Source organism: Eretmochelys imbricata, chromosome 8 (genome assembly GCF_965152235.1).
Source record: "Eretmochelys imbricata isolate rEreImb1 chromosome 8, rEreImb1.hap1, whole genome shotgun sequence".
NCBI classification, from domain to species: domain Eukaryota; kingdom Metazoa; phylum Chordata; order Testudines; family Cheloniidae; genus Eretmochelys; species Eretmochelys imbricata.
Window position 1 is genome coordinate 5,112,745 of NC_135579.1, and position 70,699 is coordinate 5,183,443.

Below are 70,699 nucleotides of genomic sequence, written 5' to 3' on the forward strand. Positions count from 1 at the left end.
TGACTATGGATCTATACATTTCCAATTGCATTCCAGTGGAGGGGAAGGGTGGTTTTATGACTACAGAACTGGACTGGTATGATCTGGATTCAATTCCCAGCTGTGGTGTGGACTCGTGTGTGGCCTGGAGGAAATCTCTTGATCTCCCTGGGTGTCACTTTCCCACCGGGCTAACAGGGATAATAGAAAGCATATTTTCTCCCACCCTCTGTCTGTCGTGTCTCTTTAAACTGCCGACTTTGGAGCAGGTTATGAAACGCCGCCTGCAAGGTTCGTTTCACAACAGGGGCGGGCCTGAGCCGGTCGCCAATGGGCAGGCGCCGGAGCCGCATCACATGGGGGCTGCTCTAGATTTTACGTAATGTAGTTTTGTGCAAGCAACAAAAGCGTTTGCAAGCCGCAAGGGGGGCGGCAACACCCCCTTCCCCCCCGACAAATCGCTCCTCGGGGATGGAGCCGGGCTGCTCCAGCCCCGGGGAAGTGGCTGCACCCACCTGGCCCCCCTCTGCCTTCCTGCCGGGGAAGAGGAGGGTGGGAGGAGCAGCCTCCTCCCCCAGGCAGGGCAGCACAAGGGATGCGAAAGGGGAGATCCGGGGAAACCTGCTGCTTGGTCAGAGCGGGTCGGAGACGGGGACCCCGGCACGCAGGAAGGGGGAAGGAAAAGCGCGGAGGGGGTGTCACCCGCGGGGAGCCCGAGCGAGCCCCGCTGCCCCCAGGGGGTGCACGCCAGCCAGGCGCGGCGGGCGGGGATGGGGTAAGGGGCGTGGGAGGGTCCTTGGGTGCATCCGGATGGGTCCCGCAGCAGCAGCCCCCCCGGCGCGGCGCTGAGCCTGGGCAGGGGCTGGGCGGCCGGCGAGCCCGAGAAGGAGGCAGGCGTCGGAGGAAAGCGCTGGGGGCAGGAGACAGGGGCCACCCCGAGCAACCTGCGCGGGTCCCGGGCAGGCAGGGGAAGGAGAAGCCAGGACAGAGCTGCGCCCCTCGCCTTGTTTAGGGGCGCAGCCCCGCTCCCCGTCTCCCCTGCTTGCCGGGGCGCAGTGTCCCCCGCTCCAGGGGCGCATCCCCCGGCGCCCGCCCATGCGGCGCGCCGCTGCCCCGGGAAGGTCGCGGTAGCTCCCCGCGATGGAAGTTTTCCTCTGCCCCGCTTGTCGGTTTGTCCTGTGGGACCCGGTGACCGTCTCCTGCGGCCACTCTTTCTGCAAGCGGTGCCTGGGCGACGCGCTGCCCTCCCGCTGCCTTCTGTGCCGGGGGAGGTTGAAACTCCTGGGCTTGAGGGCTGTTCAGGGCAACGTCCTGCTGGGCAGCCTGCTGGAGAAGTGCCTGGACCGGGACACCAAGCTGGCCCGGCTGCAAAGCCACCTGCAAGATCTGCTCAGGAGCCGCGACTACAGGGCCGCCCTGCGGGCAACCCAGAAGGGGCTCGAACTGGGTAAGCGTGGCGGGGGGTCAAGGGTCTGGGGGTGGTGGGGAGGGAGGCTGGTCAACGTCTGGATCCAGGCACCCAAACAAAGCGAACCCCCACCCGTTCCTGGTTATGTAACTTCTCGCCAGGCGCGCCTGCTTCTGAGGCGGCACCGTCTCTCTGGTTATCAGTTTCCTGTCAATAAAGAGCCGCTTTATTAGCTGAGATGGGAACCCCACCATCAGAGCTCCGCGCACGAAGCTGTGACTTCGCCCGGTGTCACCAACGGATGCAGCTGAAGCCAACCTCATTTTCACCAGGCTTGCGCAGATGAAGGGCTTAATTCCTCCCAACCCCACCCCGCAGGACTTTCAAAAGGGCACTTTTATTATCATCTGTACCAAAGCTCCAAAGTTCAGATAGCGACAGCCCTCTGCTTGTCATGCAGTTGCCGATATTTTCTTTTGCAAGCCCTGCGCCCTGTTTACGTTATTCACCTGCACGTATGTAGCTTCCCTCCAGGCGTGTGAGCAGTCATTGCTCTTCCTTCAGGGGCAACTTCTTCAGCAGGGCGAGGGGTACAGTTGCTGGGGCAAATCCTGCTGTCAGCCACTAGTCCAAAGGGTTTCATGTGTGTAATTGGCAGCGGAATCGGAGCCATTATTTACAGGGGGGGCTGTGAGTTTATGAGAGGATGGGAGGGGAACAGCTGGTTTAGAAGTTGGAAGACCAGTAGCTGCAGAGTGCTCACATCCAGCGGTGTGTCAGTCCCAGAGGAAGTTCTTTGCCCAACTTTGCTGGTCACAGGGGCTGGAGCCATTTGGAAAAAGGCTATGAAGATGGAAAATCATCAGCAGGGTTGTGAGACCATCACCCTGTATCCACCCACAGTTACACCTGTCTGAGTCACCGCTGCCTCTTGGGAGAGTACAGCCATGGCAAAGACTCTTAGCCAAGGTTTGACTAATTCTCTACTCTCCCAGGTCTCCAAGGGCCAGGGCTGGATCCTGCAGTCTTCTTTTAGGATTGACCTCTAGGGGAAATTTGCGGGCAGGATCAGGCCCTGTATTTTCTGAACATAGGAGGGAATGTGGATTGCTCCTAGGACAGGAACAATACTGAGTACCACTTAGCATTTAGCTAGAGTTTTGCATTTCCAGTGCATGGCACAAACATTGATTCATTAATCACCATAGTACCAGCACCTGGGAATGCAGTGTTTCTATGTAACTAATTTGCTGATGGCTAATAAATCCTCACTGTGTCCTGAGCAGATCCTTTCATCCAACATATTAACAAAAGGCATGCATCACTTTTCAGCATCACCATTGCTTGATCAACAGTCTTGAAGCAAATGCGTGCCTGTGTGTTAATTAACATTTTCATTACTGTTTTATTTTACATCATGGGATTCCTGCAAAAGAAATGTAAGCAAAATGTTCAAAGTTCCAAATCCTTGTTACACTATATGTGTGCTCCAAAGGTTCTTGGTTCTATGCTTACCATCTCCCCAACTTGTCTTTATTCTTATCATTTGAATTGCTGTTGCACCAGTCTCCTGGTGCTCGGTGTTGTACAAACATAGAGAAAATATTCAATCCCTGCCCAGAAGAACTTCCCATCTTGGTCATGGATACTGCCTGTCTATAAACAACATTTTAAAAAATTGTATTATTTTCAAGGGAAATGAAAAAGCACTTTGCAGTTAACTAAAGGCAGTGCTTTGTTAATCCATCAGTTGCCTTATGTCACTTTTGCCAATGAGCTAGTGTATCAGTGGGAATCGTGGACCTCTCCTTAACTTATAGTGGCAATCAAGATTATGAAATACCATTAGGCAACAGCCACAGACGTAAAACAGAACATTCACAAAAAGAACATCTAGCCAGATCTTGAACTTTCCCCCGCAAGCTCAAGTTCACATGTGTCTCGGTGCGCGTGGCAAATAAACACGATCTGTAGGCATCATTAAACCTGTGAATACTAATGGCCATGGCATTCTGTCTTTACACACACATGAAGGGGACAGGTGAAGTAGTGCAAAATAGTTACACCCTAGCTCTTCCCCTCTGGATTCTGAGCTCCGCTCAGGCCCCAAATGAAAAATGAGTTGTGATTTCACCGTGGTTTCCATTTCTCCTCTTAACAAAACACACTGCACAGCTCAGTTTGGTTGGCAGTCCTGGCTCAAAGACTAGCATTGGGAGGAGGGGCTGCATCTCCTTCTATTATATATATATAGTACTATCACCCGGGAGAGGAGACCCAGTCAGAGATCATAGCCCTGTTGTGCTAGGCACTGAGCAGATAAGTAAGGAAAGGCAACTGCTACTCCAGAGAGCTCATTCTCCAGGATTATGACAAGACACAACAGGTGCATCCGATGAAGTGAGCTGTAGCTCACGAAAGCTTATGCTCAAATAAATTGGTTAGTCTCTAAGGTGCCACAAGTCCTCCTTTTCTTTTTGCGAATACAGACTAACACGGCTGTTACTCTGAAACAGGTGGATAAAGAGACACATGGGGATGTGGGCAAGGTTACAGTAAAGACAGGTATGTTTGCATGAATAAATAGTCTCATTGGCCATCACAGTCACAGCTGTCTGCCCGCCAGGACTGCGGCTCATTGGCAGAACTGTATCAGAGCCTAGGCCTGGAACGGCAGAGGATTCAGGTACACTGGCAGTGTTGTGTGCTTGGGAAACGTACCTAGCAAACCAAGCCCAAATCCGCTGCACACCCCAAACACCCTCAGGCTTCTACAGAGCAATCCACCAGAGCATATGTTCAGAGCGCTTACGATTGTTTTATTATGGAGAAGAGAGCGCTGCTAACATTTCAGCAGCGTGTCTTCTTCAGAGCGGTTTTGCTAGAATCTCTTATCTGTAGTTAAATTACTATAACTGCTTGGAAAGCGTTTCCAGTTTGTTGCTCAATTTTAGCCCAAGGCCCTTTTCCTCTTTGGCTACAGAGCAGTCCTTGGCTGAGTTTTCTTAGAGCTTAGAGTGGGAGTTTAACACTCACATCAAGCAGCAGATTTTTGCCCCCCTTAGTCATAAAATCATAGAATCACCAAAATGTAGGACTGGAAGGGACCTCAAGAAGTCGTCAAGTCCAGCTTCCTGTACTAAGGCAGGGCCAAATAAACCCAGGCCGTCCCTCTCTAACCTATTCTTAAAAGCTTGCCATGATGGGGATTTTACAACCTCTCGTGGATGCCTATTCCAGAACTTAACTACCTTTATAGTTAGAGAGTTTTCCTAATACCTAACCTGAAGCTGCAGATTAACATCACTTCTTATCCTGCCTTCAGTGGACATGGAGAACATTTGATCACCATCCTCCTTAGAACAGCCCTTCACACATATGAAGACTGTCATCAGTTCCCTCCTCTGTCTTCTTTTCTCAAGACTATTCTTTGTCCACAAATGAATTTCCAGAGGTGGATGCCTGGCCACTGCGTTTCTGTTCACTCAGAAGGATGCGTCTGCCCTTGTTATAGCTTGGTTCTGGGTCGCTGTTGTCAAGCTCTCACTTTAACGCACCAGGGCAGCCCAAACGAAACCCACCTGAGTAAACCCCCTGCAGGGTGACGGCTTCCCCAGCACAAACACGGAGGCGATGTTATCGAGCTGGCCTTTCCTCACATTCCGAAGTTAGCATCTGGAGTGCTCGGGGAGATGAGCCTTCCTGGGAGTGCTGGAGAGCCAGCAGTATAATTAGTGCAGGGGTATTTTCTCTCTCTAATCTGCTGTGCATCGCCAGCTGTGGATTACAGAGACGGGCAGGGGGTTCACAGCCAGGCTTTCTCATTGATTAAGCTTGTACCCATCAGCAGTCATGTAACATTCTCACGAGGAGTGACTGAAAGAGAGAAAAAGAAAAGGAGGACTTGTGGCACCCTAGAGACTAACCAATTTATTTGAGCATAAGCTTTCGTGAGCTACAGCCCACTTCATCGGATGCATTCAGCTGTAGCTCACGAAAGCTTATGCTCAAATAAATTGGTTAGTCTCTAAGGTGCCACAAGTCCTCCTTTTCTTTTTGCAAATACAGACTAACACGGCTGCTACTCCGAAACCTGAAAGAGAGAAAATATTCATAGACAGACTGGTTGGCCAGGAAAATTACCAGCACACTGGGGGATAGGTGGCCCCCTCTGCAAATTAATATATGGTATGACCAGTTGACCCAGGGAGCCTTTTAGCTACAAGTCATCGGCTGAAATCCAGCCTAGGTCAGTAGGGTCTGAAAGTAATATCATCTTATGCTTATCCGGTAACCTCTATGAAATTAGAATTGGGGGTGTTAGTGAACAAGTGGCCATGTGACATCAGCAGTCCCCCTGGAATCCACAGTGGAAGTGCTGGAAGAAAGGCAAACCTTAGAGGTGATCCCACCAGGTCAGTGGATGAGGCCCAGTGTAAGCGTCTGTCCAGGAGCTAGCAGAGGTCTGTAGAATGGGCACTATGGCACCTTTCGTTGGTGCTAAAGCGGGGAACTTCGAAGGTGCCCAACTGCTATTAATCTGTCATTGAGAACTGAATTCCTCGCTCCCGTAGGCTGCTTTGGGGAATCTCAGTCTAAATTTATACTTGAAAACATAGAGCCAGAACCTCAGCAGGTGTAAATTGGTGTAGATGCATTGAATTTATGCTGATTTACACCAGCTGGGAATCTGGCCAATAAGGGATACAGATTCCCTCTCTTTGTTCCATATTCCTCCTCCATCCATCTTCCTTGACATGGAAATCGCAAACACTTGGTCAGACGGACCTAGTGGCTGTCTAGTGTCCCTGCAGCCTATGGGTCCTCAGCCAAAATGTTGTTTTGGAATGTCTCACAGCAGCATCACTCAGTGACTCACAGCAGACGCCCCTGGGCCTTCTATGGCAACAGCCCACCACAGGGACTATTTATATTCTTTCTCCAGCCACAGAAGCACAGCTGTGTCCCAAAAGACTGCTCCTGGATGTGTGGAGAACAGCCCCTTTCCCCACCTCACCCCCCCAACCTTGAACCAATAGGTCCTGTTCTTGAAAGGCAGCTCTAATATGCATGGTCAGATTCCACTCAGTTGAGGTCTTGCTAAGAGATTGGGTACATCAGGATAAATTGGAATGAAGGGAAATTGAAGGCTGGATATTTGGGGTGGGAAAGGGGAATCCCTAGGTTTCGTAGATTGTTGAATAGTCTCTGAAGGGATGCTGGCTGTGATTCAGCCTTATTACACCAAGCACCTGAGATTAAAAACCAGGGAGCAGTTCAGCATTAGCAAGGAAAGGGACTAGATGAAATGGAAGCTCTGATTTCCTGTCTCTAAGCAGTCTGATTTGTAACTGATTGCTCTGCTTGTTATTCTGTCCTTTTCCCATAGCCTGTGTCTGGCTCATCTATTCGGGAGAGAGATTGTCTCTTACTCTGTGTTTTTACAGCACCAAGCACAGTGGGGCCCCAATCTTTGCTGGTCCTTAGGCATTACGATAATATACATGATTCATTATTCTAAGGGTGGGTAGTTTACTTGGGATACCCTAAGTAAGTAGAACTGGTCAAAACCTTTCAGTTGAAAAACAGTTTTCTTCATGTTTTATGTATCATTTTCATTTTTTACTGATCAGTTTTCAGTTTGTTTTCTTTTGTTTTTGACGCTTGTACCACTCTGGATCGGACCAATTCACCACGCGCCAGGCTTCTGCAAAAAATCAGAAGTACACCCTAAATGAAAAGTGTCTATTTCAAAATTGAAAAAAAAAATCATTTTTGAGAAATTTCCAAACCATGGGAATATAGTAATGCAGATAAAAGAAATCCTTGTAAATATTTGTGGATCAAAAATGAAAAACTGGGCCCATTTTGAAACCCAGCAGAATTAAAACAGCTTTGAAAATTTCAGAGTTTTCATGAATTAAGGTCTGGAATTATAGAGTCTTTAGCTTTGTTGACCAACTCTAGTTTAATCGTAGCCTGCTTTTGCATTACCAGTTCCTGTTATAAAATATTGACATCTGTGACTCACGTCAGACTGGATCATCTAGTTAGCTGGATAAGATCTCTTAGTCATGTGTCTGATGTGAATATTCTACTCTGAGAGTGCTAACCTGCATATTCATTGCCTTATGGACTCTTCTGCATCCTGGCCTGAAATTAAGTCATTAACAAAAAATAATTAGGGCCAACAGTGTGAATTTAGTGGTGACAGAATCATGGCGTAAGTTGATCAGAATGCAAATGCACGTGTATGTGATAACATAGCGCAAGTCTCACCGATTTGGCATACAATGAGTGTGCAAAACAGTTGTCACAACTGTTTTATCCTGTTGGCTGGCTTTCCTTCTACACCCTCTCCTCCGCGCTCCGATGTGCAAGCTGTGCTTATTTTGCCTTGTTCATCCAATGCCAAGTCAGTGCAAGTTACACTACTTACCCCTGACACCTGTTTTCTGATGTTGTACACCCCCCTTCCTCCCAGCTGCATTTGTCCAGGAGATTTCCGTAGGACTTGCACCTGTTTGCACTAGGTCAGAATGTGGCTTGCCGTGTGTAGGAGATCCTGAGTGCAGACCTTGTATTAACGGCACCGAGGGCTTCTGCCTGCAGCTCCTGATGATGTTTCGCTGAGGCTGTGCCGGTCGGAGGTGTATGTGGCCCTGCAGCAGTATTCAGAGGCGCTGGAGGATTTGGAGGTGGTGTGCCGGAGTGAGCCAGAAGAGTTTGAGGTGCGTCAGTGCATGGCTAGTGGGTTTGTTCTGCTACAAGAAGGTGGATGGGGCACTTGCTGTGGGCTACAACGGCTCCTTGAAACAAAATGTGGTGCAAAATGTTGAGCTTGAGCTTGGGGCTGTAGCCATCTGCTCACAGGGACAGGGGGATTTCATTCCTGGGACGGTTAGAACTCTAAATAGGGGGTTAAAAATGCTGGCGAGCTCTCCCTCCCCGCTTCTCCAGAGGGCTTCATTTGGCCCCACGCATCTCCCTGATCTTGTTTTGCCACACTTCTATGAACCCCTGCCCTGCCCCGGAGAGAGTTAGAGCTGTCCAAAGGAGATGGGGAGGGGGTCCTACAAATATTTAAGAGCAAAATTTGAATCTGTTATCAAACAGGATGCACCTAGCAACTTATCTGCTGGTGCATGAGGATTCAGCACTGGGACTCAGAACTCACAGAATATCAGGGTTGGAATGGACCTCAAGAGGTCTTCTAGTCCAACCGCTGCTCAAAGCGGGACCAATCCCCAATTTTTGCCCCAAATCGCCCCCTCAAGGATTGAACTCACAGCCCTGGGTTTAGCAGGCCAATGCTCAAACCACTGAGCGATCCCTCCCCTTCTCCAGCTGTTGCAGTTTTAGAGGGTCTTCTCCATTAAGCCTCTTCTCCCCTCCAGCTCCAGGGTGCTTTGCCTTTTGGCCGCTCTTTCTGAAATTCATGGGCAGATCAGCATCCCATGAGTCTTAGGGCCTGATCCCATGCCTGTTATAAAAATTGAGACTCTTTCCATTGACTCTAATGGGCATTGGATCAAGCATTAACTTGCTAGACTATAAAGCGCACACCATTTGTTTTGTGCATTGCAATGCTCCACCACGATGCGACACCTGTGTGTTGTCATGTGATGCTGTAAACTATCGAGCCTTTGAGGACAGACGCTCACAGGTGGGAACACTTCCCTCATCCCTTCTCTTGGGAAATCAGATGGCGTTTTCCAAGGTGCTTTTGGCAGGAAGTTCATCCCTTATATAGTTAGTGTTGCAAAGGCATAAGGGGACCAGGCCATTTTTTGTTACCGCTGGCACAGCTGTTGTTCCCTTGTATGTTGCCAGGCAAAATAGAGTTGTTTTCTCTATGGTGAGATCTCCTGTGGCTCACTAAATGCTGGAAGTAGGTGCTTTCTTCTTGGCTTTCCCCCCACAGGCCAGGTACAACAGGACATTTGCTAGACAAGCCCAGTATAAAAGGAGTTATATGCATGGCTCCCTCCCACCTCCAGCGCCCTGCTAGAGATTTCAGGCCAGACCTTGAAGGGGAAAGGCAGCTCGGTCTCCAGCCTGCCTGCTTAAACTGAGCTGGCTGATTATGCCAGACTATGGGCCCATGGTTTCTTTATGACACAGGCTCTTGTTCACCACGGGTGGAGCTGACCTCTTTTTCTTTGGCCCTCGTTCAGCGTCTGTGAGCAAGGGAGTAGCGTGGCCTTTTGCATAATATGACAGTGACAAATGTTCATGCCGTTTGATTTTTCTGAGCTCACTTGCCCAGGTTTTGGAGAGATCTGGTTTCTCTGTGTGTGTTTGCTCAGTGTGGGCTGGATTCTCTGTGGCGTTGTGGCCCCTTTATACTTCTCCAGCTACACAAGGGCAGCCAGATCTCCCCATGAGGGAGTACTCTCAGCATAAGTGGGTCCCCATGGGAAGAGCGGGCATGGCTGGCTCTGTGCTGTCTTCCCTTGCAGCCCACTGTGTACCAGGGGTACATCAAGGAAAAGAGAGAGCATGGCTGGAGTGAACTGGAGGTTTGGGGGCTGTGGGCAATCGGATGTAAATTAGAGCAGCCTTGAGGTTGCTCTAATTTACACTGGGGACTGAGCACAAAGGTGTCTTTGTCCCCTCATTTTCTGCACTGAGCATTGCTTGGCTGGAGTGCACCATGTGGTGCTATGTCTTTAATGGCTGTACTAATACAAATTATACAGAAAGATGAGAGGATTTTTCTTTTCAGTGTCACAAATTTTCTTTGGACTCCAAAACTGCCAAATTTCCACCCAGATGCAAATATCTTACCCTCAGCTCAGCTTAATTTGGAGCCAGGTCCCGGCAGTGCAGGGGAAATGCAATAGCCACTAAGGGGTTTCTTCTAGCCTCCCTTGGCCTATAGTTTGGAAAACTTTCATGGTGGCCCTTCCCTGTGTCCCTGGGGGATGTCTGGGAAAGGGACAGCTTGCAGAGAGCAGCAACAGAGATCTAGAGAGTGGATGGGAAAATGTGCTCATTGTGCAGAGGATCCAACCTTTGAATGCCACCACCTTCCAGCAGCCCTGGTGCAGCTGGTTACCAAGCCGAGCTCATGGTCCATTGCTAATGCTGAACTCACGCGTTTGCTCTCTACACAGTCATCGGGTGTGTCTTGCTTGGAAGCACATTAACCAAATTAAGTGACAAGTTGCAAATATTGAATGTTGAACCCCGCTGCCAGTCTGGGGCTCCGTCGGGGGCCCCTGTAAATGTAAGATTTACTCCTGGCATGTGAAACCTTAACTTAATGAAGACTTGGCCCGCCACTTCTCAAAGGTTGCTGACCCCTGTTTTAGCACCACAGAACAAACACTCGTGTGTGAGCTTAAAGAGTAAAGTTATGAGCCAGCAGCAGTAGTAGGTCGCTATCCTATAGAAAACCAGCCATATCATGCAGTACCCATGTTGGCAGTGTGTTAAAAACACAGCCTCCAAAACATTCCGTACTGCTCAGCGGGACTAGCTGCCTTCTTGTCTCTTCCATCTGTAATTTCTGTGATTCTTGGAGACAGCAGCAGTACGGAGTTCACATTTCACCACACACGGCTTTTTATGACATTCATGGGATTCATAGCTCAGTTCATGGGGCTTCTCAGAGGGAAGCCGAAGTGGCCATTTGGGGTTTCTTTTAGGGGGTTCCGCAAGGTCTGCGTTGGTAGGCAAACTTATATTAATGCTGCCTGTTGAGCTGATATAATGAGGACTTGGGTTCCTAGGGCTGCCAAGCTCGCGCCTCTCAGAGGAATGAGGTTCCCTTTAAAAGAAAACAACCAGCTGGTGACTAATCCGGACGGGGAATCTGTATGGCTCGGTCCTATTTGCTTTGCTCCTCTGCAGGGCTATTTCAGGAAAGGAAAGGTGCTGCTGGAGATGGGGCAGAAGTCCGACGCCTTGCTGCAGTTCCACCATTGCCTTGCACTGAATCCCAGCTTCCCTGCCGCTCAGCGCGAGATGGAAAAGGTGAGCGTGCCCCGGGGCCTTTCAGCCAAGAGCCAGGCCCCACTTTAAACCTGTCGACTTCCCCAGGAGGTAGAAATCTGGGCATGGATTTCAGTGCCCTTGAATAGAGCGATGAGGTGTTCCTTCCCTCCCGGAGACTGGGCATCCTGCTCCACCGAGTCGCTAACCCTGCCAGCGTGGGAGTGAGGAATAGTCTCTTCCTGAGGGCAACTATGAATAGGCTTCCTTCCCCTCACCCCCCACCTTCCCCAGGCAAAAGCCTTGCAGTTTTCCTGTCCAGAAAATTGCCTCTCGAGCCGCAGCTCCAAGTCTCTGGCCTTGGCAATGCTTAGTGGAGGCACTGCACCCAGGCTGGTTGAAAAAGAGCAGTCAAGCCAGCCCGGAGTGCGGGGATCTCAGTGCAGATCCTGTTTGGCCGGTGTCCCTCCCCTTACAGAAATCACCATGACCTTTGGCACCGCTTGCTACCCCTGGCATGCTTCCATGGGCACAGAGACGTTTCCTCCACCCGAGTCCAGGGCGAGGAACACGGTTGTGGGTGGAGCGGTTTGCACTGCACCTGCCCGTGTTGTACCAGTTTTGTTGGCAAAGTCCCCACGGCTGTTAATCATCACCGTCGTATTCGCTCTCTTCTACCGCCCTTTCTTCCCGGCTCACTGCGCTGCCCAGGCATTAGTGTGGCAATGGGTAGAACTGGTGTGTCACTGCACCAGGAAACCAGGATTCTGTCCAGAGGCTTTGAAGATAAGAAATTGGGCTTGGATCTTCATCTCTACCCTGTCCTATAGCCATCAGGCATGGCTGGAGTTTGGTCCTGCCTAGCTTCTAGAATATAGAGGGTTGTGTGGGGAGGAGGGACGACAGAGGGCGTTGAGGGCTTAGACTTTTCCACCCCAATCTAGAATCCACATTCCACCTTATGGTGTGCTTTCCCTGCACCAAACGTGTGACATGACTCCTCTGCCTGCAGCTCCTCACGCAGGATGACTCCCCGCTGCCCGGCACTGTTGTGGAACTACTGAGTGCTGCCAGCCTGGACTTTAAAAGCTCCAGCTCAGGGAAGGAAGGAGCAGGCCCTCTGCTAAGGCCCTCTGCGGCAGGAGAGTATGGGCAGGTGAGGAGGCCTGTTGGGCCCGCTATGGTTATGCATGCAGGTGCAAAGATCAGGTGAAGATAGTCACTCAGAGGGATGGGTGTGTGTAACCAAGAGCGCTGTCGTGTCTTTCTCTGGGATTGGGAAGGGGGTGAAGGAAAGACGGAGGGAGTTGCAGCTAGCAGAGATTCAGCACCGCAAAGGGGTGAACAGAGCGGGTTGAACACCGGGAAAGCGATACCCCCGCATCTAGTGAAGGGATTGGGCAGGTATGAGAACGCGCCCATTTTCCAGATATTTCCCCCCTGCCGTGTTTTTGGTAAGCAAAATATTTCCAAACTGATCTCAGGCAACAAAAGATGTGACAGCAAATTCCCCCCCCGTGTTTCGTTTTTCGAGGAAAAAAAGGGGGGGGGATTTTTTGATGAAAAGCTTTACGTGAGGAAAAATTCAGGCCAGCTCTCTTAATGAAAGCTCCTCTCCTATTGTTACTTTACCCTCTCTGGGAGACCCCGCCAGGTGAGGAGGGACGTGGAGACGGGGGAGTGTGGGTTCAGCCATACCCAGGGAGTGGGCGGAGCTTGGAGAGAGTTGGCCCATGTTTTAAGCACAACACTGGCCATCCTCTGCATGCATGATAGATGCCCCGGTTGGATAACGAGGGGACAGCATCTTTGTTCTCCTCTGTAATGTGTGTGTGTTTCTCCTCTGTAGTGTGGGTGTAAAATCCTTCCCTGGGAGCTCCCATGCCCAGCATGAGTGGAAAATCCTTCCCCCTTGTGACTCAGTAGTGCAGACGTGTCTATGGGGAACGCAGGAGAGGCAGGGGTATCAGGCTTGACTTTTTATTTTTTGTGATCCAGGATCCAGAGAGAGAGACGGAGGATGGGAAGGGGGAAGCTTTGTCTGAACTTAGCCAGTTGGAGCCTCGAATTCCCCAGCAGCCTGCCTGGTGGCTGAGGAGAAGGAAAGACTCAGGGACTTCGACAGAGAAGCAAGAGGGGAGATCATTAGGTAGGAGGCCTTGCAGACACCTGGAAGCCCATCGAAATGCCGCAAGTGCGTGTGTCACCCTGTCTTCCATTGCAGGGGAAGTTTGCAGCCTCTCTCTTGGCATTGGGACCTACGGTGGATAGGGCTTAATATTCATGGAGAGTAGAAGAGTCTCAGTGGTTGTGGAAACCCAACATTTCTTAATGAGGCTTTGTCAGTCTCCTCTAGAGTGTGTCCCCTCACCAAGCCGGGTAGAGGAGTCTACTCCAGAGACTTCTGACTGTATGTGGTCAAACTCCACCCTAGAGTCACACCTTCTCAGACTCCTCATCATAGGAAGTACAGAGCAGAAGGCCATGATCTGAACTGGACAGTGTCTATCCCCCTCACCTGGTCTCGTAGGCTGGGGGGACTGGCTTGGGGTATTTGGATTCAGGTTGGAGTTGTATTTGGAAGTACAGCATCATGTGGTTGTGAATTCCATCCCATCCCATTTGTACTGTGAATTCCCTTCTTCCAGCAGATGTGCTTCCAGCATATTTAGCAGGGTGATTTCCCCATGCATACTCTCACTTAGAAAGGCAGCTGTTAATGCCTGCTCCAGTTACAGTGTGTCCTCCACATAGACAGGCTTAAAAGACAAGTGCAGTTACTTTGCTCTCAAACCAGAAGCCTACAGAAGTCTGTGGAAATATTCCCAATGTCTTCCAGGGGCTTTGGATCAGGTCCTCCATTCCGGAGTGAGAAACACTTCCTGTCCTGTACACACGGGGGGAAAATGTTTTTCCAAAGTATGAACTTGGCCTTAGCTTTGGGCATGATGACTGCCGCGACACACACACGCAATTAGATAACACTACCTAGCACTTTGGCTTTTCCTCTTCAAAGCATTGTCTGGGTAATAACGACTTACACCTCACACCACCCGTGGGAGGCAGAGAATTAGTTTCATTCTCCAAATGGGCAAACAGACCTAGAGGGATGAAATGACTCACTCAGGCCATGCAGAATGACTCACTCAGCGGCAGGGCAGAAATGATTGCTCCTGGTCTTACGCTTGCTTCACTAGACTTGAGATCCAGGCCACACTGCCTGCTAAAATGTTACATTTGAAATCCACCCGGCTGAAACCCTGTGGCTGATGCTGCAGGAGGGCAGATGAGGTGATCACAGAGGTTCCTTCTGTCCTTAAATCTATGAAAACCCCCAAGCGTTTCTCAGAGGGCATCACTCATTCCTCTGCTTCTAGGTATCGGGGAGGAAACAGCAGGAGCAAAATCTAGCCATCGCCACGAGCCAGAGCTAAGGGACCTACTGAGCGTGTCTGACCTGGAGTGCTCCCTCTGCATACGGTGAGTCACCAAACGGCTTTTGCCGAGCTGGGGGCACAGTTTGCTGGCCCAGATCTTTTGCTCACATCTTGCTGCTAAATTTTTCATGCCCAAGCGCAGGCAAAGCTAAACGAGGGACGCACGATAAAGCACGCAGGACACGGATAACAATGTGTGGTCGGTCCCTTTGATGTCGATAACAGAGTCCGTTACCACCAGCTCGTAAGTCAGCATTCCTAGTGCACTCTGTGTGATTCACTGTAATGAAAACACTAGGCACCCGTAGGCTGAGGCTCTGAAGTGAGGGGTGCCTTCTTTAACTGGGGACCATTGGGCCTCTCTGTTGGAGAGAAACTCCAGGACGGGAATAGCAGAGGGCAATGGCAGAGCTGAGTGTGCAGAGGGGAGGAAACTGGTGCAGAATACAGCACGCAGCCAGACTGGCTTGTTGGATAATATAGAGCAGGGAACGGGCTGGGGCCATGTGATTGAGTGAGTTGATAGCGAAACCAAGTGAAACTTGCCAAAGGGTGTGTTAAAATTAACTTCATTATCCACTTAACTCTTTGAGTACCTGAAACCGTTACACAGCTGTCCTCCTCCCCGCTCCTGAAGGCTCATGTGTGCTCAACAAGAAGACAAAGACGTTTGTACATTGCAGCCTGGGCCTGAGGCGGCTCCTAACCCTTTCCCTGCTCCTAGCAGCTACACGGGGGGGGGGGGGGGGGGGGGGGAGGGGGAAGGGGGGGTGGTTCAGCCAGCGAATGGGCAGCGTGGGAAATGTACCACCCACACTGTAAATGAACTGAGGAGGGTGGAGTTAAACTAGGGGTGAATTTGGCCCAATGTACCTGAAAATCGCCAGTCGTTTAATCCCAGGACTGTTTTTTGAGGAGGGGAACGAGGCATGTACAAGTGTCCAAAAGCCCAAACTGTAATGGAGAGAGAGAAGCCAGGAGAGAAATGTTAGCCCAATGATTGGCGCTTCCATTGGGCAGCACGTCCTGGCCTGTTAACATCTTCTCCAAGCAGCGGGCACTGGTCCAGGGCTCTCTGCTCTATGTCCCTCTTTGGTCCCTACTCTCTTGCTGGCCCATGACCTCTCTCCCTTCCCTGGGTTTGTCCCAAATAATCTGTTACTCTCCATGTCTGGGTGGACCCTCCCCTCCTCCGGGGGAAGGCTTTTGGGGCCATTTGGTGGGACCCTGCCGCCTGCTACGGAAAGTCACATAGGCCAGTCATTAGCGCTCTCTGGGCGAGGAGATCGCTGGGAACGCTCTGGAGGCAGCATGCTTGGCCTTCGTCGGTGCTGGTGGGATGGAGCGTCTTTCATTGCCTAATGCTGACCGCCCCGGTTGCCTCCAGAGGAAACCCCTGCCCTGCCTCTAGGCAGGTGCAGGGACGAGACAGCGTGTGTAGGATCACCAGGACTCCAGCAGGGATGCTGTGGGGCTGATCTCCGAGGTTTTAGTGGTTTAACTCCATCGATCGGAGCCCAGGCTGCCGATCAGGGGAAGTTTCAGAGTAGCAGCCGTGTTAGTCTGTATTCGCAAAAAGAAAAGGGGGACTTGTGGCACCTTAGAGACTAACCAATTTATCTGAGCATAAGCTTTCGGTGATTTATACTTCTGATTAAGCAGTAAGCCAGCATCACAGACAGGCTTCACACTGGAGCATTCAGCTAACTAAGCAGCAGGCCCAGGTGGGCATGTTCCCTCACAAACGGCTGGCCTCTCCCAGCCGCGAGAAAGGAGATCTGGGACATGGCTTGCCCCTGCAACAAGGAGAAGTGGTACATGCGGCCTTTTCTCCGAGTTGGGTCTGACTGTGTTCTGGCTCGGTGGAGCTACCCTTAATGCCCACCAGCAGGGACGGGAGGAGAACTAGGCCTTGTGCTTGGGTATGTTGGCCAGCAGCAGACAGGACCTGAACAAACAGCTCTGCCAGGGCTCCTCAGTCCTGACCTTAAACCTGCTGCTCCCTCCTCAGGCCTCTGTTTAGCAGAGACCTATGGCCGCACTGCGCTCAGGCAACTTGTCCCTGAGCCATGGCCCCCGTGACCACCCTGGGACTTCAGATCAGCCTCTGAACCCAGGAGCAGTGGCTTGAAGCGCTAATCCCTCTGGATGACCCAGTCCTGGTCTGCAGCTCGAGGGCTGGTTATTTTTTAAGCCTGAGTTCCCTCGATTAAAAATAATACTGCGACTAATCCATTAGGGTAGACGTCAGTTCGATGAGAGGAAATGGTCTGTGCGAGCCAAGATGCTGCACAGAGCTGGGGCCTCCTGGCAAATTGACTGGCAAGTGCTGGCAAGTTCTGGGAATAACTTGCTAGGCTGGCTGCTCCTGGCGAAGGGGAGATGGCCATGTGAGCGGAGATGTTCAGTGATGTGTGAGGCTCTGGGGCAAAGTCACTGAGTGTCATGGGGTCAGGTGTCTTCCAGACACTGGTCATACTCAGCTGCACATTTCCTTTACAGTCAGTTGCCTGCCAGGAGGCTTGGCTGTTAGGGGAGTGAGCACCAGGTGCAGGAGAGCTGACTTGCATTGTAAGATGGAGGTGCTGGGCAGGTGTCAGAGGGTGAATTCTCTGTCTATGGTAATTCTATGGTTCCATTTGCCATAGCCTCCGGCTGCCTGACCCTCTTAAAGCTATGTATCCTCCCAGCACCCCTGTGAGGGAGGGAGGGGCTGTTAGTCCTGTTTTACAGATGGGCACCTGAAGCAGATAGACTGACTGTGAGTCTGTGCTTCCCCCTGTTCAGCCCCTTCCTTCATGGACCATGGAGGGAATGGGATTGTCTGCATTGCCTTCAGCATGCTCATAACACGTGTAGCTCTACAGTATGATAATGACTGTTGCCTAACCTCATGCTTCAGGGCTTCAGCCAGTCACTTGCTGGGGTCAGGAAGGAATCCCCACCCCCAACATACACTTTGAATCTTTTCCCCCCCAACTTCCTCTGAAGCATCAGAGATGAGCCACAGCTAGAGACATGATACTGGTTGGGGTGGACCAGTGCTCTGAGCTGGTACAGAGAATCGTCTGTCTTAGATGCCTGGCTGGTGGGTCTAGCTCATATGCTCAAGGTCTAACTGGTCGCTATAGTCAGGGTCAGGATGGAATCTGCCCCCACTGGCTGGCTGGGACCTTGGGAGTTTTTCACTTTCTTCCGCAAATGAGGCCTGGCTCCCCTCCTGGGATCACAAAGCTCTGTCTCACCTACTCAGTTCCCTGCCATTGTAGGGCATCAGTGGGATCTCTGTCTCACTTGTACTTGATACCTGTGGTACACAGCAGTTTAGTCTCCTGAGGTTTGAAATGCTTGAGTTTAAGTGAAGTCACTGGGCTCGACATAGCGGGATTTGGGTGCAGGTTAATAGCCTGTGATACAGGGGCGGTCAGACTAGATCTAATGGTCCCTTCTGGGTTTATGAGACTCACCCAAGAGGTCTATGGCAGGGCAGTGCTTGAACCCAGGTATCCGCTAGTGCTCTAACCAGTGGCCATCCTTCTGCTCTAGCTCTAAGAGCTCCCCCCTGCCCCCCAGCAGTGAGAGTAATTCATAGAACAAACTAACAAGCAGATCCCCAGTAAAGTGCTCGTCCCCTTTCTGGGGTGTAAGCACGGCAACACAGTCTCCTCTCCTGTTGGCTCCGGCCTCTGCCAGGTCCCCAGTAAAGCATCCTGACAGGTCACATAGCCGGTGAGTCCTAGGTGCCATAGGGCACAGCTGGAGCTGTTAAGAGCGCGGTGGGTCCTTCGTGAGCTCTGGCCACAGAGAGACATGTGTCAGTGGCGGGCAAGATGCACCCTGCCCCCTAACACCCTGGTCACGTGGCAGCCAGAGCGTGGTAACTCCATCTGCCACGGGCTGCCCGCAAAGCAGTGCCCTCGCTTTGGTTCAGACTGCAGCAGCTCAAAGTGTGCGTCCGCGAGCCTCCCACACGTCCTTCGCACTGGCTGCCCAGAGAGCACACATGCTTTGCTGGCTTACGAAACCTTAACTAGGCTGGGACCCAGCTACCTGGGGGGCCTGCTCTCTGCTTCTCTCCGTCCTGGGCTTTCGGCTCTTCTAAGGCCAAATCATGGCCTGTAACTCCACGCACCCCTCTTCCACCCTCCTGCCTTCGGTTTGCTCAACCTTGTGCCTGTGGTTCTGCAGGATGTTTTTTGAGCCAGTGACCACGCCCTGCGGCCACACCTTCTGCAAGGAGTGCCTGGAGCGCTGTCTGGACCACAGGCCCAACTGCCCGCTGTGCAAACAGAGCCTGAGAGAGGTAAGAGGAAGCCTCTGGTGACTCTGTGGGTTGGAGCAGAAGGGAGATCGGAGCACTGCTGCTAACACGCTCCAGCTGTAAAAGCAGCAGGCCTGGAAGCAATATTGGCCAAACTAGGAGGGTATAAGACTAGGACTGTGCTGTACATTGGCAAGCACTGTTCTCTACCAGATGGGGTACTGGGTCTTCTCATGTATGTGTGATCGTATAATGCTTTTTCACACAACATGCAATTAGACTGTGGAACTCATTGCCACAAGACTAGTTGAGGCCAAGAATTTAGCTAGATTCACAGAGGAACTGCACATTTATATACATCTAGGGTTATAATAGTGAAGGCTAACAAAAATGGAAGGGGATTAAACCCTCATGCCTCGGGGATTAAGGGAATCTCTAACTAACAGGGATTAAGAGGAGACCATCACAAAGCAGATTATCTCAGGGGTTTCTTGAAGCTTCCTCTGAAGCATCTGATATTGGCCACTGTCAGAGACAGGATACTAGACTAAATGGACCATAGGTCTGATCCAGTCTGGCAATTCCTTTCCTATAACACCTAATCCTATTACACCTGTGGGAAACCCTCCTATAGCTGGGATGGGAGGGGCCTACATCACTGGGAGAAGAAGATTGTGGGCTCTCTCCTTCCCATTCTTTGATCTGAAATGGCCTTTGGCTCCATGAGGGGTGGGGATAGTTCCCAGCTTCAGCTGGGCCCCTGCACTACCCTGAATGTTTTTGCCCAAGGTTGTACTTCTTTCTCTTTCCCTCTCTTCCAGTATTTGAAGGCTGGGAAGTACAACCCCACCGTGCTGCTGGTGGAGATCATGGCGGCCACCTTTCCCTCGCAGCTGGCAGACAGGAAACGGGTGCATGAGGCTGAGATGGCAGAGCTCTCAAAGTAAACAAAGAACATCTTCAATATATGTGTGTGGGTGTGTTTGTGGGGAGAGGGGCGGGAGAGCAAGTGTACGTGCCTGTACCATAATGTGGACAGGGGAGACCTTCAGTCTCAAAGGGCCCTTCAGAGAACAGAGAGGATCCCACTGAGAAGCTGCTACCTGGTGGGTTGGTGGGGTTCTCTCCACTGGGCCTCCATATCAGATCAGCTGGATGGCTTCATTGGCAGAGTTATAGCCCCCTGGATGATCTGAGGCGATGATTTATTATTCTGCAAGGCCAGAGCATTGTTTCTTCATGCATCCCTTGCCTCTTGGTGGAATGCAGTATTAAAGAGCAGGTTTGTGAGACTGGCCAGGTCCTGCTAAGTATAAATTGACTCCTTGAGACTGATGAGACTTAGTGTCCTGTGCTTTTCCATGTGCTGCTCTTGCCACGTCCACACGGAAAAGGGGTGAAGTTTCAAAGCAGTGACCAAGAATTTCTTTCCTGTCATCCCCTTCCCTGCAGCCTGACCAAGAACATCCCCATCTTTGTGTGCACCATGTCTTTCCCGGGCATCTCGTGCCCGCTGCACGTCTTCGAACCTCGCTACCGTCTCATGATGCGGAGGTGCCAGGAGACCGGCACGAAGATGTTTGGCATGTGTATGTATGAGAGTGGGAAGAGGTGAGCCATGGACCAAGGCACCAACTGCAGCTGCATTCTCATCTCTCCATCTGTGACCCCCTCCTCCCACTACCTATGCTTCATCCTCTCAGACCTATCGACTGCCCCATTTTTTGCTGTAAACATGTCAATTCCTGTGTCTTTATCTTCCAAAATAGTAGCTGTCAGTCTAGGGGCCCTGTGACGTCCACAGGGGGCCACTGTCAATGCTGGAAGAAAGATGGTCCAGTGGTTAGGGCCAGGTACAGCAGTGCTGTGGTCTACAGCTCTTCCAGCATTTCTGTTGGAAACCCCTGTTAGGAGAATGATCCACATGAAGGGAGTTTGGAGGGTGGGGAAAGGAAGCTGCACAGATCCTCCAAGAGGCACCCCTCTAGTTCCTTTCAGAACAGCACTGACAGGCTCCAAAAGGCAAAACCCCTCTCCCCTGGTGGGAAGATGGTGGGCTGCCCACCTGGGTCACAAGGGTCAAAGATGCTCAGGGCTTCGGCAATGATATGCAAGAGCCCTGAGTAAAATATATCCATAGTTACCGGTTGCGTAGCTTGGACATAATTCAGTGTCCTGGACACTGGAGGAATCACTCCCTTGCAGATGTATGTGGCTTAGTGGAGGGTTTTACAGATTGACAGGGAACTTCTCTGTGTGTAGGGCCTTCATCCAGCCAGTTACTGGGGCTTTATCTTCCTTTTTTTGTGGAAAGATGCTCTCGCATTGCTCTCACGCCTAAGCTCCTTCCCTCTCCTCCTCATACTCCCCTCTCATCTGCTCTAGTTTTGCGGACTACGGCTGCATGTTGGAGATTCAGCACATGGAGTTCTTGGCCGACGGGCGATCCCTGGTGGACACGATAGGAAGGCGTCGGTTCCGGGTGCTGAGGCGGGGACACAGGGACGGTTACAACACTGCTGATATCGAGTACCTGGAGGACGAGAAGGTGAGAGCAGCCCGTAGGGCTGCTGTATAAATGCACAGCAGGGGCAGTAGCAGTCATTCAGCAGGGCAGACCACTGGCTGAAATGGGGCTACCCCAGAACGGTGAATTCTGGCGCATGGGAACGTTCTCTCCAGGCGCGTTTCTGGGGCTCAGAATTTCCGTTTGCTCCAGCCATCTGCTGCGGGCTCATCCCTTGCTGCTTTATAATCTCTACTTCCCAGGCTTAGAGCGTGCGGGGGTTTCCAAGAACGGACTTCAGCCGTTTCACCCATGTTGACCTCCTTGCACCCAACGCCTAACTGGCTGCCCCCACCTCTGTGCTGCAGGCCAGGTTCGTCATGGAGGGCATCCCTTCCCCCCGCTGGCTGTATAGCTCACCATACATGGTGCTGAACGAGGAACCGGTGCTGTGCACATGGGATTGGCCCCCTCCGCGAGTGAGCTGACCCAGGCCAACTTCTGCTGGTCGCAGCCTTTTGAGGAGCCACTAAATGGACACAGTGCTGTGGGGGCGGGTGGCTGGGATGACAGCAGTGTCATGCTGGGTTGGCACTTCCTGCTGCAGAGAGGAACCTCACCCGTGCTCGCACTGCTCCTGCATGTACTATGTTACTGAACCAGTTTATCTAAAATCCCTGTATTGCTTTCTTCTCTTCTCCTGTCTTCACCACTCCTGCACTGTCTCCTTCCAACTCCCTTCCCCTGATCTCTCACCCCCTCACCGGGTGCTCCCCATCACTCTTCCTTTCATTCTGCTTTCATCTCCCCACCGGCCAGGTGGAAGGGGAAGAGCTGGCCGAGCTGCACCGTCTGCACGAGTGCACCTACCAGCAGGCGCAGAAGTTTTGTGAACACGGGGATGCTGCCTTGAGGCAGATTCTGATGCACCGCGGCCCCCTGCCTGAGAAGGAAGAGGACATCCAGGTAATGAGGGAGTTGCTGGTGAGGCGCCTCTGGGATGGCTGCCTTCTTAGAAATAAACTTACAGATTCCACAGATGCAATGGTCAGAAAGGGTCCTTGTGAGCTCTAACCTGAGCTCCTGCATCACCTGGAGCCCCGTGGTGGAAGTAGAGCATGCATTTAGAAAGACATCCAGGCTTGATCTCCAAGCGGAGGAGGATCCGTCGTGTCCCTTGAGGAGCTGGTGCAGTCGTTCATTACCCTCACTGTTAAAAATTTGCATCTGATTTCCAGCTTGAATGTAGCTGACTTCAGCTTGCAGCCACTGGATCCCACGATGCCTCTGTCTGCTAGATTAAAGACCTCTCATAGCGGAGAGATTCCTGTGTAGGCACTTAGAGACTCTCATGAAATTGCTCCTGGGTGAGCTCCTTTACTCTCTCATCATGAGGGGTTCTCCCAAACTTGAATCACTCTTGCAGATCAACTCTGTACCCTCTCTGATTTTTCAAAATCGAACAGGCACCAAGCAGAAGTCCATCATGACAAAATAAAAGGCCCGGATGTCCAGGGTAGAAGCAGCAAAAGGCACTGCAGGTCGAGAGTGAGGTGCCTTGGTGGAGCAGTGTGTGGGGAGCCCAGGACTGGACCATCAGGGCTTTCTGCAGGCCACACCATCGTACATTAGCAGACCTGGGGGGAAAAGGGGGCGGAGTTTGCACTCCACGCTACTGAGCAACTGGGCTGGCTATTTTCTGCCCAAATGTATGTTTGTTTGTTTGTAAAAGTGCCAATTGGGGATCAAAGCCCCATTGTGCTAGGTGCTGCAGCTTGTCCCTGCCCCAAAGAGCAATGTATTACTCTCTCCTTTTTAAAACAAGAACAGGTTTGAGGACAGTGATATGGTCACAGGGGAAACTGAGGTATTCTGCATGCCAAGATGAATTGCTAGGGGAACCTACTATGATCTCATGGCTAAACCCTGCAAGGGGTCTGAGCTGGAGCAGGGAGGGCAGGGGGAGGTCCTTTCAGCGGATATATCTCAATCCCAGGTGCACGACCATCAGTTTTCACGGGCACTGTCCTGGTGAATATGTCAACCGTGAGACCCATTTGCCTGGTTTTAGAGTATATGCTGTGGGACGAACCAGTCCCCACAAAGCTCTTGCTGTTTGGCGGGGACCCTAGAGGGGACAAATAAGGCAACGTGGTCTGCCTCGCGTAGTAGTTGCTCCTATTGCTATTTTGAGAGGGTTTCCCTTGCTCAGCATCATTTTTAGTGCCGGTTTGTGACCCTCTGCTATCTAACAGGCGGCCCACAGATATTTTTAAACTGTTCCTGGAATCAAAATAAAAAAGGTAAATATTTGCGGCTCCTTCAAGGAAATGGCATTTCTGGCTAGGGACGAGGTGCCCAAAGGGCTGGATCCGACTCGCTTGTCACATTCTTCTGATGGATTCAGACTCTGCAGACAGAAGCTTTCCTTTTCTTAAACAAGTACATTTCTACTGGTTGCAAAGATTCTCTTCTGAATGTGACTGGACTTTACGCTGCTTTAGACAGCCTGAAACTAGAGGCAAGCCCTGTCCTCATTCCCCCGAGTGGGGTATTTTCTCTTAAACCTGGTTACATTTTAAAGAGCATTTTTTTCAGATTACTTAGGTGCCCAACTGCGCACCTAAATGGCATGAATAGGTGCTGCAGTTCTGCATTCAGATCCAGGAGCTGCATGTGCCCAAACAAAGGGCAAACAAAGGGTCCTAAAGATACCCTGGGTAAGGCTTTCCCCACTGAGAACTGCCGTAGGCCAGTGGTTCTCTAAGCCGGCCCGCTGCTTGTTCAGGGAAAGCCCCTGGCGGGCCGGGTCGGTTTGTTTACCTGCCGCGTCCACAGGTTCGGCCGATTGCGGCTCCCACTGGCCGCCGTTCGCTGCTCCAGGCCAATGGGGGCTGTGAGAAGCGGCGGGGGCCAAGGGATGTGCTGGCCGCCCTTCCCGCAGCCCCCATTGGCCTGGAGCGGCGAACTGCGGCCAGTGGGAGCCGTGATCGGCTGAACCTGCGAACGCGGCAGGTAAACAAACCGACCCGGCCCGCCAGGGGCTTTCCCTGAACAAGCAGCGGGCCGGCTTTGAGAACCACTGCTGTAGGCAACACTCTCCTTTCTGCAAAAGCCACTGGACACAGTGCACACTGCTGTGGGGTAGCCCCAGTGGGGCTGTGTGGATATAACAGAGGAGAGGATCTGGCCCCCTGGTCAGCAAAGCAAGGAGCCATCTGAAGACCCAGAAAGCGGTGTTTTGAGTAAGGAATTGCCATGTTTGCAGCCCCTTTTCTGGCCATAGCTGCACTCTGGAGCACCGTGTGGTATATATGTCTGAGTCTTTCAATTCTGGAGCCTGGATTCTGTTCTGCAATGGGCCTGGCCCTTGACGGGTAACTAAGATGTCCAAGTGGACATCTGACTAACAATGGTCTGACGGGGCGATCCTGTCCACTAGGGGCATAATGCCTCCTACAGGATATCCCACAGGTCCCAGGCCCTACTGCCTGGGCTTGTGTCAAGCTCCCATCCTCTTTCTGAACTGCAGCTTTCTTCTCTCTCTTCTAGGCCACCAAAGATGGACCAGCTTGGTGTTGGTGGCTTATTTCCATCTTGCCCCTGGACCCATCTGACCAGCTCCGGCTCTTTGCCACTACCTCGCTGCGGGCCCGCCTCACTCAGCTGAAGCACATCCTGACCGGCATCCTGCAGCACCGTGATTATGGCCACCAACTCGCAGACGTCCGCCCGAGAGGCAGAATCTAAAATCTGGGGCGTTGCCGGTGCCTTGGCCAATTTGCTCAGCACTTTCTTTGGGAGGGCCGGGGATGGAGATGTCACCGGTTTTATTTCTGTGTTTGGCCTCCATGTTTTTATTGTCTTTTCATCCGCACACCGACCTTAGCAACCGGCCGCGCGCAAGCCTCTCCGGCAAACAGAGCTGGCAATGGCATGCAGAGGCAGCTAGAGTCCTTGATCCATTAGTGATACCACGCCGTCCATGCAGTCTTGATAAGCTGCTTAGGGGATTTAGGAGCATCTCAGTAGGTCTAAGGAAGGCAGCAAGTCTGAAGGTGGGGCCAGGCTAAGGACACTGGCTTGCCTCTATGAGCCAAAGCCACATGCCAAGCTATTTTGGTATCGAGAAATCTTTCTCGAGGGCAACCAGAAATAAATGCCAGGTGTCGCATCGTTTTGGGCTTTTCCACGATCAGGGTCACTAGTGTTTGCTAGTTTGTCCCAGTCTCTGCACGCTAGGTGAGGAAAAGGGGTTTTAAATGAGTGGAAGAGTTGTAACGGGAGGGGGGAGGTTTCAGTAGCTTCCCGTGAGTTAGAGTTGCTGTCTTTAATCATGAGTTTGATCTGATAGTCCATAAAAAAAAGAGTTAAGTTAAATTAATTAAATTAAATGAAATAATCTGATCTTCTCAGGTCAGCTTCTAACAGCTGCTTATGTCCAAAAATCCCGAAAGAGAAGTTGCTATTTTAATATATCCAGTTCAGTATGTTTCCGTCTTTCAGGTTTGCTTCCTTCTCTGCTTTTGTTTGGGTGTCTGAATTTGCAGGAAGCTTCTGCCCCATATTCAGTCTGGCAATGCTAAGAGATGTTGCTGCGTTGCTCTCCTAATGGTCAGCCACCTGCTTCTCATGGACTCAGAGACTTTAAGACCAGATGGGACCATTGTGATCATCTAGTCTGACCTCCTGCACATTGCAGGCCATAGACCCTCAACCGCCCACTCCTGTCACACATAACCTCTGGCTGAGTTATTGACGTCCTCAAATCATGGTTTAAAGGCTTCAAGTTTCAGAGAATCCACCATTTACAGTAGGTTAAACCTGCAAGTGATCCCTGCCCCATGCTGCAGAGGAAGGCAAAAAACCTCCTGGGGTCTCTGCCAATCTGACCTGGGGGAAAATTCTTTTCCGACCGCAACTATGGCGATCAGTTAGACCCTGAACATGTGGGTGAGACCCACCAGTAGACACGTGGGAAAGAATTCTTTATAGTAACTCAGAGACCTTCCCATGTAGTTTATATCTGCTGCAAGAGGAATGCCATGGAATGAGGAAGGCAGGGAGAGTTTGCTCAGATTAGAGATGTGCCAAAGAGGCCGCGGTTGGATCTGGATTGAGTTTAAAATGGGATTCTGCTTCTGGGCCAGCTCATTAAGCTTTGGGTTTGAAGGCACCAAAATCTCAGGCAATTTGGCCCACAAATGATTTTATGAGATTTCCGTCATCTTGGGCGATGGAAATCTTGTGAGATCAGCATTTCTCGTGATATTTCTGCCATTTTGGGCTGAAAGCTTTTGTCCTTAGATTTTGGCTGCAGTTTGAACCGAGATCAGAAGATGAGGTCCTTCCAGTTTTGGATGCAACCTTCAGGTGAAACTGTTAGAGACAGGTTTGGGGCTGGGGCTTCAAATCTAAATGTCCATAAATTCAGAATGGTTCGGATGAGTGGATCTGGGATTCTTCTGGCTAATGATGGGCCTGTGATGCTAAGGTTGAGCTGGATCTAAACTTCTCCGTAGCAGGAGAGCAAGAGTCTGAGTGCCTCTAACTAGTTTCGCCTTGTCACTGAATACAATGGAATGAGATGAAAGGTGGAGGAAATGAGGGTGAGCTAGGACTTTGTGGCTGCTTTTCTGCAGATTATCTAGACTTGGTAGTTTTCTCTCCCAACAAGAAGATTATTTCTATGGGGCTGGGTTTAATTTTATTTAGTTCTTTATTTAAAAAATAATCAGTTAGTCGCTGGGTTACAGATTTGCCAGGATCGTAGCCCTGCCTGTCCCATCTCTCCCAACTACTATCGGGGGACTCCATGTGCTATCAGGAGAGGCCAGTCCAGGCCATGCTGGAGCAAGGTGGAGGAGCTCTTCCTCTCGTTTCTTTTCGTCTCTTTTTGCACCACATCCTCAGCTACTCCCATTTACACCAGCAGAGTATCTGGCGTATGAGCTTGGATCTAGAATGGTTCAGGTGATCATCTCTCACTGTGTTCGGTATTATTTGTACCATGTAGGAAAGGATTGAGAATCTCCAGCCCCCCTGCCTGCTCCACCCCGATCCCCTCAGCTAGTTCAAGCACCTCTGCTCACCCCCACCACCCTTCCTCCCCCACCCTCCAACGTTGGAGGTTCGATTCCCTACTTCCCGACAAAGTGCCTTGCTTGGGGGATGACAATCCAGGTTAACTGAGGCCTGCAGTTCCTGAGAAGCTAAAGACAGAATGGGGTGGCTGGTAAGGATGGGTCAAAGCTGGATTTTTGTCTTCACCCCTGGACTTGGCCTTTCCCTCTCCTGCTTTGCACCTGTTACTACAGCACTGGGCCCATGGTGATCCCCAAAGGCGACCGTAGTGGTGGGACAACTGGGGGTGAGGGGCTCTGGCTGCCTGGCCTGTGTGGGAACCCCCGCAGTTTTGGGTAGAACGACAGCAGGGGTGTCCATACAGAGGGGCTGCAGTGTATTACAGAAGGGATTGGCTGCTGCTAGGAATGGAAATATGAAAGGGGTTTGAAAGCCAATGACAAACACACAGTTTTCTCTCCACTGAACTTTGGGAAGTGCCTTTATTTTATTTGTGGTGGGCGCAACCAGTTCGCCAAGCTGATCAGAAGGCCTGCAGATTCGACTGGCTGCAGATTCGACTGGCCAGCATTGTTCACCCTACACCTTGTTCATCCCCCGGGACCCACCCGGTTTGCTGTCATGCCTATTCTGGCAGCACAGATAAGATGTGATGGGGGCAGTGTCTGGAAGTTGCTGCTAAGACTTTCCCATTTAGCAGTAGTGATCTAGCTTAGCAGTTGGCAAGCCCCAGGGAGGGTGACCACCGGAGCCACTTCTCCTTCCATGTCCGTGTCTGGTAGAGACTCATCGGAATCGCTCCAGTTTGCTTGGAGTCCATTTGGATTTTTATGAGCAGATTTTTCCTCTTTGAACAAAACTCTCCGTATTTTCAAAGAAATAAAGGAGAGTGTTTTGTGTTGTGCCTGTTTGAACACTGACTGGGTTGGTTTGATTCCTTCCCGTGAGTCCCGCTCAACCAAAGCTTGAGCAGAAGCCCTCATGCGGCAACCGGGCCTTGGCAGACACGTGGAGCGGTAATGCCCCTGCCCTAAGACATTCACAGTCAGGGTTAGACACAGCACTGGCAGGAGAGAGGATCGGGGTGGAAGGCTGAGTGAGGAAGACCTGGGAGGAGGCTAGGGAGTGAGGTTGGTGCAGTGGAGGAGGTGTGAAGACTTGTACACAGGGAGAGCTATAAACACTCTGGGACCTGATTGTATCTTGGGCTCCGTTCAGCTGCAGCTCCTCTGTGGGAGGTGGCTGCTCGGAAATGGGGGGCGTTCCACTGATTCCAACCAAGGTGTTATGAAATGCACCCATGTTGGGCAGCCCTGTTCCCACAGCATCCCCATTGCTTCCCAAGCCAGAGCTGCAGTTGCAAATAGCTGCCCCAGCTTTTGTGCCACGAATGCAGGAGGGAGTGTGTGCAAGGAGCTTCCCTGCACCTTAGGTGCCCTGCATAAGAGCCAGAGACAATGGTAGTCCATGCATGTTGGGGCACATGGCGGGCAGAGAGGAGTGGGAGGGAGACGGCATCATCCAGATCCACCAGCTCACAGAACTTGGCAATCCTGCCTGCACCCACCCTCTGTGCTCTCTCCTGTGGCGGGAGTGAGCTCCTTCGGGGGGCTTAGGTGCCACAGCGCCCTCTATGGGACCAAGGGTCACCACCTAGCCCAGTGCGATCACTGATAAGGTGCTAAGAAGTGGCTTGATAAAGAGCCACCCCCCAACCTCCCCCTTAGTAAAGCTCCAGGAGAAATGCCATCTCCAGGGAATGCCACTCTGGCTGTTATGGCATGTGGTGGCCTGGTGCCCACCTGTTCCGCAAGGGTGATGTTCTTAGAATCCTCCACCCACAAAATCCAACAACAAAAAAGGGAAAGAAAACCTATTCCTGTCTTGCCTGTTGCAGAGAGCAGCACCAGCCCAGGGTTCACCTCCTGCTCAGCAACTGGGGAGAGCGGAAAACTGGGGTGGGCTTTTCAGTTAAAGGCTTAAAAAGAAACTCCACAAAGGGTAGGAGAATCCACCGTGCTGCAGCAAGTTTCTAAGGAAATGTCCCCTGGGGCACGTACTCCAGCCCCAAACCTGGCCTGTGTCAGGCTCATCGCTGCAGGAGGCTCTCTGCAATCTTCATCAAAGGGCTTGAGGGCTGGGGAATCCCTTTGGGACAGAGCAGGAGGGGCAAAGGCAGCTAACCACATGCTCACTCAGGCCTCGACTCAGCAAGGCCTAGCACGAATAGCCTCCACATTGACTTTGAACTTCAGTACATTGTGGAGTTAGGGTCTTTGGCTTTAGTTAAATAATGAAATGGTTTGAACCTTTAAATGCCCACAGCCATGTGGTGATGGTCCCGCCGTGGGAGAGGAGTGGGGCAGTTCCCAGGAGCTGGCCAATCACTGAATGCTCTGGGCGAAGAGGAACAAGAAGGTGGATGCTTTGGGAGCAGAATGCCAGGTTAGCTTCACTTGGCAGCATTCCCTGTGCTGTAGAGGAAGGAGGGGAGGCCGGTTAAAGGTTGTTCGCAAGGAATTGCCGTGGAAAGGGGCAGCCACAGGATGACGCAAAGGCAACCGATGGGGAAGTTCTCTTCCCGCACAAGGACACTGTGCCTTGGATACTCCACCCGCTGTGAAAATCTAACCACAATCAGTTCTGAGGCTGAGGTAGCACAAGTGTGCCCAGCCACCCCTTCTCCCTCAGTCTATTGAGGGAGGATGGAGACTCAGCGACGGATGATTCACAATAATATTAAAGATTTTGCAAGTTCGCTTCTCTGTACAGCAGCGTGTCTGTCCCTCTGCCCCCTATGGGGTGGAATGTCTGACTTGCTCACGGCCTGCGACTCTGCCGCCCTCTAGGGGCTGCAACCTACAAAGAGGATCTGTGCCCTGGTGCGCGATGATGGGGATTTTCCTTTAGCACAAGTGGGTGGGGGCTCCATCTTTTGGAGCAGGGCCTGAGTTCAAGTCTCACTCCTGCATTGGGAAGGTAGACAGGGGGTGCTTGTAGTTTCATGCACCACTTCCCCAGCTGCAGCCAGTCCTTGCTGGCATGAGTGGCTGTACATTCCACCATGTTCTGCCAGGTTTCCCCTCAAAAACAGCACTGAAACCGTGAGTGTCAGCAAACCTGATACAAGTTTCAGGGTTCCTGTTTCCCTACAGTGCTGCCTTGTTTCCACTAGGTGGCACGAGGGAGCTGAAGACAGGCCAAAGGGAAGGGTGGGAGAGAAAAGAAGTGATACACTAGGTCACTGGAGGGTATGCCTGCTCCTTTCCTTCTTAGGGTGACCAGACAGCAAGGGTGAAAAATCGGGATGGGGCTGGGGGGTAATAGCCCCAAATATTGAGACTGTCCCTATAAAATCAGGACATCTGGTCACCCTATTTTCTGCACCCTGTCCCCCTAAAACATCAGTGCCCCCCAGCCCCCAAATCAATGGTACAGTCACAGTAAGCATGAAGGAGTCCCCCATATGTCTATGCATATACTCATCACTATATATGCAGTTCAATATATTTGGGTGTATAGATATGCATGTTGATATGTTTACACAACAGACACACACACGTCAGCTCTTTACATGTCATTAATCGTCCTTGCTGGCTCAATTTCTTATGTGATCCGGAAATGAATCTCCCCGTTCCTGCCAGGGGTGTAGTACTGAACAATTGTTTTTGTCAGCCAACGAAGCCGGTATGGTTGGGAAGGCAATGGGGGGGCAGTAACAACACGGAGCCAGGTTACCGCGCTCTAATCTGACTTGAAGGTAAGTCTGTCCCTGCACCGATCAGCCCATCTGGTGCATAGGGCTCAGATGTGGTGGTGTTGGGGCGGGTACACATACCTAGGCAGAGACTGCAGTGAGGAAAGGGGTAACTCACATGCCAACCTCCCCGTGCTGTCTATGCTTCGCTAAAGATAGCAGTGGCTATGTTGGCCCCCAGGGCCAGATTAAGACCTTTAGAGGCCCTAAGCACTGAAAAGATTATGGTGCCCCCCCATATGTAACTCAAATAAAAACAATACTATACCATAAAATAAAATTTTATTTTTTGAAATGACACAAAACTTACATGTATGCTGAAATGAAAATAGCTTCTTTCTAGATTTTCTGATTGCAAAATTCTGGATAAGCTCATCGAAGCTGACTCGACGAAGCATGTCCGCTTCCATACACAATAGGGAAAGTGAATCAAGTCTGTCCTGACACACTGTTGTTCTCTGAGGGTTTTTTGTTCTTTTCAGCTGAGAAAAAGAGCGTTCTGCAGAGCAGTTAGTAATCATCAATGGTAGAAAAACACGTCGTGTGATCTCTACATTTGGAAATACACTTTGTATTCCCTCTTTCAGTATTGTGTCATGAAGATGAATGTGACTGAATTTCATTTTTTCTGTTTCATTAAACATTGCGCGCATATAACAGTGGAACTGCCGGACTTCTCCACAGAGATTCATGTTCAAGTCAACAGGGTCTGAGTCAACGAGCTTTTGGGAACCTTGTGAATATTGTTTGTCAGATAAGTCCATATCATTTAGAAAAGAAAATCTACTTGATACTTCGTTGTACACTTCACCTCTCCTCTTCATCTGAACTTCACGTGTATCAATTATAGCGTAGTAAGTAGGTACGAGAAATTTGTCTCTAGGATTCAATGCTGTTTCTGATACACTGCTATCATTTGCTTGTTTTTTCCTGATTCGCTTGCAGGACTGGGCTTCTTTTTAGTTAGTATCAGGCAAGATATCTTGATATGTCTTCAAATCTTTCGACATCATTCCTCAAAGTGTATAATTGGTCTGCTAATGATTGACAGAGGTCTGCACACGTTTTCAAATCCAATTCTTTCTCTGGGAGAGCTTGACTTGTGTGGTCAAAGTGTTGTAAAATTTCATTCCACATGGTCAACGTGAATACAAACTCTAGTTCTTGCATCTTGTTTGCAATGTTTTCTGCCTCTTGGTCTTCAGCTGTACTTTCTAATGCATCCACAATCTTTGAGTAGGACTCCAGAATTGCACTTGTTGCCACTGCGCGTGCCTCCCAGCGAGTATTAGAAAGAGATTTCAACACACAATCATTGCCCAAGTATGTTTTAAGGACTGCCCATCGGTGTGTTGAGGCAGAGAAAATGTATAAAGTAACCGGACTGTTGAGAAAAAACTTACTGCCGCTGGACAATGATCAACAGCGCCGCGGCCAGCAAGATTGAGAGAGAGCAGCACATGGTATGAGTATGGTGCATTTGTTCTGTTCTAAAAGCTTCTTCTGCATTCCTTGATAACGTCCTGACGTGTTGGCAGCTTTGGCATTAGACTGACCTCTGCACTTTAAGAAATCTATTTTGCAAACTTGGCACAGATAAGGCAATACTTGATTTGCCATTTCATCACCAGTGTGGCTTTTCAAATTGAGGAATGTTATAAATCGTTCAACTGGTTTTCCATCTGTAGGGGAGACACATCTTAGTACACTACTCAATTGATCAATAGGTGTAGAGTCGACAGACAAACTGAAGTACCCAGCAGCACTTATTTCATCCACAATAGCTGAACGAACTTTGTCACTCATTAGACCAATGAGTTCATCACATATTGTCTTGGATAAGTATGATGGGTTACCTTTGCCAGCATTCCCATATTTTGAGATCTGGCCTGCTAAAAATGGGTCAAACTGAGCCACAAGCTCCAACAATTCCAAGAAATTTCCATTCTGCAATGATCCAAATGTGTCATTTGATCCCCGGAAAGGCAGACCATGTTGAGCTAATGTTTGAACATCAGCTATAACACGCTGCAAGCCATTTTGTCAGTATTCACGCTCCCCTTTAATTTGTTCTTCCAATTTTTGTGCCAATCCAAAGCCCTGTCTTCGATTTAAATACGTCAACATTGAGTCTCTGTGAGTAGTGCTATTTTCATGTTGGTCAATTAAAACAGTATTCTGCCAGTCACTAAATCCATCTGCAGCAAACCGGGATGTTGAAGGTTTATACGCAAAAAGTTTGCAAACAAAACAGTACACAGACTTTGTTGATGGTGAATACAGTAACCATTCTCAAGTGTATTTCTCACCATTCGCTTTCATGCCAAAAAATATTTTTTGTGGACAATATCTTGTTTGTTTTCCATTGGTAAAAGTCTGACGTGGTTTCTCAAGTGGCCCAGTGTCGTGCTGACAGTCATTTGGTCCATGATCTATCCAGTAAGTTACATCATCGGTACTGAAATCAACCCACATATCAGGATCTTTTCTCCTATTATTTACAGCATGAGCAGGTTCAGTCTCTGACACATCCACACCTTCTAGAACAATGTCTGGTTTACCACCAGGAATAGGATGATCAGTTACAGTCTCTGACACATCCACATGTTCTGGAATGGTGTTTGTTTCACCAGTAGAAGAAGCGTCAGCCTCTGAGTGTGTAGTGAAGTGTAAGGAAGTCTAACAAAGTTCTGATTTTTCCCATGATGACTACTTCGATGCTTTTTTAAAAAAATCAAAATTTTTTTTAAAAAAATCTCATTTTTTTTGGTGCCCCCTGCTTTGCTGGTGCCCTAAGCATGTACTTAGTCTGCCTATTGGGAATCCAGCCCTGCTCACCCCCCTGTATCAGGAGCCATGGATGGGCGTGGGGCACACACTGCAGCACCAAGGACTTGGAGGTGTGGTCATTGGGGAGGTGGGTTTGAAAGAGAAAGAGGGCACAGCTACGTGATCCATCCCAGTTCAATGTGCTCCCCACACATTAGCAGAAGGCCTACAGGGGCCATGGGCAGCACCAGCCACTTTGCCCCACAGCTCTGTGCCGGCCGCTATGTGTGTCCCAGGCTCTTTTCAGGAAAGACAAGCTCCCTGCCCCAACGAGCTGACAGTGCAGATCTGGACACCCTTCACTTTCCACGTTGGTTGAGTGGCAGTGACTCAGCTCAGCCATGTTACGATTTTTAATGTGTTCGGGAGCCCTGGTCCCTGCTTAGGACCCCATTGTGCCAGGCACTGTAAAACAGAGAACACAGAGATGGTCCCTCACCCAAAGAGTTTATAATCCAAATAAGATTAATTAGTGTGGTGAGGATTGGCACTCTGGGCCTCTTCTCCTGCCTTACTCCCAACTTCTCCAGCCTTTTTCCTTCCCCTATGTTTCCTTCTAAGTCTTTTCCTTGTAGTGATTTTAGGCTCCCCTTTAATCCTCAAAACAAATAGTCCTAATAATCCCTAGCTCCTAGGTAGCACTTTTCTTCAGTAGATCTCAAAGAGCTTCACAAAGGAGGTCAGTGTCAGTCTCCCCATTTCGGAGATGGGGAAACTGAGGCACAGAAGTGCCCTACATTGCCCAGCAGGCCAGGGGCAGCGCTGATTAGAACCCAGATCTCCTGAGTCCTTTTGCCTGCCTCCAGCACTGCACCCAATTCCTTTCCTCCTCTAATCTTGGTTGGAGATGTTCCTTCTGCAGCCTGCGTTTTACATCTGATAAAAGTCCCCCACTGCATCGCCTTACTGCCAGACCGCATGTGAATTGCAACACCCTTGCAGACAAAACTCTGGAACACTCCCACCGTGTGGCAATTTGTCGGTACAACACTATTGCTATGAGCGGCCAGGCCAGTAGAGGTCTCTTGCTCACTCTGGAATAATAAAGAGATTAGAAAAACCCCAAACTGGATTTCTCCATCTCACCTAAACTGGGACTTTTATCTCTGTTCCATCAGCTGCTTTCACGAAGAAACCTCAATAGCAGCTTCCCCAGTCTAGAGGCTGGGCGAAAACTAAGCGAAGCAGGCGAGTAATTAATACAGCAGGTGTCTGGCTGGGCCTTGTGTTTCGTTAGCATTTGGCTTGGCTCCCAACTAATTGGACTGGCCAGTTCTTGAGAGAGAGAAAAATAAACAGATAATGGTTCAAGTTAAGGTCCGCAGCTTGTTAAAGACAAGCTTTTGCCTCAAGTGAACCAGATTGCATTTTAAGGTTAACAGAGGCAACCAGAGGGGAAAAACAAAAACAAACCACCACCTAGTTTCCTATGTACCAGAGGGAAAAAAATGAGTATAACTCAAGACTGAGCGTACCACTCTTGTCCCTCTGTGGTGAGATTTAGCTTGGCCTCCAGTGCTCTGAAATACCTTATGTAAGCAAAAGGAGGATGCTTGAAGAAATAACATCAACTGGATGTGTCTTCGCTTTCAAGCAGGCCCACCCCTGGAATAGACTCAGACCCAAGCCACGTAAGCCCCTGCTGGAACAGTTTGAATGGAAGCGGCCAGCACCCTCTGGAGAAATGGTTCCCATTATTTCCTCCAAGCGGACTGTACTGAAGCACTCAGTGAGTCACGGCCTTTTCCTGCCCAGGACCACTCACAGGTCTGCGTCCGGGGGGCCTTGGTGCTGCAGTCCAGCGGGAGCATCCCGCATCACGACGCAGCCCAGGCAGTGAAGTGAAGGGGCTCTCTGTCCTCTGGGGCTGGGGTCCTGGGAGTCCCGCAGTGAGGTATCCCTCCTCCAGCTTCGATTGGGTTTTATTAAGGCTTGCTTTATCTCTGCCACTGCCTTAACATTTCAGGAAGGAACCCCCAAGAAGCAAACACAGAGCTCAGCGGAGGCACCCTGAGTATGGCAGCGGCTGCCGCGAGGCGGCTTGCGGGTTGCATGAAGCTCTGCGGCGTGGCAGTTTGAAATCTGGGCCATGGAGACGTATGCAGCGGGAGCTCTGAAGTCAGCACAGTCTGGCTATGTCCCAGAGCTCACACACATCCATCTAGCGAGTGTGGCTGAAATGTGCTGGGGGCCCTTCGCTGGTCAGAGCCTGACCTTGCAGGCCCTTATGGACGTGAGCAGGCTTCACTCAATGGGACCGTTTGCCTGAGCGCTCCTGGCCTTCACTGGGTCTGGCCGTGTGAGTGGTTACAGCCTCGGGTCCTTGCTTAGTATTATGAGGGATTCCAAGCTGAAGGGATCTTCCCGCTCCTTAGGGCATGTCCAGCAATGCCGTCTCCTGGGAGTGATGCCAGGATGGTCCAGGGCTGATGGAGTGAGGTGGGATTCCTGGACACCCACAGCACCCTGAGCTCACAGGTCAACAGCTAACATTTGCTCTGTGATATCCTGGCAATACGGCCACACAATATAGTAACACAGTGGCCTTGTCCTTGAGGGCAACACTCCCCGCCCCTCCTTCCCAGGGCTACTGTCTGCCAGTGCCAGAGAGAAAAAACGGCTCCCTTTTGTCCCGGGGTATTAAAATGCTGGCACTGCCTGGGTGCAACAGGCCTCACTCCCTGATCCTGATTCACCTCACTTACACTCAGTGTAAATGGGGAGTAACTCTGCTGATGGACACACCAGTCATCAGGGCAACAAAAATGATTAGGGGTCTAGAACACATGACTTATGAGGAGAGGCTGAGGGAGCTGGGATTGTTTAGCCTGCAGAAGAGAAGAATGAGGGGGGATTTGATAGCTGCTTTCAACTACCTGAAAGGGGGTTCCAAAGAGGATGGCTCTAGACTGTTCTCAATGGTAGCAGATGACAGAACGAGGAGTAATGGCCTCAAGTTGCAGTGGGGGAGGTTTAGATTGGATATTAGGAAAAACTTTTTCACTAAGAGGGTGGTGAAACACTGGAATGCGTTGCCTAGGGAGGTGGTGGAATCTCCTTCCTTGGAAGTTTTTAAGGTCAGGCTTGACAAAGCCCTGGCTGGGATGATTTAACTGGGAATTGGTCCTGCTTCGAGCAGGGGGTTGGACTAGATGACCTTCAGGGGTCCCTTCCAACCCTGATATTCTATGATTCTATGATTCTATCCCAGGGCAGCGGTAACAGCTCTGGCTTTATTCTGATGCTAATGTCAATGAAGATGTGTGTTAGAGAGAGCGGGTGCAGGAATGTGCCTATGGCATGTCAGCCTAGATCCCCACCAGCCACTGACGAAACCTCCCTTTTCTGAAAATGACGTATGCTTCTGAGCCTGCACTTCTAGTGTCCTTTGCAGGGCAGACCTCCTCCTCCGGGGTGGGCTTCCTACATACTACAACAGGCACCAGTTCGTCCATAGGCAGCCGCCATGTCAGGTGATTCACAGATGTTCACCTTGGCCAAGCCAGCAGGAGCCGGACTAAGTTCTTTTAAGCCACAAGTCACCCCTTGTGCATCACACCGTGTTGATGTCTGTGGGAGTTAGGCGCTTTTGAAAACCCCACCAGGTTCCTGTCTGTTTATTTAGCTGCCTAAATACCTTAGAATCATAGAATATCAGGGTTGGAAGGCACCTCAGGAGGTCATCTAGTCCAACCCCCTGCTCAAAGCAGGACCAATCCCCAACTAAATCATCCCAGCCAGGGCTTTGTCAAGCCCAACCTTAAAAACCTCTAAGGAAGGAGATTCCACCATCTCCCTAGGTAACCCATTCCGGTGCTTCACCACCCTCCTAGTGAAAAAGTTTTTCCTTATATCCAGTCTAAACCTCTACCACTGCAACTTGAGATCATTACTCCATATTCTGTCATCTGCTACCACTGAGAACAGTCTAGATCCATCCTCTTTGAAATCCTGCGTTCAGGTAGTTGAAAGCAGCTATCAAATCCCCCCCTCATTCTTCTCTTCCACAGACTAAATAATCCTAGTTCCCTCAGCCTCTCCTCATAAGTCATGTGCCCCAGCCCCCTAATCATTTTTGTGGCCCTCCGCTGGACTCTTTTCAATTTTTCCACATCCTTCTTGTCGTGTGGGGCCCAAACTGGACACAGTACTCCAGATGAGGCCTCACCAATGCCGAATAGAGGGGAACGATCACATCCCTTGATCTGCTAGCAATGATCCTACTTATACAGCCCAAAAATCTTTCAAAAAAACCTTTCAAAATCTGGCTTCACATGACTTCCCCTAGGTCTCACAATCAGCCTGTGCCCGCGCCGAGATGTGAACCGACATCTCCTGGTTCTCAGTGTCTTCACCATAAGATCATTCTTCGTCTCTAGCTTCTTTCTATCAGTCGGCTTTCTGGCTTGCCCAGCGTGGAGGTACCAAAGCACTGCACTGGGCACACCCCACCAGCTGCCTAAGTCACAGGACCAAAATGAAAGTCTTGTATTGCCCGAAGGGGGCTGAAGAAAGGAGGAGCCTATTTGCAGCAGAGCCATGAAGATGGTGGAAAGCAAACAAACAATCTCAGAAGGTTACATCACTGAGGCCAGTTGGTGCTACCCCTGGGTGGCCGAGAGAGCAGAATTTGGCTCATTCCACATAGTGTTCTATGGCACTTGCTGTTTTGTATTTAAAGCATACACGTGAGACTCAAGGCATGAGGGCAATTCCATACAACGGGCTCACTGCAGCAGACCAGGTCTCGGCCCAGTTCCCACGTTCGCTGGGAGTGCTTTCTGGCCAGAGTGACGCGATGCCATTGTTTGCGTGGCCTCAGTGCTCCGGTTCGCATGAGGAGGTGTCCGTACGTAGCCCTCCTTTCAGACTCGAGCCACTGCCTCTGTCATCAGAGGCCCACGTCTCTGTGCCAGCTCTCCAGTTGGGGCGCTTTCCTTCATGTGAGAAAGGGGCAGCAGCTCGCTGGGTGAAAGCCCTGGGCAGAGGGAACGTGAAAGACTGAACTTGAGGGCTGCCACTTTGCTCTTCTGCTTCAGCTTCCCACAACTTCTTGCACAAAGTGCTCCCCTGGTCGCTGAGGTCACCACAGACTGGAGAAAGGCTGATGTAAAAAAACCCGAAAACACAGGCCTGAGAAGTGCCTGTAAGAGGCATTAAAAAAAACCAGCCTCTCATTCCCTCCCCATATTAGAGCCAGGCAGCCGTTAATAGCATGGCACGCTCGGCTGCTTATCTATAATTACAGAGCAGCCTCCTTCTCCTCCCTGTGCTTACACACCAATGAATTACCTCGGTTGGGCATTTCAGATGGAAAGGGAACAGCTAGGGGCTTCTGAGGTGACAGCAAAAACACGGGGAGTTGGAGAGGGCAGGAAGAGGCTCCTGATCAGGTGATTTTTCTCAGCGGGAGTGCAGAGATCATCCCATTTCCTCCTGTTTTCTCATGTCCTGGGGCAGGGAAGCAGTTCTACAAGATGCCAGGCTGGGAACCCTCAGACACAAGGGTGATAGGCACAATATCAGACCCCTGAGAGCACAGAAAGGAATGAACGCCCTGAGTGACATGCATGAAGAATGAAGGTCTGACTAAGCTACTTGGTGCGGGTGTATGGACAGCACCTCACACAGAGGGACCCAGATGACTGGGTCCTTCGGGTGCTATGGCAATACAAATAATAAATAGCAATAATAACTGATTTGAAGCCTATCAGGGAGCTGCCAGCTTTGGTATTGGAACAGGTTTTATAGTGGGAGGTGCTAAGAGCCATTGAACAAAACTGTGAACCTTGTAGATGATGGAAACCACTTCAAGCCAAGGGGTGTTGCCACACCCCCAGCACCTTCAGTGCCAGGACCCCTGGCTGCCAGTGACTGATCTAAGGGAGTAGGATGTATCAGAGCGGAGTTTCTGGTCCTCTCAACTAGTTCACACTCCTCTCTTGCATCATGGGGCCTTCCAATGACAGAAGCTGCAGCCCAAGGCACCTACACAATAACAAGCCAGCCTCAGGATCAAAGAAATGCCAACGAGCCGAAGCTGCTGTACTACTAGTCATCCCTTTGCAGAGACACGTGGCTCGTCAGAGGGTGCCGAGAACAAAATGGACGAGAAGGGGTGTGCAGCGGGACGGCTTTACAGATCGGTCTCATTGTTCTCGTGATGCTCGAGTGCTTCTGCACCCAGATGCAGCAGTACGTGGGAACCATGACCGCTATGGCTGCTTACATCAGGTTTTGACTGAGATAAGTGGTGCATAGAGGCAAGGCAGACAGCAGAATGACGTGACCTTAGGGCCCAGGATTGGATAGTTCTATGGCACTCGTTTCTATCCGGGCTGGTAACTGAGAACTCATGGCCCAACTCCACAATTGGTGTCAATCTCCATGCATTTACACCAGCTGAGGGTCTGGTCCCGTAACTTGAATGGTCATGGCTCCCTTGGACAAAGCAAAACTTAGATGGGGTGGGATCTGAGTTACTACAGAGAAGTCTTTCCTGGGTATCCGGCTGGTGAATCTTGCCCATATGCTCAGGGTTTAGCTGATTGCCATAGTTGGGGTCAGGAAGGAATTTTCCTCCAGGGCAGATTGGAAGAGGCCCTGAAGGTTTTTCACCTTCCTCTGTAGCATAGGGCACGGGTCATTTGCTGGAGGATTCTCTGCTCACTGATGTCTTTACACCACTAAACAATAGCGCAGTGCAATAGCTGACAGTATTGTTATTCTGGGGGTTGGGTGAAACCTTGTTGAAGGGGGTAGTTGTAATCACCACCCTTCATTCTCAATAAAAGTAAAACATAGTTAAACTCCTTTAGGAGTGGGATAGCTGAAACAATGAGAGCCACCTCCCAAAACGCATGCAAGCCCCGTCAGAAACTGAGCTATGTGGGCAGAGGGGTTTCACTGGGGACTGAATGCAAATGCAGAGGGTTGTGTATTGTTTTGGAGGAACTGTATGTATGAGGAGAGGCAGCCAAACACACGGGAGAGGCAGCCAGAGAAGGCAAGCAGAAAGCCAAAGGCAGCCAGATAAGCACTTGTAGTGACACCCTGAGAGAAAGCTAAGAGAGAGAAAGCTTTTTGGGCATAGTGCTGGCTGGAAAAAGAGGCTTGGAGGATTGACCAAGGAAACGGTTTCCTGTTTGATTCATACGATGTTCAGGGAAACAGAACTTTGTGAACATTCTTTGTAGAGAAAGGATTTCATCAAAGAAATACCTGTTTCCATCATCAATTTCTTCCCCTAACAGAAACAACGTGCAAGGCACCAAATACTACCTAACTGCTTGGGTCAAAGAGCGTGCCAATACAATGAAAACTTGGACTCAGGTTTCTGCTGCCGGGGACTTTACCAATACTGAGCAATGAGGTTTGCTGGTCTGCACTGAAGATTCTCCAAGCACCTAGCTTTTCCATACGAATTTCCATACGAATTGCAGACAAGGGTTTCGAAGCGCGAGATGGCCAAGCAGCTGCGTGACCTGCAGAGGAACCAGCTCGCTTCCCATCAGCAGTGGCACAGCTAGGACAGCTGCAGGCTAGAACACTGCTTGCAATAAAATACCAGCTTTCCTTTCTTCATAGCCTCTTCGAGGCAAGAGGAACCCAGCAGTTTACGTGGAGCTGCTTGCATGCACAGGGAGACCATTAACCGTTTAGCCACATATCTAATCCTATCTCAGCTCCTGGCCGTTTATTCCTTCAGTGAGCAACTAGGCCCCTTGCCTGCAAATTGTCACATGGCTGTGCCACAAGGGGGAGGCTACTTGTGAGTGCAATTAAGTGTTAATTACGGCTAATTTTGTAGTAAAGAGGAGCCCAAAGAGGTTAGTGACTTGCCCCAGGAAATCAACTGGAGTAGAATCCAGGAGGGCCGATTGCCAGGACTCTGCTCTAACCATTGTCTAACGCAGCCTCTTTCTGAGTCCCTAACCCGCAGCTCATATACCATTAGGCACCCATCAACTGTTCATTCCTTCTCCCACAGAGCTCCCTTTCTGATGATTTATGATTTCATTAGACCGTTCAGCTGAAGCAAAACATTTACAAGATGATTAAATGGCGAGAAGATGGGAAACTCGTTAAAAGTGGGGGACTTATATAAATATAATGTTATTAAAATCAAATGTGACTTTTCACAAGGACAGCTCTCTAAGCTGCTCTCTGTTTACCTTAATTGTTGTCCCCCATCAATTTGAGAGCGAGACTTGTACAAATTGAAATCCACAGAAGCCAGCGCACAAAAGCCTAAATAAATTTGATTAATTTCTTTCAATTACGCCGGCATGTTTGGGGTAGTTAATTATGTTTCCTAGATTTACCGCCTCCCTTTGCGGGAGGGCTGGGAAGGCAAACATGCCGGAATCAGTGACAATTAGACGGCAAAAGAGCTCTCTGAACAATCATCATTTTCAGTTCCTTTCTGCGGGAACAACGCACCATTGAGGGGCAATAGGCGAAGTGATGCCTTTCAACGCTGGGCAGGGAAAACTAAGGAAAGGCAGCTGAGGAGCTGGTGAAAGGTATCTGGTGAAGTACCTCTGCATTGCGTCACTGAGTCCGTTCCCCTCTGTGACATGCACCCAGCATCCTTCATTACCCATTGCTTCCCCTTCAGCAACACTGACAAGGGGAAAAGAAGCTGCATTTTCATGCCTCCTCCCCACCCTGCCTGTGAAAAATGGGGCACCCCAAAGTTAGTGGGGTGTGGAAGTACAGATAGGGGTTAAAACCCTCATGATTATGTATGAACCCCAGGGGGCATCAGCGTAACACCTTATCAAAAGGCATAACCTGGCCTGTAGGCCATGCGAGACTCCAAAATGTCAAGCACTCGTGAGGATGACGACAATGAAGATGATAAGGGAGACAATAGCTGACACACAGGAGATGGGAGTGATGCCACTCGGCGGGTTAAACCTTGTGTATTTTCTCTGTATCTGCTGTTGTATTTCAGTGTTCGCGGGACTGTTTATCTCCTTAATGGATTTGTTAATAAAGGACTTTGTGAAATTGCAATTGTTTCTCGTGTGCTCCTGGGGTCTCTCGTTCTCATAATATTGGTAATCATCTTCCTGATGCTGTAGCTGCCCTGAATTTCTTCCACCTTCCTCTTTCTTCATTATTGCTAACAAGGTGGAGGAATAGATCTGTTCAGCTTCTACCTACAGGGAGATGTCTGTTACACTCAAGTTCATCTGGGCAGGTTGCCTTCCATAAACCTCAATGTTAAGAAGAAGGAGAAAGTAACGGAAACTAAATTGTGTCATTACTGAAAGGCAGCAGGTGGACGCTGTCTCTCTCTCCATTCTCTGAGCTGCAGAGGAACACCTGTTTCTCCTATTCAGTTCTGGACCTGCTTTATCCCTCTTGTGGACTCCATGCCTTCGAGATATGAACACCCATTCTCCCCAACACGCCATTGATACTGTACTGCCAATCCCACGCATTCAAAACTCATGAGTCAGCCCCCCAACCCCCTAAACAAAACAATACATGGAGGGTTCTTTTTATTTGCCTTCAGGTTTCTGGGCCACTAGGATGAACTTGGATGACTTTTGTTCCAGCTTTTCTCAGCAATAATAAGGCATATATTCGTAACAGTCAGAGTGATTAAGCACTGGAGCAATTTCCCCAGGGTTGTGGTGGAGTCTCCATCACTGACAATTTTGAAATCAAGGTTGGTTGTTTTTTTTAAAAGATCTGCTCTGGGAATTATTCTGGGCTGTCCTCTGGCCTGTACTGTACTATACAGGAGGTCAGACTAGATGATCAAAATGGTCCCTTCTGGCCTGGAATCTGTGAATCTATGAAACAATGTGGGCTAGAAACTTACTTTTTTTAAAAATGAAAGCTGGAATCCCTATTTATTCATGGGACTCCAGGAGCTGGAGCTGTAAGAAACAAACCAAATGTCGTGAGACTGATGATCAAACCATGAGAGCCATTCCACTGGGAATGACTGACACTGTGGCTGTACCGGGAATGCTTTATGGTCCTCTGCGCATGGTCCTCTGTGTAGACACAGACCTCATGAATCCCATTTGACACGCAGGAGAGCTTGCATGGCATTTTCAAACATGGCCCAAGGGAGTTGGACACCCAGCTCCCAAGCTACTTTGAAAATCCCAGCCTTGGTTTTCATCTCCTGGCTCCAGTCATATCACATGGATCAGGGTTACAAAAGGACCCGTGTCTCACTGCGATGGCAGAAGTCAAGGTACTTGGATCCAGTGGCTATCGTGATGCTTCCTGACCCCTCAGCCTAGGAAAATGACCCATTGCTGACAATAGGTGCAGCGGACAGGTCTGACCCCAGTTTCTGACATGGAGCTGATTGTGGTTTGCCCTTGTCCTTGCCTGCAGTTAAACTCTGCTCAGCACTGGTTCGTCTACAGCTCTCATTAGCAACAGGCCATTTTCTTAGTGGAGACAAGGTTGCTTCTAGTACCGTGGGCCCAGTCCTGTCCCCACTGAAGCCAATGGCAAAAGTCTCACTAACCTCAGTAAGGACAGTTGGCACAGTCCCTTTGCATCTATCTGCGTTAAGTGCATCCCATTACATTTATTGTTCAGGCCGAGCCCTCGGGTAGTGTATTTTTAACAGCAAGTGGCTGATATGTTTGCTCAGGGGTCATCTCACGGTCAGCCAACATGGTTTGGGCCTCTGCCACTGTGGTCTATGAGGACGGGAATGTTGTCTCAGGGCCCTGAAGTCAGCCCGTCTGCAGATAGGACATTTAGGACACCCTAGAGGCTCCTTGGGGAGAGCAGCTTTCAGAAGCCGAATGATTTATTGTCTGCATGGAGTTTCACTTTGCTAATGTGTGCAGAAATTGGCAGTGTGGCAAAAGCTGCCCGAATGCTTTGCAAAAAGTGAGTGTGGCCAGGAGCCTTTGGGGGACTTCGATCACCAGCCCCATCTCCAGCTGGGGAGGCTATTGTCTGACACTCCTGACTTTCTCCTGCAGGCACTGAGCTGGATTTAATCCTGGAGTGGAATGAGCAGAAAACCTTGGTCAAGTGGGGGGAGGCGGGACGGGACATCCCTGGTGGGCTGCAGACACCCCCTCCCCCATGCAATGTCCCCTTTGTGTTTCAGCTCTCTGGTATATCCCCCCCTCAACACACAATACACCCCCCATTCAGCTGTGTGCCACCTCCATACTTGCCCTGCTGCAGAGGGCGCTGTAGGGCTGGACTGGGGCAAAGCAGGGCTGGGCCAGGGGAGGGAAGGGCACAGTGGGGTTAGAAGGCCTAGCCCAGGCAGTCTTGCACCCCTGCTATTCCCCATTGCCACAAGCTGCTTAGGGACTAAGGCAGTAGGAGTTACAAGTTAGGGCTGTCCAAGCCTGCATCTTTGCCCCCAGCAGCAGAATAGGGGAGGGATAAGCAGCCTGCCCCGGATGACTCCGACCTTATCAGGTCTAATTCTCTGCCACCTCCCACCGGTGTAATTTTGGAGCAACTCCATTGAAGGCAATGGAATCACACTGGTGCAAGCAAGAGGAGAGCCAACCCCAGATCCTCCCCCTCACCTGGGGGAGGCACAGGGCCAGATCCTCAGCTGGTGTAAACCATCATAGCGCTTTACTGGAGCCTTGACAGTCTACACCGGCTCTGGCTCTGCTCCACAGCTGACGTTAGTCACTCCAAGCACCTCATCTCAGGCCCGTGGCCTCAGCTCTTGGGTGAACTCTTCTCATTACAGGGCTTCTTTGGAACAGATTCCCAGGACTGCATTGGGCAAATGACAAGGGTGATTTCCTGGCCAATTCTGGAATCACCCGGCTTTCCGCTTTTTAAATGCAGAAGCTGGTTATAGCTTTTTTGGGGGATGGGTTGGAGAGTGGAGGGGGGGAGGAGGAGAAATCTATGCATAAAAGTAAAGGGCAACCCCTCCCTAGATAGTTTTTTTTTAACTCTTCCAAAAGTAGCCTGAGGTTCGAGCCAAAGGGACTGCAGCCAAAATTTCCATTGCAAGCATCCTTGTGGAGCATGGGTGAGGGATGGTAGTGTTCAAATAACCAACGTGGGAGAAACAGGGCTTGATTCACCTTTGCCCCACATCAAGGGCCACCCAACTAAGCACTGAAGCAAGTAGCCAGATTTTCAGAAGAGCTAGCCTGGCCAGTGCTCCTTGGGCATTGAGCTAAGGGCTGAGCGCTGAGCATTTGAAAACCTGGCCCTCGGTGAGCTGCCTAAATGGGAGCTGAGCTCTTAAGGAAACCCCAGCCTTAAATGTTGGGAGCTGGACACCTGGAAACATGGACCCTCAGTGCAAAGGGCTGCAATGAGCATGCCCCAAGCCCGCTATCTCAAACATAGGAGGGGGCAGAAGGCAGCCAGTGGAGGACAATGGGGAGAGGAGACAGAGGAGGAAGCAGGCAAGAACTGCACTGGAAAAAGCGGTGCCTGAAGACAGTTTTCACAGGCACGGAGTATCACGAATGACTCGGGCGGGAGCCCTTTCATACCATTCCAGTGCCAGCAGGGACCCTTTAAATACAGATCCACAGTCGGAGCCGGTGCTGCCTCCACTAAAGAGGGCATTGAAAACCCTACTTAAAGCAGCAGACGGGCTTCTCTCCCCTAAACGCATTGCTATGAAGATTACTAAGCAAGCACAAGCTTTTCAGCTCCCAAACAAATCCATAAGCTCCCATGAAGCCCTCCCTCCCACAGACATGCAACAAATCCAAAGGCCAAATATAGTGAGTCATTTTTTTTATAGGGCAGTTTGATTGAAGCCAGAATATTTACCCTGTTTGAGCTTTGGATTTGCAAGTTTAAATCTTTCACAGTCCCAGGTGCATCCAAAAAGATAAGGGAGTTAGCAGGGATATTTCCATGAGTTTTTAAAAAAATATTCTGAGATTGCTTTGAAGGAGCATCTTACTAGTTCAATATCTATACATTATCTCCTGTTATCATTATTCCTCCTTAATCAAATGAACTCCTGAAAATGGAAAACGACTTCACTTAAAACAAAAAGAATAAACACTCTCCAGTTTCCCAGCTCCTCCTGCTTTTTACTCCTTATGCTTGATAAGAGCTTATATAAGAGTGGGAAGCTGCTTCATAACCTTGCAGACTGAAGGTTCCCGTTAATGAACACAGTATTATAGCAGGTATAGAAGAGGCAGGGGGCGAGAGGCACAAGAGATAAGTGTAACAGCCGCTTGAGAACGCTGGTTATTTAGAAAAGCTTATGATGGGGGAATGAATCACTGAAAACCAGAAAGCAATGCACCCGGGAATGTCCAGGAGTGATTTGTTTTGGAGGCGAGGGACAGGGGGGAATTGCTTTCCATTCTCCCTGCTAATAACAGATTCACAGAAAGCCTAAAATTTGCTTACAGACAGGAGCTCGGCATGTCCAAAAGTGCTGACTTCCCCTGCTCAGCTGGGCTGAGTTTTCTCACCTCTCCCGGGTGCCAAGTGAACAGGAGTTTGCCTTGTTTATGGGTAGGTCTTCAGAACAGACTTAACTCGGGTGATTGGCTCCATGTCTGGGCCCTTGGGTGAGCATAGCCCGGGTGTGAGCACCTCCACCGCCAAGCCTTACCCAAGTTACTGTGTCCTGACTGGTGCAGTGCTCTCCCATGTGTGTTGCTAGGACTTCTAGGGCATATCCCCTGGTTCTTCACACTGCAGTAAGCTGAGCCGCTCTTTCATGCTTACCCAGTGAATTGTGGGAGGACTTGTCTGCGCTTCTGGGCACGGGGGCGGGGGGGAATTGTGGGAAGGCACTGGGGGGCTAGCCACACTTGAGTGATTTAACTGCCATTCCCACTCCAAAGTGGCTGGGTTACCAGCCCAAATAGAAGTCACACTCAGGCTTTAGCTTACAGACCCATCAAGAGAACCATGCCACTTACATACCCAGATCGTAAGCAACCTGGGGCAGGGACCATCTCTTTATTCTGTGTTAGCACAACATGGGGCCCAGAACCAAACCGGGTGGGCGAGGTGAAGATGATGACTGACTAACCTATGACCTGTTGAAAAATCAGTAACGGATATTCAGACCCAGCAATTGCTTGACACCAACGTGGTCTGCCAGAGAAGAAAGACTAGACACTGTCTGCTTTGACCATCAAAGCTGAGATTAGCCCTGGCATCACTATCCTGCAACCGGCAACTTGATAGACATGGATGGGGAGGACGGCTGCAGGCTTTATGGATTCCCAAGCCAGCTCTGCCTTTAGGGGAGTTCCATGTTAGCGTGGAGAGAGGAAATGGCCAAAGGGGTTAATATACTAGGGAGAGAGGTTTAAATAAATATCCGAAGCTCAAAGAAGAAAGAGAATCTGCTGGTCTTTCCCTTGCATCTATTTACAGATACTGCCAAAGCTTCCACGCAGTCAGCTGGTCTTTACACAGGAATAGTAGGAGGAAATGCTGCAGGTGGGCCCTGAGCATCACAGGGAGAGAGAGGAGGCTTGCATGGCACAAGACAGTATGCTGCCTTAGGGCTAGGCAGTGTGACCTTGTGGCTATGGCTTTGGGCTGGCAATCTAGGGGTCTGAGTTCCAGTCTTAATTCTGCCACAATTTTGAGCAAATCCCAGTGCACCATGTGTCTATTTAGGTGGTGATCTCTTTGGGGCTGGAACGGTCTCTTGCTGCATGGATGCCCAAAGCCTAGCACAAATGGGCCCTGATCTCACACGAGGCCTTTAGATGCTACTGTAATAAAGAATAATAATAAGTCACTCATTTTCAGCTGCTTTATTGCAAGATACTGCCCACTTATACAGAGTCCTGAAATGGGATGGGATGAAGCCTTTGATTACTTCTGAGGGCTTTTTCTCAGAGAAGCCTCATCTCCTGTTGTGCTGTCTTCTCGCACCAGGGGTAGCGATGGTATTCCCTAGCAGTCACTTAGCAAACGCTGCCTACAGCACCTTTGAGCGACAAAGCGAAGTGCCAAAGAGACGCTGAGTGCTGGTCCCGCGTTCGGAACATTAGGGAGTAATTAAAATAGTTTTTGAAAAAATTAAATTCATAAGCGAGATTCCCAAAGGCGTTCGTCAGGGACCAGGAAATGAAGGCCTTAAAACCAGTGATGAGACTGAGAACTACACTGGGAGTCGGGGGGATCGGCTGTTATGACTCAGCAGAAAGAAGAGAGTGAGAGTTTTGTGGAAAGAGCATCGGGAGAACAAGCAATTATTAACCATGCAGGATAATGGCTGCTCTTTTGGGGATATGAGCCTTCTATTGATTATTATTGATTATTATTTCCGTTGCTGCTAAAAGTGTCTCTGAGGAGCTGCACCCTGAAACAGGCTCTAAAATGGACGCCTCTTTGCTCACCAGTTCTGCTCCTGGTAGTACAGTGTGGCACACAGAAGTGTGTATCCTTGCAAGGACAGATATTACTCAGAGTCTGAAGAGCGGACGAGGAAGACTCCGTGCATGGTTGGGTTGAAGGGTTCTTTGCACATGCAGCAGACCAGGCGGGTGTACAGGAACACAGGGGGAAAAACCTGGCCTTTATTCCCGGTCACATGGCAATAGTCATGGCTGCAAATGGTTATAGGGGATAACTTATGCACCCTGTTATATGAAATGCGTCAACACCACTTCTCTTAGACTCCTTTTGTAAATATTCACACTCAGAACTGCTGACAAATCTACGTGGTTCCTGTTTTTTGCTCCTGTTAGCCCTTCTGAGCCAGCACACATGAGAATGGCTGGTCTGGAGTCTGGTCTTCCTTTTGCATCAACAACGGAATTATGTACTAAGTTCCAATCCCTGAGGCCTGTGCAACTGCAGTGAAAGCACTGGGGCTTCATAGGTGACCACGAGGACAAAACCAGTCTCTGGCTGTTCACCGTTTGTTATTCCTTGCGTGTGATTGGTCCCCGAGTCATCTGGTATTATTTCTGCTCCATGACTGGATGAGCAAAACATTGCAAACACATACCGTTTGCGCATAGAAAAGGATGTTCCCATGAAGAACAGCTATTCCCCCAGCATCCTGAGAACAAAACCTGATGCTCACGAATGTTTGTGCGGGAGCAAACAAAGAAAGGCCCAGACATGGCAGCACAATGGAGTTCCATGGAAGTTAAAGGAATATCCACACATACTTTTGGCAGTGCTCACTCACCTCTACACTGGAGTATGTTTGGCCACCTTTGCTCAAGAGACTGCCAGCCAGGGCTGGAAAGCAGGAAGCCAAGACTGAGGTGCATTGGCAGAACTGGGAGAAGGGTCCAGGGCTGGAAGTGGTGCAGGTGGGGACCAAGGAGCACCAGCAGAGACTGGGGGGAGGTATTTTGTAATGTTCCTTGCTGTAGCCAGTGCTGTGCGTCTGTTGCTTTAGGGACCAGTAAACCACACTAGGAAACCGAATCGCACCTCCCAGCTCATTTGCAGACATACCCTTAGGCTCAATGGCATGCACCGTGCTGGCTCTTAGTCAAATCCTCCTGCCCTTCGGGGAGATAGAAATGAATCAATGAAGAATATTAAATAACAAATAAACCCACAATGATTTAGCATTTCCCATAAAGGTCAGAGTCCTCTGTGGGCATCTCTTCGCTCTCTGCTTTGTCATTGCTCTGTGCCTCATTCGATGGAGTGCCGAGCTCTTTCTTGTTATTTCATTTCCTCCAAGGTCTTTGTGCTTTCTGCACAGGGGTGGAATAGAGCCTACTGCAGAGGAAAGGCAGGCTAGCATCACTGCTTTGGCTTTTCCAGGGCTGGCTGGATCTTCAATTGATCCTGCAGTGCAACTCAACTGATTCACTCAGGGGGAGCCAGATTCTCAGCTGGAACTATCATGATTTTGTCGCCTTGATCCACGTAGGGCTTTCTTAAGGCTCTTTGGGGCTGCACTGATGTTGTTAAGGATCATCCCGGGCACTTGGGGTAGACTTTTTCTCTTACTGGTATTTCAGAATCGGGCACCAGTTCAATACAGCTCAGCTTCAAACTCCTCAAAGTGTTTGACTCTGAGGATCTGATTTGGTCTATTACAAATTCAACTCCAGATCTGGGTTTGGATTCTGGTCTCCTGCCCCATCCCCTTTCTGCAGTTCAGGGATGATTCTACTTCTAATCTGATTCTTTTGGCTCAAGAAGCAACATGATTCTGGAGCTAGCAGCAGGCATTGGGAATCCAGCTGTTTATTAAAGCACACTTCCACATGACAGGCATAGCGCCAATCCAGCCAGACAAGGAAAATAGATGGGAAATGAGGCGTTTTCCTCCCTCCACTGTTTAGCCATCCCTCATGTGGCTGCTTGCACAATCACTGCTGGAGAGAAGACAGATGCCTGGTTTGTGAAGTGGGTGATTAATAGGAACACAATAGTGACCACAGGGGCATAAGGAGCACAGGAAATCAAGCACATCTGTCCAGCACTTGGTGCCTGGAATGTGTGGAAGAGGTGAGTGGCCATTTTGGAATGGGAGGGACATATGCCGCCTGCCCTTCCTCCATACCCTATTGGTTTGTGAAAGCAAACTTTTGTGAAGGGGCCTCTGCTCATTACAGATGAGGAACATACTTACAGGTGCATTTAAACCCAGCGATCATTCCTTTAAGGCACTAGCTGCAGGAGAATGAGAATGACTGTCCATCCATTCAGTCTGTCCCTCTCCCTCCATCCCATCACTGACCCCAATGCTTTGGTGGTCATTTAATCTCTGAAATGAGTGCATTCCAGAGGCAGCAGCCTTTAGCAGGAAAATCCTAGGTTTCTTCGTTCTGTTTCGCTGTCGGAGTGGGCTCCCTAATTTACATCACTATCAGTTACGTAATTTATCTGAAGCAGGGTTTTCTTTTCTTTAGCAATTTCTGGGATTATGAAGAACCGAGATGGTACCTAGATGCCATGGTGATGGATGCATCACAAATACACAAAGAGGTAGCAGCCTGTTACTCTGTACCCAAAGGGGCAATCATGTCCTTCCAGCCAGGATTAAAAGAACCAAAAAGGAAGAACAAAAGTAAAGTCTCCCTGAGAGAGCATGCTACGTGTGTCTTCTCTGTACTTCTGCACTGGCCTCAACACAAAGTGGCTGTCAGCGTCCGCAGACAGCAGAATCCTTGACTATCTAAAGGGGTAGGAAAGAACCAAGGAAAAGTTAGCTTTGTGGGTGTGCACACGGACAAAATCTCAGGCTCTCTCTTGTTTTTTATTTTCGCAGACACAGGTGACGAATTTAAGGCAGGACCCCACAGAATACTTACTGGTGTCTGCAGTTACTAAGTAGTCCATGAAGACAAAGTGAAACTCATTTCACAGGAGGGGCCACTGGACTGAGAGTCAGCAAATCTGAATTTTATCCCTGCCTCTGCCAATCGCTTCTTTGTCTCTCTGCTTCTCCTCCCATGCTTTTTCTGTTTTGCCTCTCCCCTTCATTGGTGGTTTTTAAGAACAGGTTACCTGTCACTTATCAAGGATGACCTAGGTATACTTAATCCTGCCTTGGTGAGGGGATGGACTAGGTGACTTCCTGAGGTCCCTTCCTGCCCTGCATTTCTATCATTCTATTTCGGTATACATTTTTCCAAGCAAAAGTCATGCCACAGCAGGCACCACCTGGTGCAACAATAGACTTGGTATCAGATTATAAGAATTTATCAGCTATGTGTCTTAGGCCCTAGACTGCAAACACCTAATGGAGATTCTCTTGTAGCTTGAGTAATAGGAGCCTGTGCTTTTGAGGCAGAATGATCTGAGCTTTGCCTCCTCTATCACCGTGAAATTCTGAATGGTCGTGGTGTCCAGTGGAGGTGGAATCTCAGGTAGGCTTCATTGCCCACTTGTTGAATTTTCAAACAAATATCTTCCTGCTTTCGCCCATTCTGTCCCTCTTGCTTACAAGGAACTTCCTGTGACCATCCTGCAAAGCTAACTCATTGTGCTCCTGCAAACTCTCCTTTGCCAAGTGACACCAGTTAGGTAGCTCATATACTGAGACCAATGCCTGTCATTCTGATCAGTACTTGTGCTCCTCCGTCTGTCTGTTGGTGTCCATCTGTTGTCTTTTGTCTCATGCTTAGACAGTAAGGTTTGTGGGGCAGAGACTGTCTTTCTGTTCTGTGTTTGTACAGTGCCTAGCACATGGGGTTCCGGTCCCTGACTGGGGCTTCTAGGCATTCCAGCAACAGAAACAATAGATAATAAGAAGAACAATAATTAATAAATACATAGGAGATCTGGTTCCATTCCTGATTCTGCAACTGACCTGTTGTGTGATCTTGGGCATATCCCTTGTCTCTGTGCCTAGACTTCCCATCTGTAAGGTGAGGATAATGATACTTAACTTCCTTTTGTAAAGCTATGGATGAGATGTGCCACATAAGAGCCAAGTATATTAACTGGTAGCTTTCAACTAAGTGATTCCAATAATCAGCTGGGCTTTGTCTCCATTCTAACAACAACTCTTCTTAAATCTAACTCCTTTATTTAAAGTGCCACTGGAAATGATGACAGTTGAAAAGTCACAGACACAATCGTGGGTCCAGCCAGCCTTCCTGGGACTCCTTCATCCTGAAATTTTAACAAGCATTCCTGGAAAGACACAGCAATTAGCACCAGAGAGAGAGAGAGAGAGAGAGAGAACAGAAGAAAACCTTTGAAGGGTGCCAAGTCGTTGAGAGGCAGATCCTGCTGCATAAGAACTCAGGAAGCACGGACATTCTGGGTATTGCTACAAATGACTGAACTGTGCATTCCAATTATTTTCCTCAAGTGCGTGGTTAACTGGCAAAAAGAAAAGGAGGACTTGTGGCACCTTAGAGACTAACCAATTTATTTGAGCATAAGCTTTCGTGAGCAACAGCTCACTTGCTGTTGCTCATGCTCAAATAAATTGGTTAGTCTCCTAACCAATTTATTTGAGCATAAGCTTTCGTGAGCAACAGCTCACTTGCTGTTGCTCACGAAAGCTTATGCTCAAATAAATTGGTTAGTCTCTAAGGTGCCACAAGTACTCCTTTTCTTTTTGGGAATACAGATTAACACGGCTGTTACTCTGAAACCGGTTAACTGACAATAGCTGGTCCCCACTGATTTTCTCTTCAAGTAATTTATTGTTAGCAAGGATGAAAAATCAGCACGTGTTAATTCCATCAGAAGGTCCTTCCCTTCTCTGCAAAACACTCCCCGACTCCTCATGCAAAGTTAAATGTAAGCAGGATACAAATCAACTCTCAGAGATTATAGAAACACTTGGAACTGGTTTTTTCCTTTAATTCTCCTGCCCTGCCCTCTCTCTCATACACACCTACATGCAAAGGCATGGAGCTCTTGGGGTCATTTAACTCTTTCCAGTTAACGGAGAGAGAGTTTATATCTACAGATTAGTGGGCTGACGCAACAGCCACGGCAGCTGCGTGGCTTAATTCAAAGGCAGGCACCCCGTCCCCAAACCAGAGAGCCCCATACATATAGAGAGGGAATGGAGCAGAAAGAATGCAGAACGCTCTAATCTAAATGAATTCATTTAGGATGAAATTCGGGGCCCATTGGAGTCTTGGACAAAACTCCTCTTGACTTCAGTGAGGCCAGGATTTCACCCTTCAGGCAGAATTACAGATGCGATCACTTACACTGGACTGAATTTGGCCCTTAACCTGTCCATGTCAGTGCTGCAGTTTTTGCTATAATTAGAGATCTTTGACTCTGAGGGCCAGATCCTCAGGTGATATATAGAACCTTTGTGGTTCTCCTTGATGTATCGCATGGTCTCAATCTGTGTTCATGGATTTAGGTTGTCAGTCTACCCACCCGTACAATATAGCCCTACTCCTGACACTCATGAGACAAAAGGGCGGGGGGAAGTCATACCACAAGGTAGACTGTACTCCGTTTGAGGCAGGGATCATCTCTTTGTTATGTGGTTGTACAATACCTAGCACAATATGATCCTGCTGCAATCCATGACTGGGGCCCCTAGATGCTACTTTAATACAAATAATTAATCAAAAACCAAAATTCATCCTACATGTCTTTATTTAGCTTAGAGGATGAGGCATTTCATGGTGGAAATTTCTGTCATCAGCATAATCCCTGTCAGAAAGTAATTGCTTGTGCACGCCTAGATCTAACTCCAAACGGTTCAGGCATATCTTCGATTGGCTTATTTACTGGTCAGTTTAAAATTCACCTGCCATGAAAAATCACCTGTGAGCTGTTAAAATGTGCTTTATGCAAGGATTTACCCAAACACAGCTGTCTCATGGAGGCCTGCAGAAGGCAAACAGGAGCAGACAAGAAGCCAATTCATTTTATATCCATGGGAACAGTTTTCACTAGTGCCTAGACAGTGAAACTTCAGCTCCATTGAGGTAGGCGCTGTACAAACACATTGCGAGAGACCGTCCCTGCCCCAAATCCGGCACCATTTACACAGACAAGACAAAGGGTGGGAAAAAGGAAACATTGTTGTTGCATTTTATAGATAGGGGTCTAAGATCCACAGGGTTTAAATGATTTCTCAGGGTCACAGAGTGGGTCCGTAGCAGACCCAAGAATGGGATCTTAATCTCCAGAGTTCCAGTCCAGTGCTTTACTCACAAGACCATCCTTCCTCTCAAAGGATGTGTCAACAGGTATATTGGCATTCTCCTAGCTCTCCAGGCAGAGCGCTGTTTGTCTCTCCTTCATTGCTGCTTTCATCAGTAAGCCATGTTCACAACACTAGATTATCCAAAGGGGACAACCAGACAGTCAATTTCCAAACTTGAAAAATAGCTATGCAAATTGGTGCACGGCGTTTGGGAAAGTATCATGTGTTTAAGAAGGCTGATCCCTTGTGTCTTGCTGGGAGAATCCGGCCCTCATTCAAAGCTTGCTTTCTTCCCGTTTCACGCATCTGGTAAATGCACTTCTGTCCAGAAGGAGAGGGCTGAGAAAGTCAGAAGCAGGTGAAAAAAGGGGCTGATACCGAAAGTTCGGATTTAACTGTAGTGCCTGCTGCCACTTGGTCATTTTGTGTGCACTGAAACCTGCACTGGAATGCAGACTGATGTGTAATTACACAATACTATTTCTGCAAACAGGCCTCAGGTTGTGTGGACACACCCACTGACGCCGCCTCTGGAAATGTGGCTTTAGTGTTTCTAGGTTTAGCGTCTGAATGACACTGTTTAGGAGCCTGATCCAAACCCCACTGAAGCCAATGGAGAGACTCCCCTCACCTCAGTCTGCATTGGAGCAGACCCTTAGAGACTAAGGCTAATTGGAAGGTCTGATTGCTCTGAGACACCGGAGTCCGTAAACCTTGGAAACTAGAGCAGAATTGACAGGTTTCAGAGTAACAGCCGTGTTAGTCTGTATTTGCAAAAAGAAAAGGAGGACTTATGCTCAAATAAATTGGTTAGTCTCTAAGGTGCCACAAGTCCTCCTTTTCTTAGAGCAGAATTATTCATTCAGATTTGGGGTGGGTTCATGTTTGGTTAAGAAGGCAGATGAAATAATGAGAGGAAAGGCCACAGTGAAATTTGAACACCAAAACCAGAGGCACTCGTTATCCCCTTAAGGAGGGCTGAAGGGAAGGTAGATGCCAGGAAACTGTTAGGAGAGGTTAGCAGGCTAGGTTAGAAGTGCTAGGGCCGAGGAACTGTACAGCTGGCTGCAGACACTCAGACTGCAGCTCACTTCACCAGTGGGTGTTCACACTGGCTATTAGAATTTAGCCCTATGCCAAAGCCCCGACCAGCTGCAAACAATAATGCTCTTGAGAAGTACCAGCCTGGCTGTCCTGGGGCGTGGTGCCCTCTGTGACTCCTCAGAACTAGTTCTCCAAATCCAGGAGCAATGCAAGCTTCCCCCACCCACACATGGGGGCAGCAAGCTTCTGCACCTCAGCCCTGGCTGAAGAGGTAGTTCAGTCCCTGGGTCTCATCCTGTAGATGCTTTCCACATGGAACTGGTCTCCATGGGAGTTCTTTGCACAAAGGATTTCCCCAATGCAGAGTCTTCTGCCCTTGTTTAGCCCTCGGCTTGTTTCAACAAGCCTGCCAATGGGCAAATCCTTGCGGTGGCTTTCAGCATGGGGACACCTGGTCTGTTGGATAATGGGTGGTTTTGCACAAACCAAAGAGTTGCTGTGAAACTGATCAGATGGGGATAAAGCTGATACAATTGAAGCTTTTAACCTATCTGTGAAACCACTCAGAAGGTGCTGTAAGATCTGGCAGCAGGAGAGACAGCAACTGGGTCTCCTTACTAACCTTCTCAGAAAAAAAATATCAGCTTTCTTATGCCTATAACTTATGGCCCGTTCCTGCAACCATTGCTGACTCGAGCAGCCCCACTGCAGTCACTGAGACTACTCATATGAGGAAGAGCTACTGGCTTCAGGGTGGCAGGATCAGCTCCCAGAAGGACTGAAGGCTTGAAATCTAAGGGGGAAGTAACCCAGGCATGGCCTCCATCTGACAAGGGTCTGAGCTAATGGCATTGGAAAACGTGCAACATTTTCCCATGAGGCATCTAGGAGGACACAAGTTTGGGCCTAGTCCAAAGCCCATTGAAGTCAGTAGGAGTCTTTGCATTGGAGTCTGTGGGCTTTGGATTGGACCCTTAGACACTTTAAAGATGAGAGAACTTTTAGCAAAGGAAATAGGGTCTGCTTTCAGCCAGTGTGGATTTTGCTCTTGATTTCGCCTGGGAGCAGGATCAGGCACTTTCTGCGCAACAGCATAAGCTAGAGAGATCATTTGCAAAGTCAGATGCAATGAAAGTTGTCCCGAATGCACATATTTAGTTGCAGTTTGAGATCAATAATTGCAGAGAATCATAGAAATGTAGGGCTCGGAGGGACCCCGAGAAATCATCAAACCCAGCCCCTTGCTCTGAGGCAGGACCAACTAAACCTAGAGCATCTCTGACAGGGGTTTGTCCAACCTGATCTTAAAAACCTACAAGGATGGAGATTCTACAACCTCTTTTGGAAGCCTGTTCCAGTGTTTAACTAGCCTTACTGTTAGAAAGTTTTTCCTAATATCTCACCTGAATCTCCCTTGCTGCAGACTTTGCCCATTACTTCTTGTCCTACCTTCAGTGGACACAGAGAACAGTTGATCAGCATCCTCTTCATAACAGCCCTTCACATATTTGAAGACGGTTATCAGCCCCCACCCCGCCTAATAATCTTTTCTCAAGACTAACCACGCCCAATTCTTTTAACCTTTCCTCACAGGTCAGGTTTTCTAAACTTTTTATCAGTTTGGTTGCTCTTCTCTGGACTCTCCAATTTGTCCACATCTTTCCCAAAGCGTGGTGCCCAGAACTGGACACAATGCTGAGTGGAGCGGGACAGTTACCTCCCCTGTCTTCATATAACACTATAACATCCCAGAATATTAACCTTTTTCACAACTGTCTCACATCATCGACTCATATTCAATTTGTGATCCACTGTAATCTCCAGAGCTTTTTCAGCAGTACCACCACCTAGCCAGTTAGTCCCCATTTTGTGGTTATGCATTTGATTTTCCTTCCTATGAGAAGTACTTTGCACTTGTCTTTATTGAATGTCATCTTGTTGAATTCAGACCAATTCTCCAATTTGTCAAGGTTATTTTGAATTTTAACCCTGTCTTCCAAAGTGCTCGCAACCCCTCCCAGCCTGGTGTCACCTTCAAATTTTATTTTTACTCCATTATCCAAGTCATTAATGAAAATGTTGAATAGTACCAGACCAAGAACTGACCCCACTAGTTACACCCTCCCAGTGAACCATTGATACCTACTCTTTGAGTATGGTCTTTCAACCAGTTGCACACCCACCTTATAGTAATTTTTATCTAGACTGCATTGCCCTAATTTTCTTCTGAGAATGTCTTGTGGGGCTGTGTTGAAATCCATACTAAAATCAAGCGATATGGTTTAAACGTTTTGCACGATGTTAGTCACAACCCACCCCTCGGGTCTGTTTCTGTGTGTACACTGGGCACCATTAAAAACTATTTAACTGTTTGGCTGATGTGATCCTCTCAGCATTTCCTCATTCTAAGGACAGATTTGCATGATTTTAAGGGCATCCACAATACATGTGTGGGATGTTCAGTGACATGACAGCTGATTCTTTCTAGTTTTCGTGCTGAGCCTGTTTGCCCTGGGAGCATGCGGACACTGCTGCCGTGAAAGCAGGAAACACTGGAAGTCTAATTTAAAGGCTTTACACCCACAATTCTGCCCATTCTTTCTGAAGCAATCAGCTTTGAATGGCAGAGCATGTGTGCAAGCTACGCGGGCATTTGCAGGAAAGATAAATAGAAACTGAGTTTGCTTTTATTAGCTTAGGAAAGAGCCACGCTAACTTTCATTTGGCCTGCAGAGTACTAACAGACCTGGCTTACCTGACCAGCCAGCTACCACTGAACAGCCCAATAAGTCTCATGGCTAAAATGTCACCATGTTTTCCAGATCGGGATCCTAATATCTCAGAAAACTCTACAGGCAGATGCCCCGTAATTTGCTGCTCGTTGCTTCTGCTGGTACTGGGGATGGATCTGCAGCAAACAGATTTAGTGTTCCTCTGGTCTGGGAGAGGTTTGTTTCCCAGACATCTGTGATCACTTGCTAAGAAGGGACATTGTTCTCTCTCATCTATTTTCTGCTTCTCTTTCATGGCGCCAGGTACACGCTCAGCCTGGGGCCAAGATGGAGAGAAAACTTCATTCTGACCCAGGGGATACTTTTTTTTGGTAGGAGGGAAGGACGGTAGGAGACAGAGAGAATCAACTCCTATAACAACCACATTTGCCAGACAGAGGCTCAGACAGACTTTGGGTCCCACCGTGATTGTTTAGAGAGAGAAAGGTGGGAAGGAAAACAGGCACAGAGATGGGGTCACACAGCAGGGCAGTGGCAGGACAGAGAACAGAACCCAAGTCTCAATCCTGTACCATAGCCACTAGACTGTGCCACCTCTGAACCTGCGATATCCTAGGAAATAAAATGTACACGAAGGAAAAATGGCGCCTTCCGAAAATAGGAAGCCCAGACCATGGGACACCCAGATTGCCCATAGAGCTGACGTTTGTGAATACAAATTGCTCATGGGGACTTCGCTGCAAAATGACTCCAGGTGTGGATGTCAGTGATCCTCTCGGTGCATGCAGGTGCCTGCATCAGCAGGCCTGGCTGGCAAGGCCACCATGTAACGTGTTTGCTAATGAGACAAATTGCTTTCGTCTTTTTTTAGAGGACTGGCAGTAAAATATGCCTGAAGCCTAATAACAAATCTCACAAAGAACTGCTTTCTGTGGTATGTAATTTTTAAAAAGTCATCATTTGCTCCGCCCCAGAATTTGCTGAAAGCACTCCAAGTTTTTCTTTGTTACCGAACAAAATAATTGCCCAATTAGCAATGCAACTCACACTTCTCGGGGTGATGGGTTTTTACCTAGAACAAGTACAGAATGTAACACTTTGCTTTTCTAAAGTGGCAAAATACTCTTGCTGGCTTTTTTAATTCTGCATTTTGCAAATACACAGCGGGGTCCCCATGAACTTAAAGAAACAAATAGTCACCTCTTAAAAAGATGAACTCTCTGTTGCTGCCAAAGCAGCCAGCGGAGGAAGTGCACGGCAGCTAATGAAACCAGATTCCAGGGGTGGGGTTTGTGCGTGAACATCCCCTAGCACCCTGGGGTCCTGGGCCATGCCCAGGACTCCTAGGCTCCACCACAATACAAATGATTAATTAATGATGATGATTAGTAGTGGTATGACTCATGATGGGGGAGGACAGAAAGTAAATGAAGCAGAGACTGACTTTGCCTACAGTTCATTTTTAATTCTAAGGAAAGGTGTGGTTCGAAAGGGGCGGTGCTGGGGTCGGTAGGACGCTGGGCTAAGACTCCGGAGACCAGTTTTACTCCTGCCTCTGCCATGGCCTAGCTGTGTGACTTTGGCTAAGGGCTCGTCTCCACGTACAGCGTTAGAGTGGTGCAGCTGTATCACTGTACTGAAGACACGCCGACGGGAGAGCTTCTCCCATCGGCGCAGTTAATCCACCTCCCTGAGGGCGGTAGCTATGCAGTGGGAAAAGCTCTCCTGTTGACATAGCGCTGTCTACACTGGGGGGTTAGGTTGGTATAACAGCATCGCTCGGGGGGTGTGTGTGGATTTTTCACACCCCTGAGTGACGTAGTTAGACTGATAGAAATCTGTAGTTTAGACCTGGCCTTAGTCAGTTCCCTTCTCTGTGCCTCTGTTTCCCCTCCCATCTGTATCTGTCTTGCCTACTGGGACTGTAGGCTCTTTGGCATATCCACTGGCTGACAGGTTGTCTGTACAGCCCCCACCACACTGGGGCCCTCAACTCAGCGGGGGCTTCTGGGTGCTGCTGTGATACAGATAATAAAGAACACATCAGTAGAAAGAAAAATGATATTTACAAGCTTCTAAAAAGATCTTCCAAAGCAGGAGAAGTAAATGATCCATATAATCCTGCTGAGTAGTTTCTCTGTGCTGCTGTTCCTTTGACTGGTGTGATGGATAACTTAATAGACCATCAGATGGGTTTGCTGGGGCTCAAGATTGGAGACACGACAGAGCAATTGGAATGATTTTTTCTTCCCTCTTCCCAGGCCTGGGATCTTACCTGCATGTGGCTGTTTAGCTCTAGCGTGCCAGGAGGGGGAGCAGGAAGGCTGTGTAGTGCTGTGGGATTGTCAGACACTGCTCATTCCCTTCCGCAGAGCAACCTGGAACCCAGGTGCTTGCAGTCGGTGGGCAGAGAACACAAAGCAGCTGTCACTGCTCTGGCTAGGGACTTGGGACAATTGCATGTGTATATTCTGCTCCCCTGTCTGGGCCCTGCATCAGACTGCCATAGACAGCTCAGTTACACAGGTGCCTCCATGCCAAACCAGAGGCAGAGCGAGGAATGCTTCAGGTCAGGATTCAGGTGCATCAGCAGTGCTGTGTGTGAGGACCCAGGGCTGGAATAGCAGGGGGGCTGGGGGGTCAGGATTGAGGTGCATCAACAGAGCTGTGTGTGTGTGGGCGGGGGGTGGGTAGCCAGGGCTGGAACAGCTTAGAATGAGCCCAGATCTCACCAGCTTCAGAGCAGAAGAGCAGCCCCATCTCTTCGCATTTGCCTTTCACAATGGCTATCTCACGATGGCCCAGCAACGCCACTTTTATTTGCTGTTTTCATTACTTTCTCTCTTCCAATGCCATCATTAAAGGCAGTAGTGTAGGATCCCAGTTCTGCTGATTGGATTTTGCTTCCTTAGTTCTTTTCATGGCCCAAGACCATGGTGATGGGCGTGATGCAAATATCTGGGTAGACAGACAGCTGTGGTTTTGCAAAGCGGTACTGAGGTGTATTGGCAGAATGGGTGGGGAGAGGCTCCATTTCTCCTCCAACTGGATTTTTAGCCCCCACTCCCTGCCCACACCCAAGCAGGACATTCCAGGGAACCAGGAGACATCTCCTTAACTTCCCCCTGCTGGGCAGCACCACATGGGTTGCAATGCTCTGCTGGCCAAGAGCTCTGAGCTTCGGTAGCACCTACAACAAGGGAAATCGCTCTGTGTGCAGGAGCCATGGGGCACTGGGAGGGGGAACGGAGGCGAGGTTGGGTCCATCCTGCCAAGTGGCACACGCCCCCTCCAGATCCCAGGCTGAAGGTCCTAATCCCTGCCACGGCTTGGGGCAGGGTGTCTTGAGCTGAAGCATGTGGGCATATTCACATTAGTAGCACATATGCAAATTGCTAGCAAAGCAATTAGCATCGAGGTCAAACAATTTGCATGGCATGCCACAGGTAGGGCAGCTGCTGGCGGGTGTATAATCCCGGTGCTGCAGCTCTGTCCCAGCACAGTCATTCTGGTGGATTCTGTTTGAGTAAGTCACGAGTTGCCCCATCCTTCTCTCCTCCCTGCCATCCTGCCCTTCTGTCTGCGTTGTGCTGACAGCATTTCCATGGCGCTCAGCGCGGCCTTCCAGACACGGGGCAGGACAGCAGCTTGGCAGAGACTTACGCGGGGGCTCCTCCGTGCAGCCGGCGTGTTAGTGGCAACAGGGTCTGGCAGGAAACGGAGGCTGAGAGAACTGACTGGGGTTGGAGAGGTGGCGACGAGACCACGGCCTCCTTGCTGCTTATCGCTCAGCAGCAGACGGGGCTCTGCACCGGAGAGAGAGGCTGAATAAATAACTAAAACAAACACGTCAACCAGACCAACTTTCCTTGGCCCCTGCGCCCCGGGGCTCTAAGTCACTCACATCTTACCCAGGGCAGCTGATTAGCAGAGCCATTTCTCAGTGGCAAGGCAGCGCGGGATGTGGCAGATCACACTGCAGCAGGCTGAGGTGAGGAGATCGCTTTTTGCCCAAAGCCAAATTACCTTGGAAATTAAATGCTCTTTTGCCACAGAGGAAGCAGAGTTCTCAGGGCCCAAGCAGACCCTGTCACTGTGAGAAAAAGCCTGTGGCTATTTTAGCTCTGATAAGAAGAATCTAGCATTGGCGGGCGGCGGGGAGGAGGATACATAATGCCCTGGACGCTGTCGTTCTTTCATATCAGAGGACAGACCCACCACGCTTGCACCAGAGCTGGGCCGTGGAGTGACTCCGCTGGCTGGCTCAGATTCGTGCGCCAACTGCAGAGGGCATCTTTGCATTAACAGTCGCTGTAGGCAGGGCGACCTCAGCTAACAGGAGCGGCTGAGGAAATTCCAAAGCTGAAGTTAGACACCGTCCTAATCCTGCTCCAGGTAGCCCTGGGATAACGTAGCCCCTGTAGGCCGTGAGATTCCTCACTGAGCCCCGGCAGCACGGAATCTGGGCAAGCTCACGGCTGAGGGAGAGCCATGTTCTGTGTGGTTTTAGTAAAGCCTGAGGTGGGAGCCGGGAGCCCTGGGGGGAAAAAGCCCAAGGTGCACACACACATGCAATGGATTTTGCGCCGGTCAGTGCTAGTGAAAGGTACTGGCTTGTTTGATTCCCACATTGGCAGGTGGAGCCTTCAAAGCACCAGCCACAAATGCAATAAAGATCTTCCCCTAAAATCAAAGGGATAGACCACAAGGATCAACTGAGTACAGGGGGACAAAACAGGAAGGGGAGTGAGGCTAGGGGCCTGGGAGGGGACACTAAGCAGAGAACCCTGGACAGCACCCAGAGGTGTGAAAGGCACTAGCCTATTTAAGTCCTAGGAAGTCTCCATGGAGTGGCAGAAGCCACCCATGGAGTGGAAGCCCCACCCCTCAGAAGAGGGAGGGGCCACAGAACCAGGATTTCATGGGCAACAAAAAAAGTCAGCCAACAGGAATGAGCGCCATAGGGTCAACAGGAGGGAAGCCTGAATGGAGATCCCCCGACAGCACCCACTGTGCCAAGGAGGTGTGAAAGTCACTGCGAGCCCTTGAGACTAAAGTCCTCTCCGGCATTGCTCCACAGTGCAGATACAGCACAGGCAGAGCGAGCATCACCATGCTGCGACCGAGCAAGGCTCCTTGACTCTGACCAGAGAGTCTCCCCTGTAGAGACGAGATGGCAATTCCTGCCCAAGGCACTTCTAGCCTTTGCTTTTCCATTTGCCTTTATAAACTGGGCTTGGTCATTTCTGGGTTCCCCGGTCCAGCCAGAGAGAGTTCCTACGTCCCCCACCTACCCCACCTGCATATTAGCAGCTCCACTTTCTGGGCCCTTGTGTCTCTTGGGCACTCATCCATCACGTGTACTCTTAGCAAAGTTTTTTTGGCCCAACAAACTTTATTACAGGCAAATGTGTGTCTGAACTAAAGGTTCGTTACAATCCAATCAAACCTGTAGTCCCTGGCTGGCCATTTCTCTTCCTCTTCCAGTGCTGTTATCTCTTGGGCAGGCTTATTGGAGGACTCTTATCAGGCTTTCTAGACATTTGTGCTAATGAGTTCCTGTGCATCAGCGATTTCTCACTGCCAGTGTCTCACCTGGCTGTGCACAAAAACAGCTATTTCCCAGTTGCGCCCCAATTCAGCCACTTGAGATTAAAGAGCTGAAAGAGCTGGATAATGGGAATAGAATGAAAAGGGAAATGTTGGGTCTAAGTAATAAAAGTATCAGCAGTCAGGCAGTGGATAGCCAGAGATGCCGGAGTAAATCAGAACCATGAATGATACTTTGTGCCTTTTGTCCTCGGATCTCACAGTACGCTACACACGCTCAACATGAATCAAGTCCCTTACCTCTGAGAAAAGATTATTATTTCCACTTGACAAGAGATGGACAAAGTGATGCTCAGAGAGATCAAGCAGCTTGTCCAAGGTCACAGACTGAGTTGGTAGCAGAACCATGCTTTGAACCCAGATCTCTTGAGATACTCCCTATTTGATTACAAATGGATCATATTGCCTCTGCTTAATCCTCTTCTGCTTTTCAGCAGCCTCCTCCTCTGGCTTCCCCCCTCGCTTACTTAATTCACTTTCATCCTGTCTTCCTTCCCCAACAGCTTTCTAAACATATCACAAAATATTACTGACCCCACTGCACACAATTTCCTTCCACCCAGGGATTCATGTTTAAGAAGGAGAGTACTTGTCCAAACACAATAGGAATTGCTGGCTTCCCCACATCTTTCATCCCAAGTTTGAATCAGGCCCAATTTCTCCATTTCTGAGGAGTTCTGACTTCAGGTAGCACCAGTTGGTTATTTCCACCTCCCAGGTTCCAGCTCCCACTGGAAGCAACTTTGACAAAGTACCACATGACAGGGTAACAAGCCTTGTGGATGGGGGGAAGCGGTAGATGTGGTATATCTTGATGTTAGTAAGGCTTTTGATACTGTCTCTCATGACCTTCTCATAAACAAACTAGGGAAATACAACCTAGATGGAGCTAGTATAAGGTGGGTGCAAAACTAGTTGGAAAACTGTTCCCAGAGAGTAGTTATCAGTGGTTCACAGTCAAGCTGGAAAGACATATCAAGTGGGGTCATGCAGGGATCAGTTCTGGGTCTGGTTCTGTTCAATATCTTCATCAATGATTTAGACAATAGCCTAGAGAGCACACTTATAAAGTTTGCGGACAACACCAAGCTGGGAGAGGTTCCAAGTGCTTTGGAGGACAGGATTAAAATTCACAATGATCTGGACAAACTGGAGAAATGGTCTGAAGTAAACAGGATGAAATTCAATAAGGAAAAATGCAAAGTACTCCACTTAGGAAGGAACAATCAGTTGCACACATACAAAATGGGAAATGACTGCCTAGGAAGGAGTACTCAGAAAGAGATCTGGGGGTCATGGTGGATCATAAGCTAAATATGAGTCAACAGTGTAACACTGTTGCAAAAAAAGTAAACATCATTCTGGGATGTACTGGCAGGAATGTTGTAAGCAAGACACAAGAAGTAATTCTTCCTCTGTACTCCATGCTGATACAGCCTCAACTGGAGTATTGTGTCCAATTCTGGGTGCTACATTTCAGGAAAGATGTGGACAAATTGGAGAAAGTCCAGAGCAGAGCAACAAAAATGATTAAAGGTCTAGAAAACATGACCTATGAGGAAAGATTGGAAGAACTGGGTTTGTTTAGTCTGGAGAAGAGAAGACCGAGGGGGGACATGATAACAGTTTTTAAGTACATAAAAGGTGTTATGAGAAGGAGGTAGAAAAATTGTTCTCGTTAACCTGTGAGGATAGGACAAGCAGCAATGGGCTTAAATTGCAGCAAGGGAGGTTTAGGTTGGACATTAGGAAAAACTTCCTATCAGGGTGATTAAGCACTGGAATAAATTGCCCAAGGAGGTTGTGGAATCTCCATCATTGGAGGTTTAAAGAGATTTTAAGGAGGTTAGACAAACACCTGTCTGGGATGGTCTAGATAATACTTAGTCCTGCCTTGAGTGCAGGGGACTGGACTAGATGACCTCTTGAGGCCCCTCCCAGTCCTATGATTATTACTATCTATGAGTTGACAATACAGTCTGTGGAGTTAAACCCTCGCCTGCGGTCCAGTTGTTTCCAATGCCCACAATACCTCTGTGCTTGAGACTCATATGAAAACAAAATTATAGCTATAGGGTAAATAGAATTCTTTAAGCACCCTTGGAAATCTATCTAATGAGGCTTGTGGTGCCCTCAATGGTAGGTCAAGTCACCACTCTCATGCCACCCTCCCCCACATCCCTTTACCCCACCCATGTTGCTTGGAGTGAGTGCATCTTATCACTCCAATTCTAATGATGCTCATTATGTTCTGCTTTTTGGTGTGGATGATGGAAAATGGCATGGCCATTCTTTGTCTCTTACTCTTTTTAAGTATTCATTTCCCTTTTTCTCTCCCTCCCCAATCTTCTCCCCTCCTCCCCCAGTGCTACCATCCTTTGATGGGCTGGACTTATTAAGACCGAAAGGGATTTGTCATGTGTCATTTTCAAAGGTCTAGGGTCAGGAAGATTTAATTGCTGGATTTTTCACAGAGGGTGTTAACATTTATTAAAGTCAGTTTCTCTGATTTCCTTTTAATGAGACGACAACTGTGTGCATGAGATAACGTTAGGTTCAATCGTATGGGACTCGCAGAAGGCTTAAAATAATCAGACCAAGGGAAAGAAAAAAACGAACCAAACCACACCAGTTCACTCCACCTCTTAAACAATTATGTAGCAGCAGCAGCAAGAAACCACAATAATTTCCATGGGAGTTTGCAACAAGGCCAGGCGTGATGGTGGTTTTTCATTTTATTTTTAGATGCTCACATTGAGAAACATAGCTGGCAAAGGTTTTTTCTTAAAAAAAAGGCAGAAAAACTGAATGGCCAACAAAAGTGTCTTTTAGAAGGAAGGGATGGGAATGGGGCTTTATACTGAGGGAGTTCTGCTTCTTTTTTACGTCGGCTGCATTGTACGGCACGGCTAATCTAGTTTGTGATTTTCAACTTTTAGGGTCAAATTTTCACAGGAGACGTCTGAACTGCAAACTGCCAGCATCTGTGAGTTGGCCAGTTGGTATGTACAAAACCCTGAATTTAGGGGTTCTATTGTGCAGCGAGCTATCTTGTACTTGCAGCTATGGACCTATGGATGAATGCTGGCCTATGCCACCGGGAAAATTCAGAAGGCACCTTAGAAAAGTTAGCTCTGCAACTTGGGTCCTAAATATCTTCTTAAGCTCTATGCCAGCATTTCCCAGTGTGGGGTGCACTTCTTTATGGGGGTGCAAAGGACTAGTCGGGGAAGGACACAGAAGAGCTGTGTAAATAAGATGCAATGGCCTCTAGCCACAAGGGGTGGGGTTGATGGGGCAGTGACCACTCGGAGAAGGCCCGTGCCCACTTTGTGGTGCAGGGGAGGGAGTTGTGGGTGGATATCTGGGTAGGAACAGCTCCGACTTAGGGCTTTTAGGAGGGCCAGAGGAATGATTTTCCCTCCTCTGTCTCATCTCCTTCCCTACCCCCAAAGTACTTAACTACCGACTCCAGAGCACCCAGCAGTAATAATAGAATGAGAGGATCTCTCCATGGCTGACCTTTAAACCTACAGAGATGCAGGGCAGTTTATCACAGACCCAAACAGACTGGGAGAGCTCTTTGGAGAAGGGGCTGCCATTTACCACTTGCTTATATAGAGCCGAGAACAAAAGGAGCCTCACCTGGTGGTGGCCTCCCGGCCCAACCGCAATATAACTCATAGTAATCAAGTGGAACACAATTACTCAAAATTCACTGAAACGAATGTGCTGTGTGTCTTCCGCTCCTTTGCTCTCCTCCTTCCATGTCTTTAGCCTCTTTCCTTTCTCCTTCTAGTTCCAGCCCATTCTATTCATCTTCCTCCCCTTGTCTCATGTCTCTCTATTGTTGTCTCTTCTGTTATTCTCCCTCCCTTGGACCATATCTCTGGGTCTTCTGTTGAAGAGCAGCAGCCCATCTCCTTTCATTTGCTTTGTCTCTTTGTTATTTGCCACCCCATCTCTGTTGTCCACCCCTCCTCTCTCCCTCTTTTTGTGCTCTTCCCAACTCACAAGCCATTTGTGGGTCTCCCTGTTCTCCTCATCCCCACCCCTGGGATATTTCACACTCTCCTTCGCTCTTCTTCCTAGCATCTTCCTCTCTCCTTTTCTTTCCTGATGTCCCTCACCCCCTCTCTCCCGGTAGGTCCAGAGGGAGACACCATGAATTACCAATGGCCGTGGGAAAGAATCCCAATCCCAGACTGTCCTTTCCATGCTGGTGATGGTGAAAGTTATCTAAAAAAGAGCTAGAATGTTATTAGCCCTAATCCTTAAGGAGACCTAAAAATCACAAGGAGAGGGGATATGATTCTGGGCTTTGCTGTTCTCAAAGACTCACCCTGTACACTAGTCAGATCGGCCAGAGTGGAGAGGTCCTGTCTGTATTTTGGACACAGAATGAACTCCCCCAGAGCAGATACAGTGCTATTTCTCAAGGCCATTTGATTGTGCCTGGCAGCTTTAGAGGTTCTCTCTCTCTCTCTCATGCAATTAAACCCTGTGCTTTCTTTCAGTCTGCTAAATGAAGCCTAAATGATCATAATTGAGAAGTCACTGTTTCATTTGGCATTATTGCTCCACATATGCACATTTCCAACAGCTGCTTGTTCTAACTGAAAGAGGCGGACGGCTCGCTTCCTTTGGTTTAATGGTATTTTTCTCCTCTTGAATCACTAACTGATCTGTCCCACAAAAATAGGAAGAAAGAGGAAAGCATTACAAGCCACAAGGTTTGCGGGAAACCTGGGTTTGACTCCTAAACCTTGCCACTCACTCTCCACGGTGGTAGGGAGTAGGAGAGCCCGGGAGGTAGGCCTTGAATCACACTGACCCATGGTTGCCTTGTTTAGATGACAAAGAAGTGTCATTGATTGGTTTTGAAGAGAGCCCTGGAACGATTGCCTCAGCCAGGAGACGGAGGGGTGAGAAGATTATTAGACTGTGAAGGTGCCTCTACCCTACAAACGTTTTTCAGTACAGGAGCAGCCATGCCAGTGCTAGCAATGGTGTATTAGCTTAGACTGGCTGTGGACATTTTCCACACTGTATCATAGAAACAATGCTGGAAACCGGCTACGGAAAGGGATCTGACCTTTCTTGCATGATGAGCAGACCCAGTGAGAAAAGACAACTGGCTGCATTTATGAAGGGGGTGTTCTAGGAGGTCTGACTTATATTAGCACCATGGCAGAGCTGGGCCTGCACCCTCCCTTCCAGGGTGGAGGTCGGAACTGATTTCTGAGAGGCTTGTTTTCATTGGGCAGGGAAAGGTAAGGGCACCCCCAGATTTGGATGTCAGAGCTGAAAGTAAGAGTAATCCGCTTCCTCCCTTCCTCCCTCCTTCACCTCAACACTAGTTACATCATCTCAGATAGAAACAGAAACATTTCTGGCATCAGAGAGAAGGTGCTGGCTAAAAAAGAGTTGATCAAAGTGCTTGGAAAGGGGTGGGAGTGACAGGGAAGGCCCCAGACACCTGAAAAGTTGCAGAAAGAAAAAGAACAAGAGGGATGAAGGGAGGCTGGTGTCACTTGATTTTTGCATCAACATGGTTCCAGCCTCTATTTTC

The 70,699-nt window shown here is 49.2% G+C and overlaps 1 protein-coding gene and 2 long non-coding RNA genes across 3 annotated transcripts in view; 2 read left to right on the plus strand and 1 right to left on the minus strand.

The window, feature by feature from the left end:
* The first annotated feature begins 409 nt into the window (after nucleotides 1-409).
* Nucleotides 410-26,024, plus strand: LOC144268655 (LON peptidase N-terminal domain and RING finger protein 1-like). Its single transcript, XM_077823755.1, has 12 exons — nucleotides 410-1,426; nucleotides 8,000-8,118; nucleotides 11,246-11,368; nucleotides 12,339-12,482; nucleotides 13,325-13,475; nucleotides 14,704-14,806; nucleotides 18,952-19,066; nucleotides 19,846-19,967; nucleotides 20,477-20,635; nucleotides 21,410-21,572; nucleotides 22,350-22,496; nucleotides 25,083-26,024. Exons 1-12 carry the CDS (start codon nucleotides 1,120-1,122, stop codon nucleotides 25,278-25,280), a joined length of 1,851 nt encoding a protein of 616 aa, XP_077679881.1. The 5' UTR covers nucleotides 410-1,119; the 3' UTR covers nucleotides 25,281-26,024.
* A 35,540-nt stretch (nucleotides 26,025-61,564) lies between these two features.
* Nucleotides 61,565-63,597, minus strand: LOC144268635 (uncharacterized). Its single transcript, XR_013346817.1, has 2 exons — nucleotides 63,429-63,597; nucleotides 61,565-63,323 (listed from the first exon to the last, which is right to left on the minus strand). It is a non-coding gene; the product is annotated as an uncharacterized LOC144268635 (long non-coding RNA).
* The window catches only part of LOC144268634 (uncharacterized), a 45,922-nt gene continuing 38,600 nt past the window's right edge, over nucleotides 63,378-70,699 (plus strand). The window contains exons 1-2 of the long non-coding RNA XR_013346816.1: nucleotides 63,378-63,508; nucleotides 68,067-68,129. This is a non-coding gene — a long non-coding RNA (uncharacterized LOC144268634). The remainder of the gene's footprint in view (nucleotides 63,509-68,066; nucleotides 68,130-70,699) is intronic.

Bases quoted from the DNA above. Each gene is read 5' to 3' on its own strand.
- LOC144268655 (XM_077823755.1), top strand. From the start codon at position 1,120: ATGGAAGTTTTCCTCTGCCCCGCTTGTCGGTTTGTCCTGTGGGACCCG. The intron at 12,483-13,324 runs GTGAGGAGGCCT...TTTGTGATCCAG, and splicing joins CGGCAGGAGAGTATGGGCAG to GATCCAGAGAGAGAGACGGA. The intron at 20,636-21,409 runs GTGAGCCATGGA...CATCTGCTCTAG, and splicing joins ATGTATGAGAGTGGGAAGAG to TTTTGCGGACTACGGCTGCA.